This window comes from Numenius arquata, chromosome 10 (assembly GCF_964106895.1).
Source record: "Numenius arquata chromosome 10, bNumArq3.hap1.1, whole genome shotgun sequence".
NCBI classification, from domain to species: Eukaryota; Metazoa; Chordata; class Aves; order Charadriiformes; family Scolopacidae; genus Numenius; species Numenius arquata.
In genome coordinates, this window is record NC_133585.1 from 4,630,719 (window position 1) to 4,690,423 (window position 59,705).

The 59,705-nt window shown below is 46.6% G+C and overlaps 3 protein-coding genes across 5 annotated transcripts; 1 reads left to right on the top strand and 2 right to left on the bottom strand.

Moving 5' to 3' along the window:
- The first annotated feature begins 2,848 nt into the window (after positions 1-2,848).
- TLL2 (tolloid like 2) lies at positions 2,849-35,312 on the top strand. Its single transcript, XM_074154255.1, has 15 exons — positions 2,849-2,907; positions 8,000-8,124; positions 13,577-13,692; positions 15,640-15,742; positions 18,071-18,187; positions 21,334-21,479; positions 22,415-22,610; positions 26,752-26,877; positions 28,820-28,980; positions 29,746-29,926; positions 31,220-31,345; positions 32,167-32,294; positions 32,932-33,145; positions 33,490-33,740; positions 35,178-35,312. The coding sequence occupies exons 1-15, from the start codon at positions 2,849-2,851 to the stop codon at positions 35,310-35,312; spliced, it is 2,184 nt and encodes a 727-aa protein (XP_074010356.1).
- An 11,313-nt stretch (positions 35,313-46,625) lies between these two features.
- Positions 46,626-51,941, bottom strand: LOC141469132 (cytochrome P450 2C19-like). Of its 2 annotated transcripts, XM_074154474.1 has the most exons (9): positions 51,762-51,941; positions 51,251-51,413; positions 50,611-50,760; positions 50,145-50,305; positions 49,831-50,007; positions 49,173-49,314; positions 48,564-48,751; positions 47,935-48,076; positions 46,626-47,221 (listed from the first exon to the last, which is right to left on the bottom strand). In XM_074154474.1, the coding sequence occupies exons 1-9, from the start codon at positions 51,939-51,941 to the stop codon at positions 47,040-47,042; spliced, it is 1,485 nt and encodes a 494-aa protein (XP_074010575.1). In that variant the 3' UTR covers positions 46,626-47,039. The 2 variants fall into 2 exon arrangements, with proteins under 2 accessions (XP_074010575.1, XP_074010576.1); XM_074154475.1 differs by lacking the exon at positions 49,831-50,007 and having other exon boundaries at positions 46,633-47,221.
- A 2,887-nt stretch (positions 51,942-54,828) lies between these two features.
- Positions 54,829-59,313, bottom strand: LOC141469137 (cytochrome P450 2C19-like). Of its 2 annotated transcripts, XM_074154483.1 has the most exons (9): positions 59,134-59,313; positions 58,623-58,785; positions 58,087-58,236; positions 57,621-57,781; positions 57,311-57,487; positions 56,724-56,865; positions 56,353-56,540; positions 55,724-55,865; positions 54,829-55,010 (listed from the first exon to the last, which is right to left on the bottom strand). In XM_074154483.1, the coding sequence occupies exons 1-9, from the start codon at positions 59,311-59,313 to the stop codon at positions 54,829-54,831; spliced, it is 1,485 nt and encodes a 494-aa protein (XP_074010584.1). The 2 variants fall into 2 exon arrangements, with proteins under 2 accessions (XP_074010584.1, XP_074010585.1); XM_074154484.1 differs by lacking the exon at positions 57,311-57,487.
- Positions 59,314-59,705: the final 392 nt, after the last annotated feature.

A 59,705-nucleotide genomic window follows, 5' to 3' on the forward strand; every position in this document is an offset into this window, starting at 1 on the left:
GGGGTGTCCCTGTATCCTTTTCTGGGAGAACAGGTTTGGCATAGTGCATATTGAGGCTCCAAGGCAAGAAGGGCCAGGTTGCTAGAGATTAACTATCTCTTAAGTCCCAAACAAATCACTGGCAAATCTGGTTTGGATTAACATCTTGCTTTTTCTGTTTCTCTTTTTTTCTGAAGCTCCAGGGTATTACCTGAGGGCTGCCCGTGGAACTAAAGAGGATTTAAACAGTGTTGCCACTCTGTCTTGCAGACGGCAGGCAGAACACCACGCTTGCGAGGAGACCGAAGAGGAAGGACTATAAAGACGAGTCTGGGATGGATGCACGGTCCTCTCCCAGGGTGCGCAGGGCAACCACATCCCGGGCCGAGAGGATCTGGCCAGGGGGAGTCATCCCTTATGTGATCGGAGGAAACTTCACTGGTCAGTAGTGAAAACGTTGCTCCCTGTTTGCTCAGGGGTGAGTGTCTCAAAATGTGTGGGAGATCGTGGGAGCAGAGTTTTCCCATGAATGAGTCGGATCCTTGGGAGCCAGGGTGGGCATGTGGACGCACAAGGAGCTGTGCACTGTGGCAGCCTGGGACTGCAGTATGCAGTGAGGTGGTTCTTCCCTTGGAGTCCAAGAAATAATTGGGTGACTCAGTGACTTTTCTTGATTGCTGCGGGGGCCAGCACTTGTGAGCTGCTCTCACCCCCTGTGTTTCCAGAAACGGATTCTCTCTGCTGCTGGAAGAGCAGGAGCAGAAGTACCCTGGGTTGCTTTCTGAATCCCCACTCAGAGAACCTTCCCTGTGCTTCCTGACCTGCTGGTTTCTGGGCACCAAACTTCAGGGTCTCCCATAGGTGTGGGAGGGAGAGGAGCAGTGAGCTATGTCCCACAGTGGATGAGGACCTCTCCAAAGTTTTCTTTTTCTTTTTAGGAGCTTTATGGCATCTTCTAGGCACTGTCCAAACCAAAGTGTCTCTTGCAAGTTTCTCATATGAAGCGGACAGATAACTTGCTCTGATGCCACCTCTCTGAGGCTCAGTGGTTCCCCATGGGATTGGTTTCCTTGACTCATGGATGACAAATTCCCTGTGCCTTACTGGAGCCAGGTCTCTTCTGTCTCCCCCAGGCTGCCTTCACTTAGATCCAGCAGACCTTATTCCCTTGGGCTCCCATGATATGCTCTGTCCCAGCACCCACACTGCTGCCAGAAGTCCGTGAAGCCCCAGTGGAAGGGTCTGTTCACCTCCTACAAAGGGAAGGGCTCATGGAACCTGGCGGGATATTAAGTAGCCTGCTAGCCACAGCTGTATGCTTCTGATTTTAAAAATAAACTACCTGACGACAGCTTTGCCTTAGTTTTGAGGAATGTCTGTAGCACCCATGCGATTCCTGGGTCTTGAAAGCTGTGTGTGGTCATGTCACATTGCGTTGTGAGAGCAAATTTGGCACATCACCGAGTAGTTGGTGTGCAGATCAGGACACCCAGCAGCTCTGCCAGAATGACCTCTACCCGGTGAGGTGACATTTCTTATGTGCAGAAATATTGATGTGCTTAACCAAGCTTACTGCCTCCTTAATTAGAGCAATTAATTCATCAAGCACGATGAGAGGAAAGGGTGATACAGTAAGTTAGTGCTATAGTTGGAAGTGGGTCTTGGATTCCTAGAGGTATAAGACTGCTTGTTGGAAAGATTGACTGTTCCCCTATCCAGATGAAGTCCATTAGAGATTTTCCTGAAAGCCAGGCCTTCAGTGTTTGCTCTTCTTGGATTTCTTTTTCAGGAACCCAAAGAGCTATCTTTAAGCAAGCGATGAGGCACTGGGAGAAGCACACTTGTGTGACGTTTGTGGAGAGAACTGATGAAGAGAGTTTCATTGTGTTCACATACAGAACATGTGGGTGAGTGGCACACACAGTCCCTGCAGCTCTCTGTGTTGCAAACATCCCTTTCATTAACAAATGGCTTTCTAAGTCCAGCTCTGGTAAGATTAGACCAATGGGGGAATCTATCACAGAGACACATCTGGTCACTGCCAGTAAGTATCGTCAGGATAATTTAGTATTTTCTCAGAAGAAGGTGCTGAGCCTTTCTGGATTCTTTTTCTTGGGATAACACTTAAGTGTATATATACATTTTTATAGATATACACTTATGTGTTTTCTTTATACATGCAATCACACATGTAAGTACATATAGTGTATGCAACTGCTGGCCTGTCCCAGATCCTGACAGATGCCGTCCTCTGTTCCTATGTCTCAGACTTCCCCAATTCACTCATGTGCTGCCTGGGTTTGTGGGTTTTCTTTTCCAGATGCTGCTCATACGTGGGTCGCCGAGGAGGGGGCCCTCAGGCTATATCCATTGGGAAGAACTGTGACAAGTTTGGTATCGTGGCTCACGAGCTGGGTCATGTGGTGGGTTTCTGGCACGAGCACACGCGGCCTGACAGGGACCAGCATGTCACCATCATCAGAGAGAACATACAGCAAGGTAAAATAGATAACACTTCAGGTTATTCCACCTGTTTTTTGGGTGGGTGGAAACCTTTCTTGCTGGACTTGTGGAAGACCCCTAGTGGTCTGTGAGCTGGGATGGTGAAGAAATATTGCTAGTCCTTGCCTAGAATAAGGGTCAAAATAGTTGGATGAATAGAGATTTTGGATGTCCAGCTGGAATTGTTGGAACGTAGGAGTATATCCCTTTCATTCTAAGTTTTAGAGTTGGAAAGCTTTTTTTTTTTTTTTTGCTTTATTTTTTTTTTAAGTGATTTGTGTTTTTCCCTTTGTGTTTGGCATCCCAGGTCAGGAGTACAACTTTTTAAAGATGGAAGCTGGGGAAGTGAACTCACTGGGCGAGACCTATGACTTCGACAGCATCATGCACTATGCTAGGAACACATTCTCCAGGTGATAATCCAAGGTTACATGTCCTTAGGACTGTTTTCAGTAGTTGCCTGTGGGATATGTGGAGCCTAGAAGGAGACTAGGAGACTTTCAGTCTCTCTTGGTTGTCCAGCTCATGCTTTGGAGTCACAATATTGCCTTCTGAATCCCTAGTAACTTTGCCAAGGGAGAATTTAAACTCCAGATCATGATCTTTAATTGCTTGGCTATACTTTTTAACCATTTTTGCATGTGCTTTAGATCATGGCCTCTGCAGCTTTGTGATTCTCTGTGACTGGGTTCTTCATGGAGAAGTTTTCAGTCTTGTTCCTGTCCCAACTAACTGGCCAATTTCTGTGTAGGCTGTTTGCCCTTGATTCCTGTCTCATCCCTCCAGATGGAGCCCATTTTGTGATCAGGCAGCTCTACTGGCTAGGGAGGTGAAATGAGCCGTTATTTATGTCCTGGATTTGGAATGAGAGCTACTAGATGACCAGCTTTATTTTGCTGCATTAATTAAAGCTTTGGTTTTTTTCCATAAATCCCACCACTGCTACTTCCCAAGGGCTTTCCTTCACTACATACCATGAGTAAGGGGGATGGGAGGCAGAGTGCAAATATTCACACTCTTGAGAACTTTTTGTTGCAAAAATTAAGTGTGTCTTTGGGGCTTTTTAAAATTTTCTTACTCTCCAGTTGTATGGAATTGCCAAGCCTATTGTTTTGTGCTTTTGTTTCTGGAACTTCATGTCAACCAGGGGGGAAATTATCAAACTTGAAATGCTGCTTGTTCTGGCAGAGGGAAATGGTAGCTGGGCAAGGGTGCTTTGCAGCCTTCAGAGATTTCTTTGGATCAGATACCCAAAGCAAACAATTTTTCTTCCCTTGAGGCATCTGCTGGACCCTTCCAGCATTTGCTAGACTCTAAATGGTTAGAATTGTCTGGCACAAAAGCAGGATTAAGTTATTACTGCCATTTATATTGTGGATGCCTTTGAGTCTGTGTCTCTTGAAAACCAGGGTCCTTCAGAACACTGCTGGGCCAAAAAGGGATAAAAATGGCAAGAGTCCTTCTAAATTTAAATTGGTGCCTAATAGGATTTTTAAGTCTGTTTTCTTTAAGCCCTTTGTCCCTGTGACCCACCCTCACCCCAGTAGCGGTCTTTGTGCAGTAATTGAACTGAGCACTAAGTGCCTCTGTGGGCTGATTGTGCTCTCTCCGTAAATAGGCAGGGCTGGGAACAGGCTTTTACTTCACCAGAACCTGCCTTGACATCTGCTTCTTTAAGGGAATGATGCCTCCTTTGACCAACCAGTAGAGATTTGCGAGTCTATGCATGTTTCCATCCCACCTTACTGAGGTTTGTGGATGCTGGCCCATTGCAACCAAAATTGACAACTTCATGGAGCCCATGAAGATAGTAAGTTCCAGCAAGTGTCATTAAGATCAGTGACTAGGAATGGGAGGTAGCCCCTGTGTGATGCTGCTAAGGGAAGAGCTGCTAAGGATGTGTTAATACATGAGCCACCCACCAGAAAATCCAGATAGATAGGAAAAAGATGGTCTGAGCACCCCACCAGCTGAGATGGGGTGTGTGAGTGAGGAGGAGATGAAGACAGAGCCGTGTCTGTGACTCATTGTCTTGAAGAAACTCTTACATGGCACTTAGCACAACCTTGTTGTTTATGGCTCCTGATGAATATTGATGATAGCAAATCGTATGGTGTTTGTCATGGTCAAATACGGCTGCAGATCCTAAGCCCTTTTTATTCTAAACTTTGTACCTAGGAGAGAAAGGGACAGTTTTTCTGATATACAATGAGTCATAGAATCATAGAATGGTTCAGGTTGGAAGGGATCTTAAAGATCATCTCGTTCCAACTGCCCTGCCATGGACAGGGACACCTCCCTCCAGACCAGGTTGCTCAAAGCCCCATCCAGCCTGGCCTTGAACACCTCCAGGGATGGGGCAGCCACAGCTTCTCTGGGCAACCTGTTCCAGCGTCTCACCACCCTCACAGGAAAGAATTTATTCCTAACATCTAATCTAAATCTCCCCTCTTTCAGATTAAAACCGTTACCCCTTGTCCTGTCACTACACTCATAAAGAGTCCTAGCAGTGGAAATTGTTTCCAGTGGTGCTTTTGAAAATTTCAACAGGAGTCACTGCTTGTTTTCAGTTCACAGCAAAACATACTTCTCGTTTGTGCCTGTGGCTAATAGGAGTAGGAGTGTGGCACAACAGACTGTAATGACAGTGGTAACAAGTTTTTACCATGGGAACTTCTGTTCTTGTCTATGTCAGGAAGTTGCCTGTTTCGCAGTGTATGGCTGCGGGCTTTGATTTCCTGGTGCATTCCTTACAGACATGGCAGAAAATTGAACTGAATGTTGCTGTCTCATTAAACAATTTATTTTACTGCTGTCAAGACCCATAAATGGCAGCTTAGCAATAAGGAAGTTTAAACCTCCACGGAGCCCTAGGCAAATAGCAGCCTACCTTAATTCACTAAGACTCTTGCTAGTAGACGTGGCAGGACAGCCTGGAGTTAAAAAACACGACCTCTGCAAAGCTCCCGTTTAAATCAGGATGCAGGTAGCGCTGTCTGCGTGTCAAGGGGCATCTTCTTGACATATTGGCAACATCCCATCCTAATCCTGCACAAGATGTATACACTTGGCACTTAACGTCCTCTACAGGTTTTTCTGTGTGAAGTAGGGTTATGCTGTCTCTCCTCTGCAGATGAGGGATATAAATACAGAGTTGGGACGAAATGTAGCTGCCTGCAGCCGAGTGCTTAATTTGCCTTCAACATCTGCTTTCTTGAGTGGTGTTTAAGGCACCTGTATCTGCTGGCCACAGATGGGATGGTGAATATTCAGCATTTCTCAAGATCAGTTGATAATTTCATAATGTTTATGTAACGATTTACACATTCAGGGTACTATGTGGGTGGTAATGACTCAAAAGCATCTCTCCTTAAACTCTGTTGTTCTTAGCTAGTAGCAATAGCGGGTTGTTATGCTTGATTTACCAGCGCATTGGGCAGCTAATGCTTGAACAGCAGGAGAATGAATGGGGCATCCAGGATTCCTGGGATCTTTTCCTAGCACTGGGAGGACAAGTTAGGTATCTTATTCAAGAACGGTTCTGGTGTTAGAGCGCCTGAGCTGCTCTGTTTAATGATGTCTGCTTGGTGTTTATTTACTTGTGAGCCAAAGTATCAGTGCTCTTAGAGGTGCTCACCAAACGTGCAGCTCAACATCATAAAGTGTTGTTAGGCAGATGGGGTTTAGGTGGACAACATGGGGCTGCTTGGACCGTGTGATTTAGGACTGAAGGACTCTACATTGTTCCTTTGATTGTGAAATTAGAGGAACTGTTCTTACTGCCTCCTTATTTGAAGTAACGTTCAGCAATGCACGTGAAGGAGCAGGAGGCTGGAGGCTGTGAGTGTGCAGTTGTGAGCGCTAGAACAGGAAGAAGAACCAAAAGTTTAGGTGTGCAAATGATGGTTTCTCCATTAAACTTTTTCATTCTTCCCTGGTTGAGCCTGGAGATCTGCAGAAAGCATTTCACTGGCCACAGAAGCAGGTCCCTGTGAAATGCTGAGTTCTTCTGTGAAGTCCTGAGGAGGTTTGAAAACTTACTGTGAGCAAACCGACCTGTTTCTGTGTGGTGTTTCTGGAATTGGAGGATTTATTTTCAACATAAACTTAAATAAATTCAGCCCGAGGCATGCAGCTGGGATGTAGAATGCCGGCCTGAATTGGTCAATCAAAATTTGATGGGCTCACCTCAGAGCTTGTAAGCACTGATTTTAGTGCTGATCAGGAATTTTCCTACCGCTGGAAAAAACCCAACGTCCCCCATGCAAGAGTTGATTCTAGTTTTTAAAACAGATTAAATTCCTTCCCCTCTATTTCTTCCTTCAGTTTGAATATTTACGAAAGATTTTTCCCCCACAAAATATCTTTAATAGAATGATATTTTCTGTTCAAGAACATTAGCTGCAGCTCTGGACAGCTGTGATCCAAATACCCTGCTTGCAGTATTTATTTAAAATTAACAAGTAAAAAAAAACAACCTCTCAAACTCCTTCCCAAGGCTTTTACGCAGCTGAGCAGCCCAATGAACAGAATTACTGGTGTACTTAGAGCTTAACTGATACTTGAAAACTCTTGTATCAGGGCTAGACAGCACTAAAATTATTGCTTCTGCCCTGATTTCCCATCGGAGTCTATGGATGGTTGTATCCTGTCCTTCAGGAAGAGAAGTCTGCCTCCCAGAGCTGATGCTGAAGCTTGAAGCTCACTGTTAGCCCCGCTACCTCCAAGCCCATTAGACTTTTAGGGGTACAGTGAAATGGTTTCTGCGGACTGGACACCCTGACCGCAAGAGCTTGGACTTTACCAACCTGGAGTTCAGGTTTCTGGTTCCTCCCTCCCACTTTAGTTCTAATACTGCCTTAGGGTCTTTCTTGCGTGCAAGCTCTTGCTTGGACGCACAGATTTTGCATTTTGAGGGAAGTGAGCTTAAATCCTTTTTTGGACTGAGATCAGAAGTGCAGTAGAGAGCTTCTGACTAAGAAGTACCACATGGAAGAAATAGTAGCGAGGAAAAAGCTGCAGAGAGAGATGGAGTTATTAGCTTGGAAACCCGTGCAGAACAAAGGTAGAGCATTTGATCTTTTTCGCTTGCCTGTGGCAACCCCAGTGGCTGCCAGCCCAACCCCATCTGCTACTGAACAAACTCCCCTTCCCTCTGCTCCTTTGGCTTAAGTGTCCAATCTGTGCTCCTGCTGAGCCAGATGTGCCGTGAACCTGCTGCAAGAATATTTTATTGCCTTTTCTGATTTATGGCGAGGAATGTGTCTATACTCAAACAGAAGCAGCAACGATCTTGATATATCAAAAGAGGAATTTCCTGGCTTGGCAGACTCACCTGTACATTTGGAAGCTGTCTGCTGTGGCGAGAAGACCACCTCAAGACATGTGGTGATCAGAACCTGCTTTACTCTTGCTTGTTAGCGTGGGATGTATGGTCAAGGGGATGGTGTGGGAGGCCTGTGTACCGTGTCACTTTTCCCTACTTCACTGCTCTTTGTCTCTTTCTTCTTCCCTTCAGAGGGGTTTTCCTCGACACCATCCTTCCCCGTCGTGATGATAATGGGGTCCGGCCAACTATTGGTCAGCGTATTCGCCTGAGTCAGGGAGACATCGCTCAGGCAAGGAAGTTGTACAAATGCCCAGGTAAATATGGCTTGTGGAGATGGCTCCAGCTTTACTGTAGACGCGTGGCTTATCTGGAGGGCGTTGGGAGTTTAAGAGCACCTTAACGATTCCTTTGATGAAAGAGAGTCAAGAAATGTAGACCATCAAATGCTTTAAGCTGGAGCTGTTGGGAGAATTGAACTTGCCTAACACCTGTCTTCTATTAGTATTTTGCCAGTATTCCTGTTTGGTTTAGGGCTTCAGGTTTGTCCAGTGTTCTCTACTGAAACTAGTAAGAAGAGCTGCAACGTAAGCTGGGGAGAGGGGCTAGGGTGAGGCTTGTATTTTGCTGTTGTTTTTATACACATGTACTGTCTAGAATGAAGGATGTAGGCTCTGTTTGTAGAAAATGAATTCAATGCACAAGACCATGGACAGAGCGGGGATTAGGAGTTAGCAAAGTGTCAGAGGGATGTCTGATAGACTGAAGTCTCTGCACACCAACCATCAACCTTCTGTTGAGTTCTTTATATAGGTGTTGTCCCAGGGATGAGCCTTAAGGAAACCCTAAGTGTATCTCCGTGATTATGGTGTGTTGCGCTGAGGCTTGGGAGATAACCTTGAAGAGACCTCAAAGATGCCGATTTGTGAAGCAACCAGGTGCTAGAAGCTGGTGCTTTGGGCTGTGTAGGGGAGGGCTGTATCTCTCTTGGCTCTTGCTGCCAGAGGGTTGATAGACCAGGAAGAGCTCTGATAGAGAACCCATCTAAGTATGTGTGACATAATAAAGATCAGTAGTCTGGGTCCTGCTTTATCTGGGGCCTGAAAAAGATTGGCAAAAGAGCATTGGGGTCGCATATATGATCAGGAGACTAAATTTACCTATCAGAACAAAAGGATCCTTTTAAAGTGGAGATGTTAGACAGTGAAGTTTATGCCACGGTTTTAGTTGAATAGGTTGCTAGAGAAAAACAGATTTCAGAGAAGAAATCTGCCAGACTTAAGGACAGGTTGAATGTGAGGATGTAAAGAGAGGCTTGAAGCAAAAGTGGTACCCGGTCCGGTGCCTGTGGCATGGACTGCAGCAACTCAGAAGGGAGATGGCATGGGAAGCGGGATGCTCAGAAGGAGAAAATTTAACAAGCTCTGTTGAATTTCTGCTAGTAGTGAAACATCCATGAGAAGGTAATGGAGAATGAGAGAGTTGCCCTAATTTTGCAGAATGACTCTGTAATATTTGTCAACATGCAGGGAGTTAAAAAAAAGGACTTTTGCAAGTATGGCCTAGGAGTTTATCTAAATGGGTTGGTCTGGCCAGCGTATTGATCCCATTGAGAGTGGCTTTGACTGATCATAAAACTTATACGATCATAAATGAATAAGCATATCACAGAGAGAGGGGAGAAGGTGAGGAGGAGAGATAAATTTTTCCAGTATACATATCATACCTTAAATGAGTGGCTGAATAGCACTTCTCTGTGAACCTTTCATGAGGCCATGGAAAATAGTCAGTAGCTGCTGTGTAAATAAGTTTCTTCTCTGTATCCAGCTATGAGGCAGAAAGTATGGGCTCATAAGGGTCTAGAATAAATCCTGAGAATCAGAGTAGTTCAGGGGCCTTGATGTTTGGGGATCACTGCTTAGCTTACAGTGAGTGATGTAACTTCCTTAGGTGTGCTAGTTCTAACATTGTTTTTTCTTTTTACCACTCATAATTTTCTCTAATTTGCTTTTGGTTGAACAAGATGTAGTTCTTGGAAAATTGTCTCACAGATTAGTTTAGGGTTTGGTTTGTTTGACTACTCAAAAAAACCCAAAACATACAGACATCTTGCACTACGTTCTTTAATTGAGTCAGACTTAATCCAAGCAGGCTTTTCATTCTCGTAGCTGGAAGCATCAACTACAGATTCAGATTTCTCAAGGCAAGCTGAAAAGCCACTTTGGCCTGAGGTTAAAGTCAAACTAAAAGCTACAAAGCAACTTTCTTTAAAATGAGGACCCTTCTGAATGTCAAGTTTCCACTTGCAAAGTAGAACTTTTCTACTTTTTTAGGGTTTTTTCCACAAAGCTTTAGCAGAGGTTATTGAAGTTCAGAGAATATTTGGCAGAAGAATGGTCAGAGCTTTAAGCCTACTAAATACATTTTCTTATTTTCTTCAAATATCTATTGTTTTGGTTTCTTTTTTTTTTTTTTTTTCCTTTGCATCAAAATTTATCCAGGTTGCATTTGAAAAGAAGGAGAGAAGGGGTGCAATATATTTAATGACATGGACATCTTCAGCTGCCATTTGAATCTGTAGCTTGAAAAGTTCTCTTCTGCAAAATGCAAGCCACAGGAGTTCAAAAACAAAGGACTTAGTTGTGTGTTCGAGCAGGGTGTGAATGAGACTTTTGGTTGAGGACAACTTTGTTCAGTGATCAAACTGAGGATTTTTAGGTAAAATACAACAAAGTAATCCAGAAGCTGAATGGCAGATGGTTTTGCTTTTACAAAGAGAGTGTCCATTTGAGAATGTCTGAGAAAATCCCCCCCAAAAAAGAGCTAGCATGGTGGAGGATGAGTTACAAGCCTGTGCTGGTATGGGCCAGAACAACTGCTGTGTCTATTGTAAGAAACAGGGCTCTCCAACTCATTAGGCTGGAGCTCTTGTGGCTGCTACAGTTAGGGCTGGCTTAGCTTTCCCATTCTAAAACCCCGCTGTTTTAAATTGCTCTTAATTCCCCAAAGCTTATACCTGCTGGGTTAAAGTTAGTGCCAAAACAGGTAAAACCAGATGAAATTTGCTGAAGGAATTTCTGGAAGGCAGGATGCATTCTGCCACGTAGCAGTAAGTGCTAGATTTGATGTGGCTGCATGGCTGAGGATTTGATGAGTATAGTCGCTACAAAAGGCTTCAAAACTGCATGTCCTGCTGTCTTGTGCTGTGCTAAAGGCAACAGGCCTGTGTGGCTCTGCTCACTGTGCAGGAAAGATTAAACTATAAATTGAGGACGGTCCTGCTTTATGTCACCCCATCCAATTCCCTGTGCAGCTTCAAAAAGATGTAGGGTACCAGTAACCAGCTGATGAGCAGTAAGTACTCAACTACTTAATTTACAAATGGCTTCTGAAGCATTTCACCTTTTCTGCTTTGCTTTTCACCTCTGTTCCTTTCTGGCAGCTTGTGTGTGCTGAATAGCCAGCCTCTCCCAGCCTGTCTGGGAAGTTTCCTCTGCAAAGTTTGGGTAGTTAGCTAGGTCTCCTTTCATGATATCTTAGTAGAGTGGTGTTTGGTAGATACATTAGTACCTGTTCCGTAATTAAACAGTCTTGCCAGCTACTGTGTAATTATACTTAGGAGAATTAAGTCTGGGCTGTCGGAAACCTTCACTGTAGTTCAGCTGACAGCAGTGATCCTCCTGTGTCATTATGGTCATGTAATATGTGTTCCCAGTGATGTAGAGCTCTCTTTATTATTTCATATTTGAGTAGAGAAAAATAACATTTATATATCTTGGTGAGTTGTGGATTGGAATCCCCTCTTTATTAGGACACCTTGTCAGATATTGCCATTCCTAGAGCCATGCTAAGGTGGTGGCTGCTCCAGACCATGCATTGACTGGTGGTGGTGACAGAGGATCAGCTGAAGAATGGCTTGCTGTCCTTAGAATAAATATTGCTGGGACTCGGCTTCTTTGAGATGTTTGTCTGCTGGGGCAGCATGCATTTCCAGGTTGAGCATCCTGGGAGCTGGAATTATCCTAACAGATTCTGACGCAGACAACAAGACAAGGCGTCTTTGCAAGAGGTAGAAAGGAAGAAAGTGTATTTTTTTCTGCAAATAGAAGTGCAGATTTCTTCTCTAGCTCATGTAGGTCATCACCTTTTACAAGCATCTCTCTCTGCCCAACTGAAGAATACAGACAGCATCACCTGCCAAACATGTTAACTGCAACTAAAACTTCCTGTGCAGTGCCCATTTGTAGTTGCGTAACGGTAGGGGGAGTTCTCAGGGCTCAAAACTGCTTGAGACCGAAGGAGCAGTGTAGAGATTTGGGACTCTCATTTATTTTCTTCATTCCTCTGAGGCAGATGTGTGTGTTTACCTGCCTGTTTTGCCCAGTGGTCCTTTTTTTTTCTAGTAGTTTAAAATGCCTTTGGCTTTCCTGAGGGGAATCACTTTGCCAGAACCCGTGCTTGACCTGTACCTTGAAAAATGTGCGACTTGTCCCTAGTAGTGACTCCACCTTCCAGAGCACCCCTAGGAGCTGTTTGTTTGAGAAAAAAACCCTTTTTGTGTCCCTGCCTATTGTTCATCTAGTCTGACCTGTCAAGCTGTGGGTCAAACTACTTCAGGGAAATTAAGAATTTCTGTCCTAGGTGACTCCCTCTCCCCTTTTGGAAGATATTAAACTTTTTGAATGGGACCAGTCTCTTTTCACCTCCAACTTCCGACCCATCTAAATGTGATCGTGGCTGAAAAATTAGTGTGTGATAGCATCAGGCAGAGGAACATCCCCTGGCATTTCCATGAGAAAGGGAGCCAGATGTTCGGCCTTGTCGGATCTTTCAAAGCACTGCTGCTTAACGAGGGATTTTTGGGAGCTGCCTTGCTGTCACTGAGGAAACGAAGCTGCAGGTCAAGGGCAGCTTTTTAACATCAGCGGATTATGAAAATAGAAAAAAACAACTGGAAAGCAGGCAAGCCAAGGTCCCTGCTCCTTGGGATGGGTATCTGCGTGTGTCTAGTGTGTGCTCTGAAGGAAAAGGGAGCTTTGATATGTGCGATCCTCCGACCCAGCCTGTCAGCTGCTCTGCAGATGTAGATGGTCACTCCTTGTTCCAGCTCAGTCCTCCTGGCTCAGAGAGCAGGAACTACAGTAGGCACGGCTTTCCCAGATGTTGGAAGCCGTGGTTTCCTAGAGGAGCGTATGCGTGTGCATATGACTTTTTTCCCAAAAGTCGCTCTGGGATCTACATTTCATCAACCGCAGCAGGCCACAAAAACGGGAAGGTGTTGGAGGGCTGAAGCGTGGGGGCAGTGGGGCTTGCCTTGCTTTTGTTCGGAAGTTTTAACCCCCCCAAAAAGACATTTAACAATGGTAACTAAGGAGAACTTCATTGAGCAGCTTGTAATGAAGGGAAAACAGATTTGCAGTCTTGGGGTTGCGAGGTGGGGTAGGGTTAGTATTTTGTATTTGATTAGTGGATGAGATATTCCTCAGTAGGGTTGAAACTGGCCATGTGGAAGGAAGATGAAGGAAGAAGGGTGCCTCTTTGAAAGCTGTTTCCCCTGTGTCTTTGCACTGATCATTTTCTGTCCTGGGAATTCTGACAAATTACCCCTTTGGCAAGGTCAATAACCTTTGGCCAGTACCATGAGTGAACATCCTTGGAGTCCCAGCCACCAACCTGCACACAGCAGCCATGGGCAAACATTTTGGTGGACCCTGATGTGTTTCAGAGAGTCACTCCTTGTTGCTGGTTCCCCCCCTACCTCTCTTGCAGCTTGTGGAGAGACCTTGCAGGACTCAACAGGGAATTTCTCAGCCCCTGGCTTTCCAAATGGCTACCCCTCCTACTCCCACTGTGTCTGGAGGATCTCGGTGACCCCAGGAGAGAAGGTAGGTGCCACACCAGTACAAGGTGTACTCAGCGCTTCCCTTGTGTGCGGTTTTGCCTGTGCTGACAGCTGCCAAAAGATCTCTGCATGCCTGGAGTACAGGAATGGAGGCTGGAAAGACTCCTGAGCACCATCGCTGTCCTCCCAAAGATGGGGTCAGGAGTGGTCCTGAGAGGAGAAGAGGTGATGTTGGAGAAGAGCCCCCTCACAGGTCTGGGCTGCGTGTTGGTCTCTGATCTTTCCTCCCTATTCAAGGCTGAACCCTGTATGGACTTTTTCTGCCACCCACTAGCTCTGGCAGAGCTCACCTTTCAAAGCCAGGTGCCAGTCAGAGGAGTTAGATAAAAGGTGCCAGCAAGCTGGGGTCCCCAAGGGAGACGGGGAGCCATGATTGACATCGGTGGCCTGCCCCTGTCAGGGGGGGCTGGCATAATGTCCCTGTCAGGGGACTCCCGCTCCCCACCTCGGAACGCCGAGCCCCGCTGCGCATCAATCACCCACCCCGTCCACTTTCTTCCCAGCTCCTTTTGTTTTACTGATCTTCCTGTGGAAATGAAATCTTTTCCTTAATCCACTCACGCCGGCCCTTCAGGCCTTTCATGCCGTACCAGGCTGCAGGAATGCGCAGCCCGGCTTGGGAGCTCCTCGGCAGAGCGGCTTTTCCTGAGGACCACCCTCAAGGCACATTTAAGAGTCAGATTTGAACAAAGAAGAGGAGAAGTGGCTGGTTTTGCAGCAGCCGTCTTGCTCTGGGACGCGGTTCTGTCACCTGCAAGCCCAGTCCCATGCAGGGCTGAGTCCCATTAGCTTCACCAGGGGCAGAGGTGCTGAGAACCATCTGGGTTTTGGAACTACAGCACTGGGAGTTTTGGGGTGTAAATCTTACTGTAAATTCTCCCTTGGTCTCTCAGCCTCTTCGGAAGAGCTGTATTGGATAGGATCCAGCATCTAAATGCTGAACCGCTAGTATTAAGAAATAAATTTAAAATAACAAAACAAAACAAACAAGTTCAGATTAAATGCTTCAACTTAATTTGTGTAATCAAATGCAGCAGTTGGTACAAAGCAGCATCATAGCACTGAGGCATTCGCTTAGAACAGATACTGAGCTCGTAGTATTCACCTGCAGAGAAACTGCTGAATCTCCTTTTGCTGTCCAAAGCCAGAAAACTGCAAAAGCGTGAAGAAAGTAAGCGACATCGTCACAGACAGCACTCTGCACATCCAGCCAGGGCTTTGGGGCAGAATATCTGTTTTATTCTAATGATGTTTCTGTGGCAGGCTATAGATGTAAATTAATGCACGGGCTATATCTTGCAAGGACAAAAATGCCCCAAGTGCACCCCGTCGGTGACTTCCACAGGCCCAGGGCAAGGCCTGTAATTCTTGCTCCAGAGGAAGGAGACCAAGGGGACAAAATTTTCATGCGAAGCTCTGCTCGGTAAAAAGCCACCGAACACAATTACATCACGGTGATGGTGTGGGTGTAATTGGCAGAATGTGGAAACTTGTCAGCAAAATTAGCTCTTTCTTACACGTGTCATTTATATAAGGGAATGGACCCCAAATATCTGGGGTTTAGAGCAATGTGTTTCTCTATGATGTTCACGTTAATCAAAACCAGCGATTCAATTTTTAATTTTAAAAAATCCAGATGGGGCTTTTTTTTAGTAGCATTTTAATAACTGAGGAGCGGTGACTGTTAATTACAGAATGGATGGTAAAGTGCTCTCTGCTGTCATGTACTCTCATGGCTTCGTTAAAATACTTTGAGAAGCCTTTCTTTTTTGAGGAAAGCTGATTAAAAAAATCCAACCGACTGTCCCACTGTCTTTTCCTGCATACTCACTGAGGCACCGCTCCAGCAGAGATGAAGTGGGGAATTTGATGGGTCTTCTCTTTAAAGTAGCTCCCTTCCCAAAGAGAAGCGTGTACTCTCTCCTTTCAGATTATGTTAAACTTCACGTCAATGGACCTATTTAAAAGTCGCCTTTGCTGGTATGATTATGTGGAGGTGCGCGATGGCTACTGGAGGAAGGCTCCGTTGCTGGGTGAGTAGCTGTTTCGTTTTAATTGCATTTCGTGCGGTGTTCTTGATGCTTGAGGTGGGGGAACAAACAGAAACAAACCTTCCTTTACCTGGAAGGAGCCTATGTTCAGCCAGGGCACTGGGCATCCATTAGTGTCTCCACCCGGAGGTGTCGGCGTGCTGTATTCACACCAAATGATCCATGCTCCAAACCCTTTGGCAGCAAAGGCTTTATTCCTTCCTTTTCCAGCTTGAGAAGCGAGGCAGTGAGGGAAGTGAGCCAGGGGCATGGCTGGAAGACAAGATGTGGTCTCTGGAGTTTTATTATTTTTATTTTTATTATTATTTTTTTAATTATTTATTATTTTTATTTATTTATTATTGTTTTTTCCTAAGACCTGGGTGTCACTGTCAGGCAGTCAGAATAAAGGGGGCGTACAGCTCCTGGCCCAAGCTCCTTCCATTATTTCTCAAGTATTTGTGTTCACAAATGCACAGGAGGCTGTGCTTTGAGTTTCTGTGCTTCGAGCCTCAGAATTTCTAGCAGGAAACTTGCTAGACCATGCCCAGGATGTCAGACTGTGGAAGGGCTCTACTTTGCTCCTGCTCCCAAGGATCTCAAGGGTGTGCAGCTCCTCTGTGTCCTCCTTATTACTCTGCTACCGTAAGGGGAGGTCTTCTGTCACCCTGAGTGGGCAGTCAGGAGTCCCACAGGCTTTTCCACTGGCTCTGATCCTGACTCCATCCCCTAACTTTGGTGTCCCCACATGTAAAATGCAAACAGCCCCTTCTGCCTGGAAGGGAAGAAGCCATCAGAGAGTGGTTGGATGGGGCTTTGAGCAATCTGGTCTGGTGGGAGGTGTCCCTGTCCATGGCAGGGGGTTGGAATTAGATGATCTTTAAGGTCCCTTCCAACCCAAACCATTCTATGATTCTAGGTTGTATAGCATCACCAGCTGTGTTAGAGGTGCTATGCCCCGTGCTGAAGCACAGGACTGGGCTAGTCAGAGAGGGCTTTAGGGAGGTCTGGGTGCTCTCCTTGGCCCCAGTGCACATCCCAGCCCTGGTAGCAGGTGAGGTGCTGAGGCTGAAGCTGTGCTGCTCTCCAGGGGTTTCTGTGCCTTTCAGTGCTGAGTTGGCAGCCGGTTTTACTGCTTCCTGCCTGTTTTGGGGTTGGCAGCATTTATTGCTCTTTCCTGCTGCACATGCGTCAGGTAACGTTGCTCCAACAGCTGCAACTTAGCTCCTCGTTATTTATTTTTTCTGCGGAGTAATTTAAAGGTATTTCAAGAAGCCAAGCACCTCCCTGTCCCCCTAGTGCAGGTGGACTCACGAGTGTTTCCATCTGGAAGGAGACACTGCATGAGTGGCCACGGCTCCCGCAAGGGGCTGAGCCCATGAAATTAGCTCGGAAGAGGCAGACAGACGGCAATTCAGCAGGGGGCGGGGAGGGGGATTAGAGTGAATTGTGAAAGCACGGGCTTCTTGCGGAGAGAAAAAAAAATAATACATGTGCGCTGCATATTTTCCCAGGGAAGTGTGTGAAAACCCAGCCTTTAAATGGTGTATAACTTTTTATGAATGGGCCCTTTATCACACTCCGAGGAGTTTGCTCATTCTCGTTCCTCATCTGCGTTTCCTCTCCTTGACACCCTTGTTCAACTCCAGGCCTAAATCCGGGAGGCAGTTGCTCAGTGACCCTAGAGGAAGGAGCTTTGCAGCGCTGATGCTGCTTGTTAGGGTCCCCTTTGGGAGTGGAGGTGGGAGATGCTATTGGTTTGCCGCAGGGCTGTCATGCTGCCCCAACTGCCCCGGGCAGCTTGGGGGCACAGGGGCTCAGAATTGAGTAGCCGAGTAAAGAGAGGCTCTGAGATAATAATATTTGGATGGGTGACTCTGCAAGAGAAAAAAGTTGGTGGTGAAACTGCCATTGAAGAGAAAAAGAGTTTGCAACTCACCCTTCCAGTTCCTAAAAGGAGCCTACAGGAGAGATAGGGAGGGACTCTTTATGAAGGAGTGGAGCGATAAGATGAGGGGGAATGGTTTTAAACTGAAAGAGGGGAGATTTAGATTAGATATCAGGAAGAAATTCTTTGCTGTGAGGGTGGTGAGACACTGGAACAGGTTGCCCAGAGAAGCTGTGGCTGCCCCATCCCTGGAGGTGTTCAAGGCCAGGCTGGATGGGGCTTTGAGCAACCTGGTCTGGTGGGAGGTGTCCCAGTGAGAGGGTGTTTTACAGAAGCATACCTCTTTTAACCACAGACTCTTTGCTTTCTGGAGCCACAGGTGCCTGCTACGCTGTGCTGCCCATCAGCCAGGAGATCTTGATTGTCTCTTTCCTGCCTTCTAGGTAGATTTTGTGGTGACAAGATCCCAGAACCGGTAATCTCCACGGACAGCAGGCTGTGGATCGAGTTCCGGAGCAGCAGTAACATCCTGGGCAAAGGCTTCTTTGTGGTCTATGAAGGTACAGCCTTTAGCTAGAGGTCATCTGTCGTGTTGCATGGAGTGGCCAGAGAGGGATGCAGGGGTTATGGGATCAGCCAGGAGTTCCGCTTCTTCGCGTGGTTAGACACAACCCCTGCTATTCTTTTTATGGGAATTGGTGGATTTTGTGGGCTGTTTCAGCAGACAAGACATAGATCTTGCAACTAAAACATCACAATTTTGAGGGGACAAGAGGATGGCAGGTTCTGTTCAGGCAAAAACCTGGTTTTTGCCCTAACTATCCCCTGCAGTGTTGGATGTAGTAGGAGTTCCTTCCAGTAATTTAACAGGCAAAGTTCTGTTTCAGATCATTTGTATTTTTTCACTTAATGCAGCTTATTTTCGGTTGGTTTTTTTTTTTTTTTTCTTTTTCTCAAATGCAAAGATTGTTCTTTGGTTTCTCCCTTGTATGTTTTACTTACAGAAGATTAGAAATTAGCATGTCAGATCTTCTGCAGGTCAGGTACTTTGGAAACTTGCATGGCACTGGGATGTTGAAACCACTTCAGAGCAAGATCAATCCTACCAAAGTCACTAGCAAATCGGCAACGTCCCTTCTCCATATATGCTTATTTTTTACAGTAGTGATTCTACAATGTATTAAAAGCCTTTGTTGTTCTCTGGGCAACAGGCATTTTCTTAGAAGTACCAGTGATGTCAACAGTATTGAGGTTGACTTTATTGGTACTGACTTTGCATCTCCTTTCTGCGGCCACAGGACCAAGCGTGACACTGGAATCCCAGTGCCCAAGTGTCCAATATACTCATGAATAATGATACTAACAGAGGGACTTGAAGAAAACTCAGGGCTGTTGGGCAAATAAAGTAGATAAGGTTTTCACAAACAGTGTGGGGCTAACAAATCTGTTTCTCAGGGGAAGTATCTGGTTTCTGCAGGAGTTGTTGCCCTAGAGACAGAGGTAGCTTACCTGATTTATTTATTTTTTTTATGTCTCTCCTGAGAAGCAGCGGTTTCCTGGACCATGTGGTTTGTAACACCCCTTTTAGGGTAGTTTGTTGGAATTATAAGTGATCAAACTAGTGTGTCTCTAATAGACTGTTTCATTTTGGCTTATTGTTTTGGTGGGCTAGTCAGCTTAATTCTTACAGTGGGTTATTCCCCAGTGATACCTGCTCTAACTTTAAAAGAAAAAGAAAAAAATGCAAGGTGAGGGATGTTTTTGGGAAGCATCTTCTCTGTTCTTCATGCATCATGCTTCACATTGCTAAAGCATATTGAAAGAAAAAAGTTTTTTACGTTGGCTACATGCCGAAGTAGCTTTGCAAAACTTTCTTTTCTCTTGATAATTTTCCATTTTTCCTCTTGATTAATGAACGACCCCTAAAAGTTCAGTGAAGATGAGCAGTGCTTGCTTCACTTGACTTTTGAGGAGAGCAAATAGAAGTGGAATGTGCATCTAGTGGTCAAACTTTGTTATCACTCTGACTGTTTGTATTTTCCTGCTTCTTCAAAGCTCTGGCTTTTTATTTAATCCTTCCCTGCAAGAAGCTTCCTATTGGAAAGGTATGAAATCTATTGCTAAGCCTGAGAACAAGCACAGAGTATGACTGGTGGAAGCCAGCTTGTCCCACAGAAACAGTGATGGCACATTGCATACTTCTTTTCATAGCTCAGCCTCTTCCTGTCGGAGGAGCAGGTAATGAGATTGTCTACATCCCAGCCCATAATTTATTTGCTGAAATGAGAGTTTCCAAAAATCTTCCTTAATCCCTATTTCCTTCTGATGCAAGCTCTGGTAATGGCTTGTTTCTTTCCTCTGTTGTCAGGTAACTTGCTCAGCTGTTTTATTACTTCTGTGTCTACGCAATAAGGGTAATTTTTATTTCCAGGAGGGCTTGTCCTTATGTTCAGATTTCTATATGCTTTTGTCCAAAAGCTCTCTGTGTTGCTGTTTTTCTTTTGAATTCTTCTCCCTTGCATAGTAAAAAGCCAAAGTGGGTGTTACGACTGCTGCTCTGTCCTCTGCTTTGGTGAGAGTGCATGTAGATGCTCGTGCATCTGAACTTTGCTGGGAGCTCTGTGAGCAAGGACTGATTTTTTTGGATTTGGAATCCTCCAGGTCTTGCCCCTAAAGTTTTCCGTAGATGGGAAGAGAGAGGCCCACACGTAGCCACATGATGGGGGAATTATTTGATACCGAATGACAGTTAATGTAGTGAAAGCGTCCTCATAGTTCCATCATATTGTTCCTTTTCTTTCATGAGATTCAAGATGGAAGATGCTGGTGGTTTTCCCCTACAGCACTGCTGGCAGCTCCAAGTTTGTCATCCTTATTGCCTTCTCAGGCTCTATCAGCGGATGTTCTTTCCATTTTGCAGTAAAGCTCTTCCAGTATACTTAGCTGCTCAGGTGAATTTAAGCATGAACTACTGCAGTGGACAGAGAAAAACCTGTTTGCTGGCTGACAGCTTTATGGCTGTTTTTAAAAAAATTGTCCGTTCTCTTTCTATTAGGTGGAGGAGACAGTTCTCTAAAGGGTCCCTCAGAGGTTCTCTCTAGGACCACTCGTAGCTCTGAACTCAAACTGTGCTCTGCTTTATTAAACTTGGTTTTCATTAAATTTTCTGTTCTTGGTCTTTGAACTTACTCATTCTTACGTTTAGCACAAAACTTAATTTTTTGTGCACAGCAGTCAGCCTATTGAGTCTCCTGGTGAACAGCTCAACTCATGCTTGTTAATATTGCCATCGTGTGGCTGGATTAGGTTTGCAACTGTTTTTTTTGCCAACTTTTCCTGGTCCTTAATGCTGGTAAAGTTTTAAGCAGGTGTGAAGGTGACCAGGAGTGTGAAACACACAAATCCATAAAAATTCTCTGTCCCAGTGAGTTCACCTTCTAAGGAGTTTGGCACAGCAAGACAGGAGACACTGTCACTAAAACAAAATGTTAAGTTTGTAAAAACTTCCAAGACTTGTGTGTTGCCTTTGTGGAAAAAGCAGTATTGATAGAGATTTGAATGAGGAAGAAGGCTATGTATGGAACAGGCTTTACCTAAGGAAAAACCTGCAATCTCATGGTTTTTTCTGTTTGGTTGGTTGGTTTTGGTTTTTTTGTTTTGTTTTGTTTTGTTTGGGTTTTTTAAAATTTTTTTTCTTTTAATGAAGCTATTTGTGGTGGAGAAATTCACAAAGATGCTGGCCAGATCCAATCTCCCAATTACCCAGACGACTACAGACCTTCCAAAGAGTGCATCTGGAAGATCACAGTTTCTGAGGGCTATCACATAGGAATCACGTTCCAAGCCTTTGAGGTGAGAAATGTCATTGTATATTATATTATGGATATTATTTCACTTCTGTAGGTCCTTTAAAATTAAGAAGGAAGCAATGTAAATAACAATAATAATAATAATAAAATAAATCCTTTGAATAGTTCAGACCAATGTTTCAGACCAGAAGTTTGTTCAGAGATCTTGACACCAAGTTTTACATATTAGGAGTTTGCAAAAACTGTTGCACTAGACAGAAAGAAGGGGCACAAAATAGTTGCTGATGTTAAGTAGGGACTTGTGAGTCCTTAAATTTTCGCTCTGATCAAATTAAATTGAATGGTCACAATCATGGCAAAAAAAATCCTGTTGGTGTCGCTGGGGCTTGGCAGACTTCAGGATGTTTGTGATTCTCTGAAGAAACATCATGTTCCCAGGTGGAAGACAGGCTTTGAAGAGCTCAGAAAAAGTTTTCTCTTATTTATTATAGAATGTCTTACACTCTTAGGTGCCCAATTGTGTATTTCTGAGTACTGATTAAGAAGTCACAGACAGGAGTGGACAGAACCTGGGCTGGTGCATAGAAAGCCATCTAGCCCATAGGTTCCTGCGGCTTGTACACACTTATTGTGCTTGTCTTGGAAAGGGATAACACCGTTACCTCCTGGCTGTCACCTCATGACTGTTCCTTGAGCCTTTTTATTTGTAGTTGATCTGTACCATCACTTAGTTTATCATGGAAAAGCAGCTTGCAGATAGTCAGGGACCGGGTTTCACTGGAGGGTAGCCATAAAATGGCAGTAGAACTGAGATGTGCCCAGGCTTGAATGCAGTTTCAGTGGCAAGTAGCTAGTTGTCACCAGTTGCTTGGGATGCTCCTTTGGAAGCTCATCTCTGCCCAAAGTCTAACTGGGTAGCTAGACTGACTCAGAGCACTCATGCTAGTGAGCTACAGGCACACCCGTTTCCCATTGCAGATTGAATGGCATGATGCATGTTCTTATGACTACCTGGAGATCCGAGATGGCCTCACTGAATACAGCCCACTGATCGGTCACTTCTGTGGCTACGAGAAGCCAGAAGATATCAAATCCAGCTCAAATAAAGTATGGATGAAGTTTGCATCTGATGCAACCATCAATAAAGCAGGCTTTGCAGCAAATTTCTTTAAAGGTATGTGATCTAGTACCTGTCAAGGTCAAAGTTGGGAATCACTCGTTCCTTAACCTACTGCCATCCCAAAGTGATCAGTTACCACTGTTTCTGCTTGTAATTAAGAGCTGTTAGACTTGTCTGTACAACTGCCAATATCAAGTTTATATACAAATTGCTTTGAGAGTGTGGAGGGGTTTGATGCTGAGGCACGAACACCACCTCGCTGGTTAAGACAGAAAGCCCACCTTAATAAACAGCCTTTCATTTATGGGTCAGTACCAGCAGAGGCACTAACACAGCTGGACAGAATGTGACCCCCATTTATCCAGACCAGGGGACACTGAGATTTTCAAAGAAGGTACTAGTAACACACAGAGTGTTAAAACCAACTCTCTCCTCTAAGTTCTAGTCTAAAGGAAACTTGTGGAGAGAGGGTAAATTTGATTGCAAGTAGAATCCCAGGGAAAATTTCAGAGTGCTTTAGGAGATAAATGTGTTCCTAAACTGAGATCCTCTTCAGGAAGATGCAAATGAAGACTAAGATTCTTGTTAAAAGCTGGACCCAAGCCATGGTCCTTTAGCAGCATCCTGATAACTGGATAGAGGCACGAACCAAATATCTAACATACCTGCGGAGCTGCTGCGAGGTCATGTTTCTCTTTGGTTCGGTAATAATTGTTCAGAAATAATAGCTGCAGTGCCAGTATTTGGGTTGCATAAGACCTTTATTTCTACTTTAACTTTTGTCTTGCATTAAGGGTGTCACGGTCCATTTGGATCTCTCAAATTTACAGGACAATGTGCTCTGTGAATTAAACTCTTTTTTCATGAGCTCATTAAGAAATACAACAAACAAACACGACAGGGTTCAGTCCCCTTCGCTCAGACAAGTCTATCACATGAATTCACTTATTCAACATTGAAGTCATAAGGTTTCATAACTTATAACCCACAATTCTTAATCCATGCACTTACGTGCAAATAAGAAAAAAAATTAGTTAAATAAAGTTTAGTTCACGGAGTATGTTGTCCTGTAAATTTGAGAGATCCAAATGGACCATGACAAAGGGTGATTGCAAGATCACTGGCAAATACTGTGATGTTTAATTCCAGTCCCTGAACAGTTCTTGCAGTGCCTAGACTTCCTTGTTTAAATTTCTCAGGTTCCACAAAGACACAGAGCATACTTCTACCTAAAGACCTTTTGGCTTCTTTCAGGAGCTGATAGTGCAGGCCAACCGAGGCAGAGATGTTTTCCAGGGATTAGCACTACACGGAGACTTCTGAGCCTGTGGCAAGTCACTTTGTAGAATCTGAGGTTCTGTTGCAAGTTTGTAGGGGAAGAAAGTTGCCCATCTGAACCTGGGATGCTTTCCTTGTGATACAGATAGCCAGAAATAAATTTATTTCTTTTTTATGTAAAAAATGCATAAACATGCACTGCTTATGCAATTGCAGACACAGGTATTGTCTGTGGAGTTTTAGCTGGCAGACTAGATTCCGCAGTGTCTGTTCAGACTTCACATGTTTGAACCGCAGAATCATAGAATGGTTTGGGTTGGAAGGGACCTTAAAGATCATCCAGTTCCAACCCCCCTCCCATGCACAGGGACACCTCCCACCAGACCAGGTGGCTCAAAGCCCCATCCAGCCTGGCCTCGAACCCCTCCAGGGATGGGGCAGCCACAACTTCTCTGGGCAAGAAGTTCTCTGGAAATCAGGTAGCTTGTGGATCTTTAAGAGTGTTGCTAAATCCATGCCAGTAAGTCCAGCTGAGGAGCAAAGTGTATTTTCCTGGACCAAGAACCACAGTAGCCATAGCTACACAACTTCTAGCCAGCTTGCAGTGTGGGCAGGGCTGATGTCAGTTTGCAAATGCTGGGTAGACATACCTGGAGGCTACATGTGGAATTTCAAACTGGGATTTGAAGTCTGCAGCCTTTACTTCCATATCCAGAAGGATTGTGACTACCAGCCATCCCATGAACAAAGCAAATGAACCAATTAGATGGCTCTGTGGGCACTCTTTGGGCTGCCACCCAGAGCTGATTGAGCAACGGATCAGCTTTGCCTTAATGAATTATGAAAGGAATAGAGCTTCAATTACATGTCTTACAACATTGAAAGAAAATAACTCAGGTTAAAAAAAAAATCCAGAGTTAAGGATGGGATTGAATGTTATGTGAGAACTTGCAGTGGTGACTTCTAACTTTTCAGAGAAAATAAACTTGCGAAGAGCTCAGAGAGAGTAAAACAGCTCAGAGAGGGTAAGTCATTGGTCACATCCAAGAGACAGTGTCAGGAAGATATGAAGAGCAATTACCTCATGCCTGTCCCATCATGTATATCTCAAAGGAAAGCTCTAGGATTATTTTTTATTACTTACCTTCATTTTTGTAACAAATTGTTTGTATCACTGAAGCCCTTTTGTGTATGGTTGAAGTGTTGGTAGTGATGTGCTTGTCTTACACTCACATTGTGCCTTTTTTCTTCATGGCAAATGTTAGACGAAAGACAACACTTGGCAAAATATACCTGCCCATAGCCAGGTCGTGTCCCTCCCATGGTAGAGACTGATCACAGGGGGTTTTGACGATCATAGGAGTTGCAACCTCTCTTTTTTCTCAAGCAAGTAATTCAACAGCCAGATTAGAAGCTACTGAACCTGTACCCAAGAAGGAAGCAGCAAAGAAATGCTCTACTTTCTTCATAGGGAATCCACAAACAGAAACCAGAAAATAGAATCTGTTGGATTCTGGAACTGTTGCAGTGCAGGGTTCTTGGCTGTGGGAAGGCTTTGCAGAAAGACAGTGTTATCAGTGGAATAGAATAGAGTATTTCAGTTGGAAGGGATCTGCAATGATCATCTAGTCAAGACTGTTCCTATTTGAGCTATGTAGCAGTAGCTGTTACTGGAGCATTTTATTGGGTGTAGGTGTCAAGGTGTCAGCAGTGGGAGGCTGCAGGGGCTGCCCTGTGCCAGACAGATGGTTCAAGCTGGCTCCACAGTGGACGCACCACAGGACACAGCTGAGCCCATCAGCTGAGCTGGTGGCACCTCTGTGAAAACATGTTTAAGAAAGGTCAAAAATGACAAGGAAAGAGAGGAGGAGGGAACAAAAAGTATGAAACAGCAGAGGTGACGCCAAGGTCAGAGAAGGAGATGGTGGAGGTGCTTCGTGGCAGAGCAGATATTCCCTGCAGCCCATGGAGGACACATGCTGGAGCAGGAGGGGAAGGAGGAAGGAAGGAAGTGGTATCTTCTTTTTTTTCCTTTTTTTTTTTTTTTTGCAGTTTTTCTTTCCCAATACCCAAATCAGTACTGAAATATTTACATTAATTGGCAATAAATTAAGTTAAATTCCCCAAACTTGAGTCTGTTTTTCCCATGACAGTAATTGGTGGGTAATTTCCCTGTCTCAATCCAGGAGCTTTCTTGATCCTGTTCTTCGTAATTTTTCCCCATTCCACTGCAGTGGGGGACTAGGGACTGAGCAAGCAGCTGGGTGGGACTTTGGCTGATAGCTGAGGCCAGCCCACCACAACCATCTTAATAAAGCCATCTATTAAGGGATGCACATGGAATCAGGGGTCAGGGTGAGAAGCCAGTGCAGCTGACTGTATATTAAAATGCCAGCTCAAGGTATTGAGATGTGATTGGAAGAACCTGACTGCAAAGTCTAGGGTAGCAAGACTTCGCGTGTCTACGAAAAGGAAGAACTACTCTCATGTCCTCCCAGCTCCTTTGCTGCACCCCGTTCAGAGGGGTACGGCCTTCTGCAGCTCAATTACTGTGGGCACCATAATGGGCTGGTTCCTGGTAGTTCAGGTTACCCAAAAGCACAAGGAATTTAAAAACCAAACCAAACCAAACCAAAACACAAAAAAAATAGGGGCAAATGAGACCAAAATGCAGTGAAGTCTTTACAGAAGACCATGTTTTCCTGCTCCTGTCTAGAAAAAGTGCTCTTGACTAGTAACAGTAACGATAGTCCTTTATGGTTTTGGTGGTGGGACTGCTTTAGCACTTGTGAGGTTTGCTGCAGTGTCTGCTCTTCAGCTAGTGCTCTGGTCCTTCTGTCCAGAAGTGTTGCATGAGGAATAGGATGGGGTTTGGGTGTTCAGGAAAGCATAACTTGTCCTGGTTTTGTCCTGACAGAGATGGATGAATGTTCTCTGCCGGACAATGGTGGGTGTGAGCAGCACTGTGAGAACACACTGGGCAGTTACAAATGCACCTGCGAGCCCGGCTATGAGTTGACAGCTGATAAAAAGAGCTGTGAAGGTGAGTGACCTACAACTGTAGGATGGGTACTACAGCTAATAATGAAATTTGGACAATCTTGGAGATTATTTTCCTTGCTCATGCATCCTCTTTGTTTCTGTTTATCATATTCCACCTGAAAAATTTCTTTTTGTCAACGTCTTCCATTGAAAAAAAAGTTTCGGTTGGAAGCCTGAAATTACGCCCATTCTCTACTGCTAAACCTCTCTAAACCCAGTTGTTCTGGCCAGAGATCCCTGTTCAGACTAGATCTCCCACAGTGCAGCATAAGGGAGAGCAGGCATTACAACCTAACCATTGAGTGGCCCAAAAGTATTTCAACCTAAGGCTGAAATTACTATATCTTTTTTTAAAAAAAATCTTTTGTAGAATAAAATAGCATTGTTTTGCTTGCATGAAAACCAGGCATTCTCCATACTGAGAAGTCAATTCCCTTCTTCTGTTATGGGGAAAAAACCCACCCATGTCTTTGATATAAACTGTTTCTTTCAGCTCTCTATTTGTACAGTTAATCTCTTGCAACAAGCGTTTGCTCCCACCAGCAATACAGCTGCTGGTGTGGTGAGAATCCACCCTTTGTTCTTGTCTCATAGCTCTGCCTTTCAGCGGAGGCGTGTAGGGAGCTCCACACGCTGTGAGTGGTGCTCTCAAAGTCACCCGTGTTTGCCCTGACTTCTGCTTTTGTCCAACTGTTTGGGGAAGGCTGCTATCAACTTGGCGAGGGCAGACTTAGGTGCGTGCAAAAGGCTTTTGGAAGCTTTATTTTGTTGGGGTTTTTTTTTTTTTTTAATAATTTCTTGCAATTTCGAGCAAGCCAGCTGATATAACTTGGCAAGTGTTTTTTGAACTTCACTCTCAGCCTTGTATTTTAAACTTCATTAATGGAGTACATTGCTTTGGTTTCTCCAGATGCACTTGCTTGCTACACTTTTTGTATTGAAGCTACTCCCTTGGCTTAGTTCTCTTAGTGCGAAGTGACGCTGAGAACAAGACACAGGAAGCTTTTATCCCTGTGGGTTCTGAGGATCTGGCTGTATCCCATTACTACAAAGCAACAAGACAAAATAGCTTCATTGCAATTAGAGTTTTGCAGCAAAAGAGCAAACTGAGGTTGACTCCCTTGAGGTAAAAGCTGTACCCTCCCACAAAAGGATGAAGCTGAAATGTCCTAAATTTTTAAAGGAAATCGGATAATAAAGCTAAATCTTTGGCTTTGTCTTCAATTTTCCCTAGAGAAGATGCAGTCATAGAATCATAGAATGGTTTGGGTTGGAAGGGACCTTAAAGATAATCCAGTTCCAACCCCCCTGCCATGGGCAGGGACACCTCCCACCAGACCAGGTTGCTCAAAGCCCCATCCAGCCTGGCCTCGAACACCTCCCGGGATGGGGCAGCCACAGCTTCTCTGGGCAACCTGTTCCAGTGCCTCACCACCCTCACAATAAAGAATTTCGTCCTGATATCTAATCTAAATCTTCCCTCTTTCAGTTTAAAACCATTACCCCTCAGTTGACATATAATAAGCAACTGAAGAGTTGACAGGGGTGTCTTCCCTAGGATTCCATTGTCTTCTAATTATTCCATTCCTAATGAACTTGAAATAGTAAGGTTTGTAGGACTGATTGTGGGTGAATTTACCATGCTGGCCTTTCCAACTGTATTGCATGTGTCAAGTCATCTGAGGCTACAGAGTAAGGGCATCAATCTTGCATGGTTCACATGGCACTGAGGGCCATAGCCTGGCTCTGTGTTTCACTGGTGGTTTATAGCAGATGAGGTTTGTCTTCTTCACAGCTCCCAGCATTTAAAACTTGTTCTGGAGGCTGGGATCTGAAATGTGCCACTAACCGGGATCTGATTAATTTCCTAGCTAACAGTGTGGCCCAGTCTGTGTGTCTGAACAGAACCAAGTAAAACTTGTGTTCATTTATTGCCTCTCCAGCTGCCTGTGGGGGCTTCATCACCAAGCTCAATGGGACCATTACTAGCCCTGGATGGCCCAAGGAATATCCTACTAACAAAAACTGCGTCTGGCAGGTGGTAGCTCCAGCCCAGTACCGGATCTCTCTGCAGTTCGAAGTGTTTGAGCTGGAAGGCAATGATGTACGTAACCAGTCCCTGCATCTTAGAGGTGTGACTGTTGGCTAACTCAGAACTGGATGAATCCTTGGGGTACAAGGAGGAGGAGACTGTGTCTTCCTGGTGGAGCTTCTGGTTGTTTCCCTGCCCTTGATATAATAAGCCAATAACAGTGATTGTTCTCCCTGAGGTCTGGATCTGCTTTCTCTATGGAGTGGAAGGATTAAAGCTGTTCTGTTATAAATGGGCTTCTTTTCTCTGCCAGTTTTGCGTAATTATAGGTGTTTTCCATCTCTAATAAATTTCCCATCCCCCCCTTCCCCAGAGCTGACTTTGCAGGAAAATAATTGGAAATGAACAATGAGTACAGTTCTTCAAGGATAAACAAAATAAACAGTAAAAGAGTCTGTTCTCTGCCCTGCTAGGGACAGGGTGGAATTTGAACAAAGCATTCAGGTCTTGCTTTCCCCCACTGTAAATGGGAGCAGTAGCTCTTCTGTAATTCAGCAGGTTGCTGAAGTTCATTCAACACTGTGGATAAGGTGGGAGTAATTATTTTAGCTGAATTAAAATGGAACCTTTGCTGCTCTGAGAAACACACCCATGCTTTAAGACCAGGGCAGCAAGGGAAGGGGGTGAGAACACTGACAGAGAAAAATGTGGGGAAGTTAGGGGTATGTTTGAGTATAAGGCTGTTTCTGTTCCCTCGCAGTCAAGTCTCTGTCCCCTTCCTCTGAAATGCTCTGTCCCAAGTCCACTGAGCTGAGAAATCTCCTCCTCTCTTGGCAGGTCTGTAAATATGACTATGTTGAGGTTCGTAGTGGGTTGGCTTCTGACTCCAAGCTGCACGGCAAATTCTGTGGCTCAGAAAAACCTGAAGTAATCACGTCATATAGCAACAACATGAGACTGGAGTTCAAATCAGATAACACGGTCTCCAAGAAAGGCTTTAAAGTTCACTACTTCTCTGGTACGTGGCTGTACTCTTTCACTTGCTTAGCTGTCTCTTCTGACTGAGCCTCTTGGTGAGTTTTCTTCAACCTCCTATCAAATCAGGCAGAGCCCGACATGGTTAGTTACATCTAAAAAGCACGGTTGCTCTGTGCTGTGTCACCTTTTGTCTTGGTTTCTCAGTGCAATGTATGGTCCAACTTTGTAGCATGGTGCCAGCAAGATGCATGGCGTTCCTCAATGCTTCCCATTCTTCCACAGCAGGAAGCAATAGGGAACCTGATCCCAGAAGTTATTTCTGTCCCTGAAGTCATTAAAGAAAAGCCTTTTCCTCTGAAACTAGAAGAGTTAGAAAACTTCCAGAAGTCTTCTATATAGCAATCCTTCTCATCAAAGCAGTGCATTCTAGTGGAAGTTTCTAATCCTCTATTCTGAATCCTTTGTGTCAGTGATGTACCTTCTTGGCAGAAAGTTCTGGAGGTTCATTCAATTTCGTGCTGTGTTTTCAGCAGAGACCAAGGAGTATTAATGTTTTTGAAGATGATGATCAGGCAAAATGGCCTTGAATTAAGACAGTTGCAGAGTAGAATCAGGGCTAGGGGTTTGGCTTATTAAATCTAACAAGAGGAAGGATGAGGTGGGGTATGTTTCATCTAAAAATACATTTGGGAGTGAGGAGACAAATGAGGTTAATGAGGTCCAGGGAGAGCAATGACCATGAAAAAATGGAGATGAACTGCTCACAAATTAAATTGGACTGGAAACCATGAGCAGATCCTGTAGTCAGAACAGTGAGATTCAGAAATGTCCTGAACACAGAGGAGTGAACATCCACTGGGGTGTATTTCAGCTTCAGGGAGCAGCTCGTATCTTAGATCCTCTTCTCCATCTGGCTGCTTGTGCTCTTGGACAGAGCTGTCTAATGATGGAGGCTCATCAGAGCATGTAGGAACTTGAAAATATAAAGACTGGCCAGTGGATTTTTGCCTGGGCTAGTGAATTTGTGTGATACTTTCCCTGGACTTTATTCTAAAAGAATGAGACGTTGCTATAGGTTTCTTTTAGATAGGAGTCTTTAACCATTCAAAACCTACATCATATAATAAAACATATATGCAATGCATTTTATGGAATGAAAGGCAATTGAGGAGAATCGTATCTGGACTAAAAAGCTGACTGGTCTAATCCAGCAGCAGAGGTTGGAGGTTTGCACTGGTATCTGCCAGTCTGGACATGGGACTCCCAGCTGGCAATTCTGGTAGTCTGTTTCTCACTGTGTCAACTCGGTGTTTGTTGGTTTGATCCTGCCCAGACAAGGACGAATGCTCCAAAGACAATGGTGGTTGCCAGCACGAATGTATCAACACCTTTGGGAGCTACGTATGCCAGTGCAGAAACGGCTTCATGCTGCATGAAAACGGCCACGATTGTAAAGAAGGTAGGGTTCCTGCTCCTTGTCCTCAGGAAAGACAAGGCGCCTCAAATCTGGTTTGAGCCAGGATGCTTCCTGCCCAGTGTTGGAAGGATGTTTGTACAGCATACTAGGCTGGGGTACCAAAAAAGCCCCAGCTAGCTGAAAAACTACCTAGAAGAAGGAAGAGGAGGGCTTGTTTTCAGATGCATCTGTTACCCAGTCTGGCCCTCTATATGGCCATGGGGATGGACAGGGTGGGGGCAAGAAGCTGGGCTAGAGAAAGGAGAAGTTGTGGGACATCGCCATTAGACTGCTTCATTTAATTAGTGGGTTTGAGTCAGATGAGCTGATCTAACCACTTGCTGCTGCCAAAATTACCTTTCTCCCTACACTCCTACCCCTGCTGTGTGCCACCATGGCCTTCCTATGTATGATCTCTGGTCCTTGTCTGATCTCTCCATTAGCTGATTCAGCTTGTCAACTCAAGGCTGAGATAGGACCAGAGTCAACACGGTGGAGGGGTTGGACACTGTGTCACTGGGAACAGGGCAGATGAGTTGGAGGAGCAGGAGAATACATTTGGGAGTGAGGAGGTGGATGAGGATAATGAGGCCCAGAGGAATGAGACGGTCCATTTCACCAGCTGCTGACTTAGCTCAAAAAATATAGGACAAACCCAGCAGAACTATGCAGTGATACTAAAAGGTCTTGCTCAGTGACTGAAGCCTTCCCTGTTTCTGCACTGTTGAGGATTTCAGTGGGCAGAGGAGCGTGTAGGACATGACGTGGTTCCCATGTGAGACCTGCCTCGATGCCTTCATCTTGTGATCTCTCTCTCTCTCAAGCTGGTTGTGAGCACAAGCTAAGTGCTGCAGAGGGAACGATGAGCAGCCCAAACTGGCCTGACAAGTACCCCAGCAGGAAAGAGTGCACCTGGGACATCTCTGCCACGCCTGGCCACCGAGTGAAAGTAGTGAGTAACCAGTAAGCGGAAGTGGGAGGGGAGAAGTCGGCTGGATTGTGAGGAACCAAAGTGACTTTCCCCTGCCATTGGGTGAGTGGGAGGTTGATCCCCATAGGTCCTAAGTGAGGTGCTTGGTGGAGAGCATCCCAGGAGGCTGCCCTGACCTGCAGAAGGTCTCACAGGGGCACGAGGCAGGGCTGAGGCAGCTGGGAGGAGATTCCAGCAGATGACAACTGTGGAGCATTGCTCACTCAGTTTACAGAAGGTGTAACATGCCCTCCCACTCCTACCCCTCCTTGTGAGCCACTCTGTTGGGACCATCTCTGCATAAGGTGGTGGCAGGGTGTGCTGGGCTGGGTTCCTGGTAGGAAAAATAAGAATATATAGGGCTTGCAGTTGAAAACTGTTGTCGTGCACCCATGTGAGGCAGCAAAGCTAAGGCTACACAGCACATTTGTATGAACTTCTGAGATTTGCCACCATGAGATCACTCTTGTCTTGAAAGCACACTATTCTGTACTAGTTTGTGGGAGGGGTGGGACAGGCATACCATCTGACCTGTTTCTCACTTGGCATTTCATCCTCTGCTGAATTGCTTACTCAGATTTACAAGTATCTGTCTGAATTCTCCTTATTCTTGCTGCAGACCTTCAACGAGTTTGAGATTGAGCAGCACCAAGAGTGTGCCTATGACCATTTGGAAATCTATGACGGGCCCAACAGCAAGTCACCTGTCCTTGGACGATTCTGTGGCAGCAAGAAACCGGACCCTGTAGTGGCTTCTACCAACAAGATGTTCCTCAGGTTTTACTCTGATGCTTCTGTGCAAAGAAAAGGTTTCCAGGCAAAGCACAGCACAGGTAAGCTGGTTGCCTGCCAGTACCCCAGTGCGATGTCATCAAATCTCACTGTGTTGTTTACCAGGGCAGAGAGACACACTTTTCTCCCAAATAAGCTTAACTTGAATTTTACGTGGTTGTAAATTGTGCTTAACCAGTTCCCAGACCATTATTGGCACCAGACCATAAATTCCCGCTTTCTTTACAGCTCAGGGGTCTCTTGATGTCAGAAATTCTTGCTTATTTCTTTTGCACATGCTGGAGGTCTTCTCTCCCTACAGCTGGCCCAAAATTGGGATGGCGAGTCTTTGTTGTGAGGTAGAGCCTTTGGTGAGGCTGTGTTTTGTGCTCTTTTCTTCCTCCAGAGTGTGGTGGGCTCTTAAAGGCTGAAGTACGAACTAAGGAGCTGTATTCCCACGCTCAGTTTGGGGACAACAACTACCCAGGCCAAGTGAACTGTGAGTGGGTGATTGTAGCTGAGGATGGTTACGGGGTGGAGCTGATATTCCAGACATTTGAGATCGAGGAGGAGGCTGACTGTGGGTACGACTACATGGAGATTTATGATGGCTACGACAGCACTGCACCCCGCCTGGGACGCTTCTGTGGCTCAGGGGTAAGCCATGGTGGTGGGGATTTCATAGCCGTAGCTGGAGGCGGCAAGGAAGAGGATGCTCTTACACCCTTTTTGGAGAGGGGCAGCTCTCGCCAACTGGTGATGAGAATGCCTGGTGTGTCTGGGTTTTGTTTCTTCTTCTGTTCTAGAGATCACAGCCTTTTTTTTTTCTGATGCAGAGAGTTGTCTAAAAGCCTTGCTTGACTGACTTCCCCTTGTTAGCCCTAGGGCCATGTGTGGCAGCAAAAAGTGTTGTGTAAATGTTGGAAACAGCTTCCAAGGTCCAGTTTCATCCTCATTCACCTCCTGCCTGAAGCCAAGTCACATTGTGGCCATGCTATGGCGAGGGCAAAGGGTGGAGGGACTTGCAGAGCTGCTTGTTGACTCCAGGCTGTCTCTTAAACTGTTATCTATGTCCCCATTGAGAGGAGTGACTCTGTTAGCATGAGCAATAGTGTGTGGTATTTAAAACTAGAGGTTCCAGGTTTAATTTCTCTAGGACTCCGGCAATAAAATGGAGAAGGTTCTTATTGCATTTAAAGTGAGACGTCCAAGGAGCCGGTGTGTCGGAGCAGTCCTTGCAAATTGGGGAAATGGTCTGGAAAATAGAATCATAGAATCATAGAATGGTTTGGGTTGGAAGGGACCTTAAAGATCATCGAGTTCCAACCCCCTGCCATGGGCAGGGACACCTCCCACTAGAGCAGGTTGCTCAAAGCCCCATCCAGCCTGGCCTCGAACACCTCCAGGGATGGGGCAGCCACAGCTTCTCTGGGCAACCTGTTCCAGTGTCTCACCACCCTCACAGGAAAGAATTTCTTCCTGATATCTAATCTAAATCTCCCTTCTTTCAGTTTAGAAAGGCATAGCAGCTTGGTGTGAAGAAGTTCGGGGCAGCAGGGTAGTAATTTACCTACCCACACGCTGTCAAATGGACAATGGCAGGGAACGTGTTGGTCCTGCAGAGAAGCACAGGGAGGTTGTAGCAGGTCACAGCAGCGGGGAAGATAACCAGAGTTATCATGTAAGATACATGGCTAAGTTATTTTGCTGCTAATAAACCCTGGAAGGGCCTCAGCTGCCAAACAGGGGCTGGTTTGGATTGTGTCATTTCCTGGAAAGATTAGGACAAATTAGAGAAAACTCAGAAGACTGGAACAAGAACATCCAGGGCATCCTGTGACTGTGACCTACAAAAAACAAGTGGAAGAACTGGGATTGCAAAGTGGGCTGGCACCAGTCTTCAAACATAAAGGGCAAGGATGCAAAGAGCAAGGGAAGGTGCTCAGGAGGTCAGAGCAGGGCAGGAGGTACTGAGCGCTCAGTGTCTGTGTTTCCTGGCCCGTTCTGAGAGATTGAAATCCGGCATCATAGCGCAGACAGTTATTTAGCCTGCAGACTTGACCACTCTGTACTGTCTTCTTTACTTTTCTGCAGCCTCTGGAAGAAATCTACTCTGCAGGGGATTCCATCATGATTCGATTCCACACAGACGACACCATCAACAAGAAAGGCTTTCACGCCCGATACATAAGTACCAAATTTCAGGATGCATTGCACATGAGAAAGTAGTTTGGCTGCTCCTCACAGACATTTCCGTCTGAAGACTGGGACATTTAGCTGTGATCTTTGTCCTTTTTTTTTTTTAAGCTTCTGTGCACCTGGCCAAAAGCAGTGTACAGTGTTTTCTGTAACTAAAACTAAATCCAGTCTCAAAGGTTTGCCTCTGAAATTATTAGCATGACCCTTTCTTGTTAACATACCCAGGACCAAAAATTGTCTTCTAATCATACCTGCCAGGGCGTAAACCTTGTATTTTGCACAGCTTGCCATGGGGAAGAGTGAAGACTGATACTGAATTGAGAAAAGCCTTCATCTCTTGCATATCCTGTTTCTGGGTGACATTTCCTAAGCATCCTGTACACATGAGCTGTCTGAACACATTTTCTGGAGCAGATGATGTGGATGGCCCCCCCAGTAGGATTTTCTCAAAGGACCTTGGGAGCCACTCACTCTCCCCTACCAGCCCAAAATACTCTGTGCAATAAGTGAACAACCAGATGGCTGGGACTCCATCGTTCCTTCTGTCCCATCTATTTATTGTCTTGGTTATTGGGGGTTGAAAGGTAGGCAAGGAGCACAGGGACAGTCTCGTTAGGGCTGCCAGCTGCTTGGATCACAGTGAGCAAGAAGGGCCCAGTGCCTGACCTGCAGTAATTGTCATGGAATGACAATGTCGTATGTTGGCTGGAAAGTACTTTGATGTGGTGGCCAAGGGAAAGGTGGTGGCTGAGAGGGAAGTGCGGTGGTGGCGTTCAAGGCATGGCTGCGTAATGGTGGCAAAGCTTAATGACTGGATTGCTGGCAGCATGCTCCAGTTACCCCACCAAGGCAAGGCAGCTCAGAGGGCTGTGGCAGCAGTCCAGGCCTTACCTTAAATAAGGAATCTCTCCTCCTCGCTCCACCCATGTTTGCTTTCTCCGCCTTCTTTGCGCTGCTTCCTTTCCTTGGTACCACTTCCATGTGAGCCCTTCCTTTTCACAGCTGAGCTGCTCTCCTCCCCACCACAAGCTAGGAGTGCTCTACAACATCAACTAGCTGAGGCATCTCAACGGAGGAAACACCAGGCCAGTGATAGTCAGGGCGTCCCCAAGGTGCAGGGACACGGGCCACTCTACAGGCCATGTCTGGTGAGCTCTGGGAACCTGTCAAACGTGCAAGCTCCAGGCATGGGACTAGGAACGGGAAGAGCTCTGCTGGTTTCTGCTTCCTCCCCATTCCTCGCTGGCCCAGTCTCTTAACTTCATGGCAGGGGTGCAAGCGAGATGGTGACTTAAGCACTTTGAGCTATAAGGCTCAGACATGCTCTGTGTTGCGGTTATTTATGTACATGGAAGCTACCGAGCCGTGGACTTGCAGAATTAACAGGTAGCTTGGCACTTCTTTTGGGAAAAAAATAGGGAAAAACTTTGCTTTTGGGGTAACCACTGTAATTGAGCTGTTGATATGGAAGAAAAAAAAAAAAGAGAGAGAAAAAAAAAAGACTTTATTCTGAATGATATTTCATTAAGGCACTCATGGGCCATTATGAGCTAAAAGCTGAGGTATGTTAGCTTTAATAAAGTATTTATAATCCAAGGATTACTATGTTTACATAACCAATGTACTGTCAGGCTCCAGAGTGACACCTCCTCTCTGGTGTATGACTGCGGAGAAGTTTGGGGCCAGCGCCACTGTCAGGCACAAACGACATTCCTGGAGATGAGGGCATTCCCAGATGGATAATAAATAGACCCAGCCCTCTCCAGAAGTCCTTGAACAGAATATGGTCCAAGTATTGTGAATACTAGGAGAAGCAAATGCATGAAAATATTTTCTTGCTTAGAACAAGAAAAATAAAGTAATTTATACACACACACACAAGATTATATGTATATAAAATGTGCATGTAGAAGACCAGTAGTCAAAGCCTTAATAAGTGTCATGTGAATAATACTGTACCATTGACTATAGCTTTATTGCAGGCTGTATAAAACCATGTTATTTCTGTTTTGGTTTGGTTTGGGTTTTTTTTAGCTCTTTTTTGTTCCTGTTTTCAAATTTCATGGCCATTTAACAGGCAAGACCTCTCATCTCAAGCTGTTTGACCATGCAGGTCTGGGGCAGTGAGCTCTACTAGACGGGGGTCTGCTTTTGTTCTTCTCTTCCTTGCCCCCGTTCACGCAAAATCGCAGTGACTCAGGTCTGGAAATAAAAGCGTGACACCGATCCCTGTGAAACAGAAGAAAAGTTTCAGGGGGCAAGCAGCGGTTCAGGTTTGCTGGCTCTCTGATGGGAGCAATGGCTCTGGAGAGAAGTGACTGTAGGAACTTCCCGTGTTAGCTTTGCCATCTCTGTTCCATGTTCTGGTAATTCCCCATCTTCCCCAGACTGGTTCGCTGCAGATGCTTGCGATGTGGTTTGACAGATCTACTGCGCTTGTCAGCATTCATGCAGGTGTCTCTTGTGACGGTGTGCTCACAACTGTTGTACTGTGCGTTTCAATCAATGGTCTATGTAGAATATTTCTGCTGTACTGACTGGGCTTAACAGTCAATAATTCTAAATGTGTGAAAGTTTCTTAAGAAAAAAGAAAAAAAATAATGTCAGACCCTCTAAGGTGTGTATACGTATTCCGGTCTTTGTGTGGTTTTACATTTTGCTAACTAAAATAAGTTTTTAAGAGGGGGAGGAGAGGAGGGTGTGGGGGCAATCACAAGTGTACCCGTGCCAAGAATGAGTCTCAGCATTCATTAAAGACTGTGAATTCAGTTGCACATTCTGTTGTATCATGCATTTACCGCTTCCTCGAGGGGAGGAAATTTCTTAATGCATTCCATGTCCTGCCAACTGTTGTTTGTGTCTACTGCTAACAGCGGGTGGGATTCACTCTCTGCAGGAAGCGACTTTCCCCCGAGCCTTTAGCTTTGTCTTGGCTTTTGCAATCAAGAGGGCATTTAGGAAGTGGGGCAGAGGAACAAGTTGATCAGCCAAAGGACTACGTCATGGTGTTTCATGTTCTGCACTCATGCTTTAGTGGGCTGGGGTGCAGATCTACAGAGATAAACATTAGGGATCTGGGAATTAGTCCATAAGTAGGCTTCAAAAGAGGAGGCTCATTTACTACACTACAGGGTATGGCCTTCAGCAGCAGGTCCCAAAGACCCTTGGACGTGAAACTCCTGTGCAAAGGACAGCAGGATGAGCATGAGGCAGATGTTCCTTACTGCAGAGTTGTGGTTCGCGCTCTCACTGTGGCAGCAAAATGTCCAGTAGCTAAGGCAGCACCTCGAATGCTTTTCTTCTTCTTTCTGTCCACTGCTTGATGTCTACCCTGCTCGCTAAGGATCACGTCTGTGTTCTTTCCACAACACATACCCAGTTCATGCATGTCCCACTACCCAGAACATTTCCTGTGTGTGGGAGGGTGGGTCGCAGCCATTCAAACCATCGTGGTGACTGAATTTTCTCCCAGCTGTTCCCAAAGGCAAAACAGCGATGGACATGAAGAAAGGAATAAGCATCCCCGAGTAGCCTCCTGCACTGGCGTATCACGGCTGGAATGAGCCTGGAGGCTGGCAGTCAAGTCACCAGTTGGACATCATTTCCAAAATGAGGACGAGAAGCCTTCAGTCATGCAGAGAGTTTCAGTCCAAAGCAATGTTGAAATACTAGAAAAGATGCAGCACAAGTGAGGCTGGTAGAAAAGGGGAGGTAAAATGGAAGGTGGAATATGAACTGGAGTCACAGCTCTTAGAGGACAAACACAGACGTTTGCAATTGTAGTGAGATTGGTTCTTGCTGTGTGCGTGATCTCCTTGTTGTACGTGTAAAGATCTTTTGCAGGCTTATACCTTCCCTGCTGTTCAACTACCGTGTTCCCGTAATGTCTCTTTCCACACTGCCTGCCTGCCACCAGCGCTGTGTGACGTGGCCAGTCCTCATTTTCTCTGCTTATTTTCAGAAACAGGACTTCATTTTCCAGGGAGCACCCAAGGACCGTCCAGTCACTGCATGTGAGAAGCTGGAGGGACCGTCCATTGTCTGCCAGGAGGTTCTTCATCTTTTACACACACGAGTACCCAGTGGTACAGCACGCTTCAAAGAAGGATGTTTCAGACCGGAGAGGCTCGTCGGTCTCGGCATCGAGCCAGCAGAAATCCTCTGCTTTGTCCTGGCCTTTCCAGTGAAGGTCCTCTGGCAGAGGAGGTGCGAGCCTTAGAAAGCAAAAGCAGGATTGCCCTCAGGCTGATTTGTGGTAGGTATTAAACACGCTTCTCGCAGCCAGGAGCGGTTTGCTGTGCTGTGGGGCAGGCAGAGAAGAGGCGGAGTGCCCAGAACCCCGAATCCCAGCTTCCCAGGCGCCTGCTAGACCTTGCCCCTGGCAGGGACCTGGCTCTATCAGGTGTGCTGGAACCCAGCCAGCTTGTCTGAGTCAGCCCAAGAGAAATGCCACCCTCTCTTCCTCTTTGCAGGTCCACAGATCGGTTCTTAGCAGGAAGAGAAACCCATCCTAAGAGGAGCTCCAGCCCTGGCATCGGGCAGCCTGCTGTTAACGCCTGCAGGGAATTCTAGGGGAGAAGAGCGAAATGGTGAGTTGGGAGATGTCCGGTCCAGTCGGTTGGGTCTTGTTGGGAAGGAAGTAGCAGGGGGAGGTCAGAGTGCAGGAGAGGTGAGGCCACGGGGACCGCTAAACTGTTGGATGAAAAGCTCCCCCAGAGCATTTAACCCTCCCGTTCTCTGCCCCGACCAGATGAATCAAGCTGGCCCCTTTGCTAGCTCTGCATTTCCTTATGGCAAAACCAACAGTTTCAGACACTTGCTTGGATTTTAGCATCTGCCCCAGCTTTTCTGTCCTGGAGGTATTGCCTGGTCTTAGGGCAGTTGGAGCAAAGAGGGGGCTTGTGCCCTGGATCATGCAGTGGGTCCTTCTTGAGGAGGTTTCCTGTCCTGGGAGATGGGACCTGCTGAAACACATGCTGTCTGTTTAGGAATGGCCAGGTGGGGGTGGCTGAGAGTGAAAGCTCCTTCCTCCCAGCAGCTAGCTGGCTCTGAGGCTAAACAACGTTCTCCTCTGAAATGTAATAATGAATAAATTCCATGAACATTCACTGAAAACACGCCACTCAAAGGATCTTGGATTGACAGCAGAGCTTGGGGAGTGCAGAACCAAGTTAGTTGTTAACAGTATACAAACAGAAATAATAGATTAGTGTCTTTGGTCTCTCTAACCTCTGTTGTTCTTCTTTCACTTCCCTATATTGGTCCCCTTGGAATCTCCCTTTTTCTCTCTTCCACAGCCCTTCCCAGTGAATGGCACGTAGCCTGTGCCGGCTCCATCCAAGAGCTGGCCAGATATTGCCCCTGGAGCTCTATAGGCACAGAAGAGGAGATGGTTCCTGCCCATGAGCAACCATGGTTTGAGCCAGTGCAAGAACAGCTGGGGGAAAGGGAGTGTTATCTGTGTGTTGGAGAGTTGATGATGAGAGGTGGAAGCACCAGTGGTAAATCTGACAAGCAAATCCAGACCATCTGATCGCTGGACGCGTGTGTTAACTGCATTCATCCATCTCCCCTCTGCTGCCTTCAGCGACAGGCTCTCTGTACTGAGCCCCTGGGGCCCAGTGATGCTGATTTTGGTTGGGGAAGAGGCCTTGTCTCCTTGTGGTCCCTCCTGTTTCCAGGTCTGCAGGATGCTACAAGTTATTGAGTGGCAAAAAGGGAGAGGGAAAGGTTGCAACGTTCATTTTTTACCTCAGCTGCAGTATAAGGCTTTTTCTCACCCAAGATGTGCTCCTGGCAGACAGTAGATGCTGTAGTTAATGCTGCTGGGAAACCTACCTGACTCACTGGCACTCAGAGCCCTATAAACGTTACTCTGGAGTAGTCAGGGAGACCTATGAGCAAAAGCAGGGGCAATGCAGATGCAGAAAGATAGCACAATATTGAATTGCATTCACTTTACGTTTAGAAATTTCAGAGCAATGGTCAGGTGTTTTAATGTCCTCTTCTTTCTTTTTTTGAAGTAAATAAATTTAAGTCAATAGTCATTTTCATGGAAAGGACATCCTCGTCTCTCGTGACACGGCTAGCATACAAATTTGCACACTGATCCATTTTTGCAAGTGACTTGAGACAGTGTCTTTAAGCCATTGTACAGCTGAGAGAAACAGCCTATTTCTCATTGTCTTGCTATGGCTTTCTGTATTTGCTTGCTAGCAGGGTAGGCTCTGCAGTTTCCAAATACCATGGTCTTAGGATATTCCAAATCCTGCATTTTGTAATTAAAGGCAGTCAGAGGAGAACACAAATGCCCACTGCCCTGCAAGTCACCTGTTAGAGATTTAAGTGCAGAACCAGGCTTGTTCTTTAAATAAGGGCTTACTTATACAGTCTGTCTGCTAGTGTCCCACCTTAAGAAGCTAAGTATTTAATGCTGGCTGGAACTGTGATTGAATAGGAAAAACATTTCTACTCAGATTAAGGGCTACCAGTCAGGTTAATGTGAATAATAGACCTGTTCCTAGCCGGCGACTTACATTTGTAAATGGTCAGTTGCACACACAAATACAGTTTCACAAATAACTTGAGCACAGAAAGGTGACCATATGTAAATGCCTTATTTATGTGGCTCCTTCTGTTCAAACTTTCACTTAACCTGCATGCACAATCCTAGAAATAATAATGAAGTCCATTAAGTGCACTGTCCTTAACCAAGAAGAAGGAAATAAAATACAAGCTTCAGAGAAGAGGCAGATATGAAAATCCAAGCTCAAACATTAACAGGTCAGCTGTTCACAAAGGCGTGTTTCAGTAAGTTCAAGGAAGGCACAAATTGGAAAATTTGGGTGAGAACTGTCTCTGCTGTATTTCATGCCCAGCTGGCAGCCTGGCTGCAGCAATACCCTGGGTGCACCTCTAAGGAATTTGAAAGAGATCCTTTTCACTCGGTGAGTCGTTGACAGCCTTGTCTGCAAGCTCAGAGGCATTTCCCAACATCTGTGGTCCCATAAGCTGAGCTGTTCAAAGATTACACTCCCAGTACAGTGCCCCCAGCTTGCTTATAAAGGCCACGCTTCTCAACAAGCCTCTGGATGGTGTCTGTAATGGGAGGATGAATTCTGGATCTTTCAGTAAGTTCCTCCCCTCTGACTTTTCTGTGAATTACGGTCCTCGACGCACAGTGATGTGCCCCGCTCCTAGACTGCAGGACTTGGGCTGAGCCAAGTCTCTCATAGCTTGCTTGCATTTTGAGCCTTTCTTCTCCATAACCTGCAGTATCCAGACTTTTATTGGCAAATTTTCACTGCGTTGACCTCCTTGTTCTGAAGTAATCAGGCCTTCCTCAGTGCATGGCGGCAGAACTTCCCCGCAGTCAGAAAAAGGACAATTTTTAGCCAGCTGCCTCTCCACTGGCTTTTTGTGGATGCAAAGCGAAGCTCTTCCAGCCTTTCCAGAACACTGGAGCTTCAGTTCCAAGGGAAACCTCAGCGGTTTCGCTCTTTCACTGCAGTTTATTTAATTCTTAGATGTTTCTGGGACTGGCTGGAGCTCACCATGTGATGGACTCAGTATTGCTTCAAGCAGTAGAGCTGCACCAGCAAAGGAGGTTAAGAGCAGCTTTTAGCTGTCTCCAAGCCTCTTTCTGTGTTCCTCCAGGATGGCAGAGTCTCTATATCCCAGCTGACAGACGGACAACACATCTAGCAGGGACTGTTCTGAATACTTCCCTTCCTATGCGTGGAAACAATTTAGTCAGGAAGGAATTAATCATTTTCTATCATTTTCTATCATTTTCAGCTGTCCTCAAATCAACAGGAGCAGGCACATGTCATTAGTTTGGGGCTGGAAGGCTGCAGGGGCAGGTCCTTGCTGTTTGACAAGCCATCACTGTACTTCATCTCCTAAGACACGGTGGGGTTAAACAGCCTTACTCTTTCTCACTGGGGAGCTGTCAGGGTAAATGAATTAAATGATAAGGCCATGACCACTCTAAGGCCCTGTATGGTATAAACAATTTGGGCAAAACAGTTCATGTTTCCTCATATCACTTTCTCGAATAGCATGACACGGGTTTTGTTTTCTCTGGAGTAACGAGCATGACTTCCCTGTTCAGCTCAAATGAATATATTCTCATGCCATCGTTTCCAGTCACTTCAGAAGCTCCCCTTCCCACTCCCATGCCTGACCAGGGGCATCTCCCAGATGCTAATACTCAGTTCTGTTTCCCTTCATCATTTTTTTTTATTTCTCTGCAGGCGGAAACAACGTCTTTCTCACCGTTTTACAGCTCAGCTGTCAATTCAGTAAGTACACTGCATAGGATGAAGATGAACTGACTGCTCGCCATCGTGTTATCTGTAGGAGCTGGGGGATGGGATTCTGGAAGAGAACTTGCTGCTTTTATGGGTGAGCATTGATGCGGAACTTCTGACAGACTGTCCTAATGCTGCTGACGTTATATTGTAGCAGTAAAGGCAGGTGAGATGCTTAAAGTCCCCAGAGTCCTGCATTTGTGCCTGTTTTCCTGTTTGTTTAGAAATGAGCAGATCCGGGTAGAGGTGACTTTGCTAAGCCCTTAGTGCAGCTGAGCTTTCTTCCTGCTCCTTTCACCAAAGGGATTTCATTTCTCTTCTCTCCCAGTGAGAGAGGATGTGACGAGGGGGGCAGGCCATTAGCCATCACAGCAGTTACCAGAGGGGTCCTTTGAGATGTCCTGACACTCACTTAAGATACATTGCAATGCCTAGAAAAAGCCAAAGGGTTTTGGTTTGGGTCTTGCGACTGCTCACTTAGCCTCTTTCCTTGTTTGCTTTTCATAAAACATTTTTTTTGGTACATGTTCTATAACCATCTTATTCCTAGACTTTCACACAAACATCTGAAAGGACAACTGTCCGGGCAGATTGTTCTTCTGCGGTAAGAGTTTGTTTTGTTAATTGATGCAATTGATTATGTGGAATGTCTTCCCTCTGAAATCAAATCTCTGCTTCCCTTTTCCATCCCAGCTGGCTGGATGCCACTGTTTTGATCCAGGGCTGCAGTTTTATTCCTCAGCATTGTCTTTTCTTGCTGTTGTATGGTAGCCACTCGCTCAAGTACTATGCCCAGTGTTTAAGGATCACACCGCGTGCATTTGACCTGACTGTCTTTCTTTGTAAGTCAGTATGAGCCCTGGGTGGTTGGAGTGGCTGCAGGGATACCCAGCATTCTGGCCTTGGCCCTTGCAGTCGTCTTGGCGGTGGTCTGTGTCCTCCAGTGGAAGAACTACATCTGGAATCAGGTAACTACATCTGGAATCAGGTAACTACATCTGGAATCAGGTAAATACCTCCCACCTCCTGGGTGCCTTGATTTCTCTGTAGTTGTTGTTGGTTAACATTATGTTTGTTTTTTTTCTGGAAGTAAATGTGAAAGCGAGGGTTTTCCCCTGTGCTAAAACACCAGACAGAATTTGGATGTTCTAATAAGGGGAACACTCAGGCACTGAGATTTCCCCTCTGCGAGGATGGGCAGGCATCAAGTGCACCCTGTGATTGTTCTAACTGAAAGAGCATTTTGGCATCCAGCTTAGAATATGTTGGGTATTATCCCCAATATTATCCCCTGTGTGGTTATTTACCCCCTGAGTATGTCCTGAGTTCTGGAGCTGGTTAGTAACACATTTTCTCGCTGCCCTGTGCTTCTTATGCAATTGTGTGTGGCTGGATGTTGTTTGTCACTGTTCTGTTTATTGCTTCAGACCCATCAACATTCCAATGGGCGGGAAGAACATGAATATGAATCGTCCCCTCCCGGATCTCCAGATGTAAGTCACCTCTTAACTGATTGTCAACATAGCACAGACGCTGCTGAGTTGGTTACTAAATGCAGGGCTGGCTTCAAGGGTAGCCCTGGACTAATAGAGAGCTGTGGTGGGTTGACCCTGGCTGGACACCAGGTGGCCACCAAAGCTGCTTTGTCACTCCCCCTGCTCACTGGACAGGGGAGAGAAAGTGTAACGAAAGACTCATGGGTTGAGATAAGGATCATTCACCAGTTACCATCACGGGCAAAATAGACTTGACTTGGTGAAAGTAGTTTTATTAATTAGCAATCAAATCAGAGGTTTGTGGTTGCACATCTGTCCGTTTGACGCACTCCTAGATGAGAGGCCAGCAATGGTTTGCCCTTGCTTTAGGGTACACAGGCATGAAAGCTGCATTCTGCAGGGGCAAAAATGGAGGGAGAAGGAGGGATGGACCTGCAATGTAAGCAAATATGATATTTTCCTCAAAATACTGCCAAACATTTCCAAAGAGCAGTGGAAATTCTTGTATCCTCTGCAGTACTCACAAGGTCTCTGAGTACCTTGTGACTACCATCACAGATATTATATTTTGCCTCCAGGACTTTTATATGACCATGATGGAAGGGGCAACAAATACCTATGTAAATGAAGATCAAGACAAACACCGCAAACCGAACATCCAAACACAAGCAAAGCCTGTGAGGCCAAATAAGCCCAGGAGAGAGCCACCTGTGATGGACTCCATTTATGAAAACCATTCACCCTATCACTGAAAGAAAAGCACCAAATAGTGGCTGGGACCAGAAATAACAGACGCGATCCTTTTCCCGGACACCAGGGGTCACATGGTTGCAGTTTATGAACAAGAGAGTTTTCTCTTTGTGCATCCATGAAATTCTATGGAGGAGAGGACAAAGAGACTTTGAATGGGCAAAGAACTTGTTTGCAATGATGCCTCGGAGATGGGGAAGCACAATGAAGTTCCCTTGGAGTACCCAAGTTCTCTGGGAGAGATGGTTTTGCTCTCCTCCTAAATTTAAGTTCATTCCTTATAATAAATAAGATCTAAATCCTTGCAGTGATACTGCTGGTAGAAAAGAGAGCCACAGAGTTGTTTGGAGTCCCCATCACTCAGGTGCCTGAGCTTCTGGCAACAGCCTGAAAAGAAGGGGACGCGCTCTTCTTTTCATTAAGCAGAAGGAGTCCAGACCAGAAGTAAGCTGAAGTGATAAACCCAAGAAAGCTGGAAGGAGAATGCAATTCATGGGGATTAGAAGCCCTAAGAATGGCAGAAAGAGCTGCTGATGGCCCCCAGGCTGCAGGACCCCCTTTCCCTCCCACACCATGAGCCATCCTGTCTGGTGGTTGTGCTGTGACTGGCCAGGGGCTCCTTGCAGGCAGCAGCACTGTGTCCAGTGGCTGAAGAAAGCAGGACCCTTGCCCCGGGAAGGACAGCCCTTCCCACAGGGCACTGACCACAAGTGCTGCAGATGTACTCTGCAGTGGAGCAGCAGATGGGGCACTGACCCAACCCAAAGAAAATGATGGCTCAAATCATCATTAATGAAATTTTCTTTATTGGGTCATTAATGTACACACATGCAGTGCTATCCATCTGCCCGTCCTGCTACTCTTGGTGGGACATGTGCTGCGGGAGAAGCAGGTCGTGGGCAGCCATGGGAGCTGTGTTTGTGAGAAAATCAGCACTTAGATGCAGCCATTGCGCTTGGGTGGCGAGTGGAAGGAGCATCAGGGCAAGAGGCTGCAGTGTCACCCAGGGCTTCCCTGTGATGTGGTGGAGCAGTTCCAGGAGGCCTTGAAGGTGCCTACTCTGTGCATGTGCCTGTGTTTGGGCTCTCTTCCTGGAGGCCCTGGGAAGGTGGGCCAACGCTTCTGTCATGGGTTTTAGTAAGGGAGACGTAAAGGAGCAGCCAGGCTCAGGATGCTGTAGAAAGAGGTTCTTGTGCTGTTCAGCGGGGGATAGCACAGAGCTGGTAGACAGGAGGTACATTGCCTGTCCCACTCAGTGTTGGGGTTATGCTGAGTTCCTGGGTGTCAACGACAGGCTTCAAGGTAAAGTTCTGCAAGATGATGGCCACGAGTAGGAATATCTCCATGCGTGCCAGGCCCTCTCCGGGACATATTCGCTTCCCTGGAAGTGAAAACAGCAAACAGCGCTCAACAGGCGTTGCTGAGTGGATCGGAGTTTGTATTAAGCAGATATTTTATGAGGGTTTATTTCCCAGATCCAGCTGCAGCAGCGAGATGACTGTCAGGCTTACTAAGGACATTTGCAAGAGAAGAGTTTGTTGGAGTAAGACGGACCGTCAGCCATGGCAGTTTGGTTGGGTGTGTGAAGGAAGAACAAGAGCAGGAGAAGTCCTGAACGTGGAGGGTGCATCAGAGAGGGCAAGATGAGCGAGAGTAAGGTGACCTAAAGCACAGGTGAGAAAAGGGAGGGAAGGTGCTCTTGGTAGGTGAGTGGTTGCACGTAGCCTGAGAGGTACCTAGAGGTGCTGGGGAAAGTGCAACTACCGCAGAAAGACGGGTTGGTTAAGGATGACTTTGGTGGTTGTGTAGGAAGGTGAGAAGCATTTTAGAAGGTGTCAGTGGGTCCCATTCGCATCACTGCATCGGCAAGTGCCAGGAGGAGGTTTTGAGAAGCCACCAGGCCTGAACCAGATGGGAGATGCAGCTGGGGAAGGGAGCAGCAGGGAGGAGTTATCCAGAGAGCAGTGAGCCCGAAGGAAGCCCTGGTGGAACCACACGCTGGCAAGAGGGAGTGTGTGTTCTAGGGAAAGGCTGGGTGGTCCCCAGAGAAGGAGGTTGACAGAGAGAGGAAGAGAGAGAAAGCCTGTGCTTTACCTGCTGAGAAGGGCACAAAGAACTCGCTCTTCCTAAAGGTGCCGTTCTCGTTCAAGAAATGTCCAGGGTTGAACTCATGTGGGTTTGGAAACTCTTTACTGTCGTGGAGGACAGAAGTGAGGACTGGATAGATTGTGGTGCCCTGAGGTGACACAAGGAGAAGAGCAGAATATGAAGGGGAAGCAAGTTGGACCACTTAATCCGACTGCCTGGCAAGTTCAGGCTGAGCTTCCCAGCACAGTGCAGTAGTGCCTTTTGTTTCCCTTGGGAGGAGCCTGCCCTTGGGGAGGCAGCTTTAGGGAGACCCTGCTCAACATTAGAGCAGGGACAGTTGTTGGCTGCTCTTCCTGAAGAGTCTCTCTCACTTTCAGACCATTTATCCTCCCCTTGCTCTGGTCATCTTGGGACATTCCACCTAATTCTTCCTCTTTCTTAGTGTTCCACCATAATGAACTTGTAGATGTTCTTCTTTTGTGCAAGCCCCAAAAAGCAAAATGACCCAAGGTTGTGGAAATGAAGCTCTTTTCCCCTCTCCTGGCAAAATTCTCCTGCCATGATCCACTTCCTTCCCTCTTCCTGACCAGCCATTGATGGGGGCATGGGGTTAATAATCCAGCTTGCCCACTAACCTTGGGAATGACGTACTCTCTGAAGCGGAGGTCTTTGGTGACAGCGCGAGGGACACTCAGGGGGATGAGGGAGATGAAGCGCTGGATTTCGTGGACCACCGCATCTGTGTAGGGCATCTGGGGCCGGTCAGCCACACAAGGTTTTCGGGATCGTCCTACTACCCTGTCGATCTCTTCTTGAACTTTCTCTGTCATGAGAGGCACAAACCATAAATTGGGTAAATAAACCCAAACCTCCCTAAAGACGTTGCCCTAAGCTGCCCACAAATCACACATCACAGCTGACAAGAGCATTGATGTTGGTTTTGGTGTTGACTAGAACACAGCTCCACTGTGGCCCATGGAAAGAACATCCTTCTAGGGACTTGGCTAACTAGGAGTCCTGGGAGATAAAGGTGTGAACACAGACAAGTCCTTGGCCATAAGGGGAGTGCAGCTTATAAAGATGCTAGTGAAGCTGAGGGACCTCTAATGGCCACCCTGGGGAATGATGGTGCAAGGATTTTGCCCTTTTGGGTATAATATGAGAGCACAAGAGAAGAAAAGTTGGAAGGAGGACATATACGCAGCCCAGGGGAACAGGTAGAGAGTAAGAGGTCACAGATGTACCTTGTATCTTTGGGTATTTGAGAAGCAGCAGAAGCCCATATCTCACAGTGGTGCTCGTGGTCTCAGTTCCGGCAATGAACAAGTCGAAGGTGCTGGTTATCAGGTTCTTCATGTGGAAACTGGAATTGGGATTGTCTTTCTCCTAGGTAGAAAAGTCTGGTCTGTTTCTCTGGCTGAGCTGAGAAAAGTGGCCCTTTCTTGTGTCATCCCAGGCCTTCCTTTTCTCCTAGAGGTGCTGCATTTCTCTGCTAAGGTGCAGCAGCTACCTGGGACATTGCAATACCATCTTTGTGCATTAAGCTCAACCCCCAGGACACCTTTCAAGCTGTGCACTGAATTGTATGTAGCTGCCTGGTTGCTCTCACTGTGCTGACTGCTTTCCAGTGAAAGAACTGCAAGACCAGACCATAAATGTCCCTGTGTTTCAGTGAGAGCACATGGAGGTCTTGCTGTCCAAGCAGCTGCAGGTGATGGCTGGTGAGTGTGCAGACCCAGAGCTATAAGTTCTGGCACAGGCAACATCTGGGTTATTATTGGGTCTTCCCACCACACAGCCCAGCTGCCTGGGAAGGGATCATCCCGATGTCTGTGTTACTTAGGAGAGGGAAGGGGCTCATCGTAGGTGTGTCTGGTGATGAGCTGTGTGCTGTCTCCTTACCTCCTGCATTTTGCTGAGGAAGCAGTCGATGAAATCCTGAGGGGAGCTGGGATCTAGGGAGGCTTGGTGTGTCTTAACCTCCTCTGACACAAAGGCTTTCAGAGCATCAATTTCTTTGAATATTTTGTTGTGTGGTCCAGGCAAGTAATCCAGGATATTTGAGAACATCTGGTAGAGCTATAAGGAAAGAAACAGGAAGGTCCCTCGCATGACCATTGCCCCATCCTTTGATATTAGCAAATCGTCTAGGAAGGCCACAAGCCTCCAGCTCCAGTGGGAGAATGTTGGCACTGTGAAATGGCTATTGAAGGTACCTGTCCCCAGTGGGAGTTCATCATCTCAAAGATGTTGTTCATGTTGTTCATCAGGGCCAGGAACTTCTTGTCTTTATAGTCATATCGTCTCCCAAAGACGATGGAGCATATGATGTTGGAGATAGCACAGCTCAGCTTGAAGGTTGGGTCAAAGGGAGCTCCTGTGATTTCAGAAAAGTTACAAAGCATAAAAAACCCCCGAACCCCAACTATGGCTACTTATGGCTGCTCTGTGTAACCTGCGCTCTGGTTTTTAGGGGAAATACCAGAGCATAGTCTCTGAGTGACACAGAAGTGTCCTCCAAAAAGAACGGTATGTGATCACGAAATTATTTACTGTTGTGAATGAAGGGCAGCTGGTGCATGGACAAAACACATGCAAACTTCAAGCCTAAGCTCCAGGCATGGGATCCCTTGATACGATCCTTTTTTTGCAACTGTAAGCTATATTAACAGTGGAGCATACCCTTTGTTTTGTTGATCTCTTCTAGCAAGTGCTCAGTTTCCTCATGGATCCTCTCTTCAATGCTCCTCTTCCCCATTCCAAAGTTACGCAGAGTGGTGAGAGCAAAACGCCGGACTTGTAACCACTCCTCATTGTTGCTAAAAATAATCCCTGCAGAGGAAGAAGGAAGAGGGAGGACCTGGTTTTGGTGTGCAGGGTGGGAGATGAACAGACAGTGAATGCTGTCCCCAGAGAGCACTGACATGGTCATGTCATAGAGTACTGTGTTTTGGAGGCAAGCTGTGGAGGAGGAACTGTAGTCCAACTGCCAGCTTTTGGCCTTCTCCACCACATACCCAACCTCCATGTGAACAATTTATCACTCATATCTGCACGTGATATCACTTGCTGCAGCTGGTGGCTGTTGCCGCTTGCCCATCACTGCCTATCACTGAGATCAATCTGACTCCTTCCATGCTTCCTGCTTTGAGTGGTGGAAGGCAGCAATTACAACATACCTATTCTGGCTTCCCTTCTCCAGGTCAGATCCTCTCACTTAAAGCAGTCTCACCTCAGGCATGGTACATTCCATCCCTAATCTGCCAAACACACCCTCAGCCCTTCCCTGCTCCTCAGAAGGAACCCCAGTCAGCAAACGTACCTAATCCATTGTTGGCCCTGTCTCCTAATGGCATGTGTCCTCTGGCAGCAAACTCGTCCGCGCGATCAATCAAGGCTTCTTTCACCACATCATGTCCGTACAGCACCACCACTGGGTCAGAGCCCAGGTGCACTGTGAACACTGGTCCGTACTCTTCACTGAGCTGTGAAAATGCAAGACAGAGCATGGCCATGGGGCAGAGAGGGAGGAGGAGCTGAAAAGTGGCCCTGCTGCTGCATCCCGCTGCAGGCAGTGCAGCTTCACAGACCAGCAACATCAAGGTCTGGACCTCTCATGATAAATGTGGGTGTGGAGAGGGTTCCCAGCCACCAGGCGCTGATCAACAATGGCAACAGCAGTGAGGGGGAGCAGCTGAGATCCTCATGGCTTTTCTGCTCCTCTGGGACTGCCAGTCATCAAGCTATGGCCACAGGTTGTCCCCATGCACAGGTCCCACACGTTCCCTGCCCACAGAAGCAAAAAAGAGAGGAGAAGAAGAAAGCAGCCTTACCTTCTGGAGAGTTTTGGCCAAGTCCTTTGGTTTCACCTGCAGCACATTACCTAGGATGGGAAGGGGAGCTGGTCCTGGAGGCATCTTCCCCTTTCCAGACCTCCCTTTCCATGCTGCGATGGAGAGCAGGCAAGCAACGCAAACCAGGAGGACAACAGTGGCTGCTCCCAGGAGCTCCATTTCCTTCCACGGTTCAGGAGGGAGTGACTCTGGCTGCCGCAGCCTGAGTTTATATACTGAAGGGCTTTGTTAGCTATGGTAGCTATGCTAGCTCAACAGCAGGTTTGGGGTCACGTGGCTGAGTTAGTCAATATTAGTCGTCAATCATTTGTTAGACTGCCCTGTGTTATGAAACTGGGACTTCTCTCAGTGTTAATTGGCCATCAAAGACATGCCTTATCTCAGATAACTGCAGAAGCCAACTGAGGTAAAGAAACGTATAGTGTGTTCATCAGACTTGTTTTGGGTCACCTAAAATTTATTGTTAAAGAGATCACACTAGGGTCGCAATCTTCTACTGAGGAGCTCCTGTAAATTTACTGTCCCAAAAGCATCTTCGAAGCACTTCGGTGCTATTTGGGTTTTCTGTTCTTCGGTATTAGTTGTACAAGCTCTCAGTGGGGTGAGCCATCTGTGCTTGTTCCTGAAGTCTTCCTGACGTACACAGTGGAGCTCGCACTGTGTGTGACGTGCCAAAGAACATACTGAGGTGTTCTCCTCGGTGTACAGCAATTGCCTCAGTCTCTCTCCCTAGAGGTGTCTGGCCTCACAAGAGAGGAAAGTATAAAATATCCATCTGGCGAAGGCAGAAAGGTCTCCAGACATCACAATAGACAAGAAAGGACTTGCTGGGAAAGATAAGAAAAAGACAAAAGAGAAGGGGACTAGACCTTGGGACTCCGACCTCTGTGAGGTCTCCTAGAGGAAAGAGTGAGAGAAGCATATAGAGAAGAGAGAGATCAAGAACTTGAGAGGGTTTCTGGGCAATGGCTTTCCAAGCTGAGAGAGAGCTGCACTGGGTATAGCTTAGTGTAACCTGGCAACTAGTCCTTTCAATGACCAAAGAAGCCCACCCAAGCTACTGCGGGAAGCTGGCACGTACAAGTTTTATTGATGTCTGACTCCGACATGAGGAACTGCTCCCCTAGAAGGGCCAGAGTTGCTCTGGTAGAGCGCAGAGCATGTCTGGTGTGTTGCAAGGACATCCAAAAGAGCCGGAGCCTTCCTGCCCAAGATTACACCAGGGTCTGTGTACCTGTGACGTCCCAACAGCAGTGGCAATGGCAGGTTGAAAGGTGTCGTGGTTCAGGCCAAATTGACCTATGACATTGACAGAAGCTCTCCCCCTGCTTCTCGCTCCCAGGAGAAGAGGAGGAGAGATAAAGAGATTTACAAGTTTAGGAGGAACTAAGCTACTTTAATGAAATAGTAAAAATAAAAAGGAAATGATGAAATAGATACAATATATACAAAACCGTATCAAGCTGCCAGGATGACGTCACAGGCAGACACTGGAGAAGTTCCCGACTGGACTAAGAGAGGGATGGGAATTGTATTCCACCTCAGGAGTGAGGAACACATGGATTGGAATGAATAGACAGGGTCCTCTTCGGATGTTGTCCATTAAAGAAAAGAGAGCTGACCGTTTGATCCCTCAGCTTTGCTACTGAGCATGGGGCAGATGAGATGGAATAGCCCTGATGGTCAATTTTGGGTCCCCTGTCTCGTCCGCTCCTCCCTGCAGGTGGGACCCCTCCAGGCTGTGGCACTGCCAGTGCTCAGCTTGTTCAGTCTGGCCATATCCCCCTGTCTCTCTTCAGCTGTGACACCTCAACAGAAGTTTCTGTAGCTTCCCCATGAGTTTGTAAGTCCTCCTTGCTCTCTTGCACAGGTGCAATAATTGGCTAGTTGTTCTTTTTAAATGTCATTTCACTTCTTAAAGACCCATACTTGACACTTTTGTGGAAAAACTGAATATCCCACAAGTTTGGGCTAGTTACTTATCTGCTGACCTGACCTCCTGCATCAGCTCAGATGTTGCCAGGACAGTTCATGGGAGTTCATGTAGCTCTGGGATCTTCCACATGGTGAAAGCGGAGTTCATGGGAGTTTGCCTTGCTACATGAGGTCTCTCTGCTGCCAGAGTTCATTACCTTCCCTGTGCAGTTCCCTTTTTCCTGGGGACAAGGGCTTACTTCTTATCTCTGCCTCACAGGTTGCAACATACTTTGGACAAAAGCCCTGGCACTAGGCATACTTTCAAGATTTCTCATTCTTATTGGGATAAAATCACTATATTCCAAATATTCCAACCACCCTGGCAGGCACACTGGGGATTTTCAAGGGAGGAAACCCCATAAGACTAGTCACTCAGAAAGAAATTCTTGTGGATTGGCAGCCCCAAGGAAGGCAGAGAGAGCTGCTGACGGCCCCCAGGCTGCAGGACCCCCTTTCCTTCCCACACCATGAGCCATCCTGTCTGGTGGTTGTGCTGTGACTGGCCAGGGGCTCCTTGCAGGCAGCAGCACTGTGTCCAGTGGCTGAAGAAAGCAGGACCCTTGCCCCGGGAAGGACAGCCCTTCCCACAGGGCACTGACCACAGGTGCTGTAAATGGGGCGCTGACCCAACCCAAAGTAAATGATGGCTCAAATCATCATTAATGAAATTTTCTTTATTGGGTCATTAATGTACACACATGCAGTGCTATCCATCTGCCCGTCCTGCTGCTCTTGGTGGGACATGTGCTGCGGGAGAAGCAGGTCGTGGGCAGCCATGGGAGCTGTGTTTGTGAGAAAATCAGCACTTAGATGCAGCCATTGCGCTCGGGTGGCGAGTGGAAGGAGCATCAGGGCAAGAGGCTGCAGTGTCACCCAGGGCTTCCCTGTGATGTGGTGGAGCAGTTCCAGGAGGCCTTGAAGGTGCCTACTCTGTGCATGTGCCTGTGTTTGGGCTCTCTTCCTGGAGGCCCTGGGAAGGTGGGCCAACGCTTCTGTCATGGGTTTTAGTAAGGGAGACGTAAAGGAGCAGCCAGGCTCAGGATGCTGTAGAAAGAGGTTCTTGTGCTGTTCAGCGGGGGATAGCACAGAGCTGGTAGACAGGAGGTATATTGCCTGTCCCACTCAGTGTTGGGGTTATGCTGAGTTCCTGGGTGTCAACGACAGGCTTCAAGGTAAAGTTCTGCAAGATGATGGCCACGAGTAGGAATATCTCCATGCGTGCCAGGCCCTCTCCGGGACATATTCGCTTCCCTGGAAGTGAAAACAGCAAACAGCGCTCAACAGGCGTTGCTGAGTGGATCGGAGTTTGTATTAAGCAGATATTTTAGGAGGGTTTATTTCCCAGATCCAGCTGCAGCAGCGAGATGACTGTCAGGCTTACTAAGGACATTTGCAAGAGAAGAGTTTGTTGGAGTAAGACGGACCGTCAGCCATGGCAGTTTGGTTGGGTGTGTGAAGGAAGAACAAGAGCAGGAGAAGTCCTGAACGTGGAGGGTGCATCAGAGAGGGCAAGATGAGCGAGAGTAAGGTGACCTAAAGCACAGGTGAGAAAAGGGAGGGAAGGTGCTCTTGGTAGGTGAGTGGTTGCACGTAGCCTGAGAGGTACCTAGAGGTGCTGGGGAAAGTGCAGCTACCGCAGAAAGACGGGTTGGTTAAGGATGACTTTGGTGGTTGTGTAGGAAGGTGAGAAGCATTTTAGAAGGTGTCAGTGGGTCCCATTCGCATCACTGCATCGGCAAGTGCCAGGAGGAGGTTTTGAGAAGCCACCAGGCCTGAACCAGATGGGAGATGCAGCTGGGGAAGGGAGCAGCAGGGAGGAGTTATCCAGAGAGCAGTGAGCCCGAAGGAAGCCCTGGTGGAACCACACGCTGGCAAGAGGGAGTGTGTGTTCTAGGGAAAGGCTGGGTGGTCCCCAGAGAAGGAGGTTGACAGAGAGAGGAAGAGAGAGAAAGCCTGTGCTTTACCTGCTGAGAAGGGCACGAAGAACTCGCTCTTCCTAAAGGTGCCGTTCTCGTTCAAGAAATGTCCAGGGTTGAACTCATGTGGGTTTGGAAACTCTTTACTGTCGTGGAGGACAGAAGTGAGGACTGGATAGATTGTGGTGCCCTGAGGTGACACAAGGAGAAGAGCAGAATATGAAGGGGAAGCAAGTTGGACCACTTAATCCGACTGCCTGGCAAGTTCAGGCTGAGCTTCCCAGCACAGTGCAGTAGTGCCTTTTGTTTCCCTTGGGAGGAGCCTGCCCTTGGGGAGGCAGCTTTAGGGAGACCCTGCTCAACATTAGAGCAGGGACAGTTGTTGGCTGCTCTTCCTGAAGAGTCTCTCTCACTTTCAGACCATTTATCCTCCCCTTGCTCTGGTCATCTTGGGACATTCCACCTAATTCTTCCTCTTTCTTAGTGTTCCACCATAATGAACTTGTAGATGTTCTTCTTTTGTGCAAGCCCCAAGAAGCAAAATGACCCAAGGTTGTGGAAATGAAGCTCTTTTCCCCTCTCCTGGCAAAATTCTCCTGCCATGGTCCACTTCCTTCCCTCTTCCTGACCAGCCATTGATGGGGGCATGGGGTTAATAATCCAGCTTGCCCACTAACCTTGGGAATGACGTACTCTCTGAAGCGGAGGTCTTTGGTGACAGCGCGAGGGACACTCAGGGGGATGAGGGAGATGAAGCGCTGGATTTCGTGGACCACCGCATCTGTGTAGGGCATCTGGGGCCGGTCAGCCACACACGGTTTTCGGGATCGTCCTACTACCCTGTCGATCTCTTCTTGAACTTTCTCTGTCATGAGAGGCACAAACCATAAATTGGGTAAATAAACCCAAACCTCCCTAAAGACGTTGCCCTAAGCTGCCATTTGGGTATAATACAAGAGAAAGAGGACAGAAGCTGGAAGAAGAATGTGATGTTATTCAGAAACGCAGCCCAGGGGAACAGGTAGAGAGTAAGAGGTCACAGACGTACCTTGTATCTTTGGGTATTTGAGAAGCAGCAGAAGCCCATATCTCACAGTGGTGCTCGTGGTCTCAGTTCCGGCAAGAAACAAGTCAAAGCCACTGGTTATCAGGTTCTTCAAGTGGAAACTGGAATTGGGATTGTCTTTCTCCTAGGTAGAAAAGTCTGGGCTGTTTCTCTGGCTGAGCTGAGAAAAGTGGCCCTTTCTTGTGTCATCCCAGGCCTTCCTTTTCTCCTAGAGGTGCTGCATTTCTCTACTAAGATGAGCAGCTACCTGGGGCATATCTGCCTGGTTGCCCTCACTGTACCAACTGCTTTCCAGTGAAAGAACTGCAAGACCAGACCATAAATGTCCCTGTGTTTCGGTGAGAGCACATGGAGGTCTTGCTGTCCAAGCAGCTGCAGGTGATGGCTGGTGAGTGTGCAGACCCAGAGCTATAAGTTCTGGCACAGGCAACATCTGGGTTATTATTGGGTCTTCCCACCACACAGCCCAGCTGCCTGGGAAGGGATCATCCCGATGTCTGTGTTACTTAGGAGAGGGAAGGGGCTCATCGTAGGTGTGTCTGGTGATGAGCTGTGTGCTGTCTCCTTACCTCCTGCATTTTGCTGAGGAAGCAGTCGATGAAATCCTGAGGGGAGCTGGGATCTAGGGAGGCTTGGTGTGTCTTAACCTCCTCTGACACAAAGGCTTTCAGAGCATCAAATTCTTTGAATATTTTGTTGTGTGGTCCAGGCAAGTAATCCAGGATATTTGAGAACATCTGGTAGAGCTGGAAAGAAACAGGAAGGTCCCTCACATGACCATTGCCCCATCCTTTGATATTAGCAAATCGTCTAGGAAGGCCACAAGCCTCCAGCTCCAGTGGGAGAATGTTGGCACTGTGAAATGGCTATTGAAGGTACCTGTCCCCAGTGGGAGTTCATCATCTCAAAGATGTTGTTCATGTTGTTCATCAGGGCCAGGAACTTCTTGTCTTTATAGTCATATCGTCTCCCAAAGACGATGGAGCATATGATGTTGGAGATAGCACAGCTCAGCTTGAAGGTTGGGTCAAAGGGAGCTCCTGTGATTTCAGAAAAGTTACAAAGCATAAAAAACCCCCGAACCCCAACTATGGCTACTTATGGCTGCTCTGTGTAACCTGCGCTCTGTTTTTTAGGGGAAATACCAGAGCATAGTCTCTGAGTGACACAGAAGGGTCCTCCAAAAAGAACGGTATGTGATCACGAAATTATTTACTGATGTGAATGAAGGGCAGCTGGTGCATGGACAAAACACATGCAAACTTCAAGCCTAAGCTCCAGGCACGGGATCCCTTGATACGATCCTTTTTTTGCAACTGTAAGCTATATTAACAGTGGAGCATACCCTTTGTTTTGTTGATCTCTTCTAGCAAGTGCTCAGTTTCCTCATGGATCCTCTCTTCAATGCTCCTCTTCCCCATTCCAAAGTTACGCAGAGTGGTGAGAGCAAAACGCCGGACTTGTAACCACTCCTCATTGTTGCTAAAAACAATCCCTGCAGAGGAAGAAGGAAGAGGGAGGACCTGGTTTGGGTGTGCAGGGTGGGAGATGAACAGAGATTCACAGAGACAGTGAATGCTGTCCCCAGAGAGCACTGACATGGTCATGTCATAGAGTACTGTGTTTTGGAGGCAAGCTGTGGAGGAGGAACTGTAGTCCAACTGCCAGCTTTTGGCCTTCTCCACCACATACCCAACCTCCTCCTCTTTGGGTGGTGGAAGGCAGCAAGTAAAACCTACTTTGGCTTCCCTTCTCCACCACCTGAAGCCCACCATCTCTGCACAGTCTCACCTCAGGCATGGTACATTCCATCCCTAATCTGCCAAACACACCCTCAGCCCTTCCCTGCTCCTCAGAAGGAACTCCAGTCAGCAAACGTACCTAATCCATTGTTGGCCCTGTCTCCTATTGGCATGTGTCCTCTGGCAGCAAACTCGTCCGCGCGATCAATCAAGGCTTCTTTCACCACATCATGTCCGTACAGCACCACCACTGGGTCAGAGCCCAGGTGCACTGTGAACACTGGTCCGTACTCTTCACTGAGCTGTGAAAATGCAAGACAGAGCATGGCCATGGGGCAGAGAGGGAGGAGGAGCTGAAAAGTGGCCCTGCTGCTGCATCCCGCTGCAGGCAGTGCAGCTTCACAGACCAGCAACATCAAGGTCTGGACCTCTCATGATAAATGTGGGTGTGGAGAGGGTTCCCAGCCACCAGGCGCTGATCAACAATGGCAACAGCAGTGAGGGGGAGCAGCTGAGATCCTCATGGCTTTTCTGCTCCTCTGGGACTGCCAGTCATCAAGCTATGGCCACAGGTTGTCCCCATGCACAGGTCCCACACGTTCCCTGCCCACAGAAGCAAAAAAGAGAGGAGAAGAAGAAAGCAGCCTTACCTTCTGGAGAGTTTTGGCCAAGTCCTTTGGTTTCACCTGCAGCACATTACCTAGGATGGGAAGGGGAGCTGGTCCTGGAGGCATCTTCCCCTTTCCAGACCTCCCTTTCCATGCTGCGATGGAGAGCAGGCAAGCAACGCAAACCAGGAGGACAACAGCGGCTGCTCCCAGGAGCTCCATTTCCTTCCACGGTTCAGGAGGGAGTGACTCTGGCTGCTGCAGCCTGAGTTTATATACTGAAGGGCTTTGTTAGCTATGGTAGCTATGCTAGCTCAACAGCAGGTTTGGGGTCACGTGGCTGAGTTAGTCAATATTAGTCGTCAATCATTTGTTAGACTGCCCTGTGTTATGAAACTGGGACTTCTCTCAGTGTTAATTGGCCATCAAAGACATGCCTTATCTCAGATAACTGCAGAAGCCAACTGAGGTAAAGAAACGTATAGTGTGTTCATCAGACTTGTTTTGGGTCACCTCTTTAACAAAAAAGTTAAAGAGATCACACTAGGGTCGCAATCTTCTACTGAGGAGCTCCTGTAAATTCACTGTCCCAAAAGCATCTTTGAAGCACTTCG

Excerpts from the sequence above, each read along its gene's own strand:
- LOC141469132 (XM_074154474.1), bottom strand. The coding sequence starts at position 51,941 with ATGGAGCTCCTGGGAGCAGCCACTGTTGTCCTCCTGGTTTGCGTTGCT. Across the intron at positions 51,414-51,761 it reads TGGCCAAAACTCTCCAGAAG|CTCAGTGAAGAGTACGGACC; the intron begins GTAAGGCTGCTT and ends GCATTTTCACAG. Across the intron at positions 48,077-48,563 it reads GAGAGTACGTCATTCCCAAG|GGCACCACAATCTATCCAGT; the intron begins GTTAGTGGGCAA and ends GTGTCACCTCAG.
- LOC141469137 (XM_074154483.1), bottom strand. The coding sequence starts at position 59,313 with ATGGAGCTCCTGGGAGCAGCCGCTGTTGTCCTCCTGGTTTGCGTTGCT. Across the intron at positions 58,786-59,133 it reads TGGCCAAAACTCTCCAGAAG|CTCAGTGAAGAGTACGGACC; the intron begins GTAAGGCTGCTT and ends GCATTTTCACAG. Across the intron at positions 55,866-56,352 it reads GAGAGTACGTCATTCCCAAG|GGCACCACAATCTATCCAGT; the intron begins GTTAGTGGGCAA and ends GTGTCACCTCAG.
- TLL2 (XM_074154255.1), top strand. The coding sequence starts at position 2,849 with ATGACTTCGACAGCATCATGCACTATGCTAGGAACACATTCTCCAGGT. Across the intron at positions 15,743-18,070 it reads GAGGAAGGCTCCGTTGCTGG|GTAGATTTTGTGGTGACAAG; the intron begins GTGAGTAGCTGT and ends CCTGCCTTCTAG. Across the intron at positions 21,480-22,414 it reads TCACGTTCCAAGCCTTTGAG|ATTGAATGGCATGATGCATG; the intron begins GTGAGAAATGTC and ends TTCCCATTGCAG.